Source organism: Trachypithecus francoisi, unplaced genomic scaffold (genome assembly GCF_009764315.1).
Source record: "Trachypithecus francoisi isolate TF-2019V2 unplaced genomic scaffold, Tfra_2.0 Lachesis_group15, whole genome shotgun sequence".
NCBI lineage: Eukaryota > Metazoa > Chordata > Mammalia > Primates > Cercopithecidae > Trachypithecus > Trachypithecus francoisi.
The window spans coordinates 112,291,792-112,358,847 of NW_022681460.1; the positions used below are offsets into that span (position 1 = coordinate 112,291,792).

A 67,056-nucleotide genomic window follows, 5' to 3' on the forward strand; every position below is an offset into this window, starting at 1 on the left:
CCTGCTAATTTTGTATTTTTAGTAGAGATGGGGTTTCTCCATGTTGGTCAGGCTGGTATCGAACTCCAAACCTTAGGTGATCTGCCTGCCTTGGCCTCCCAAAGTGCTGGGATTACAGGTGTGAGCCACCACACCCAGCCTGCATTTTAAAAATCTGATGGGCCTGGTGCGGTGGCTCAAGCCTGTAATCCCAGCACTTTGGGAGGCCGAGACCGGCGGATCACGAGGTCAGGAGATCGAGACCATCCTGGCTAACACGGTGAAACCTCGTCTCTACTAAAAATACAAAAACTAGCCGGGCGAGGTGGCGGGCGCCTGTAGTCCCAGCTACTCGGGAGGCTGAGGCAGGAGAATGGCGTAAATCCGGGAGGCAGAGCTTGCAGTGAGCTGAGATCCGGCGACTGCACTCCAGCCCGGGCGACAGAGCGAGACTCCGCCTCAAAACAACAACAGCAACAACAACAACAACAACAAAAAATCTGATGAAGTTGTGCCAATAGTGGACGAACACGGACATCTCTGAGTGGCTCCAGTCCTGCAGGGACACCTGAGAAGGCTGCACTGCCGGGCACTCTGCAGAGTGGGCTGAGACATCAGGCAGTTGAGGAAACATGTCTTTATACATTCATTAATTTATAACTTTTAAGTGATGGGTTTGTCTGATACATCTTTTATGTGTTTTTTTTTAAAGAGGTAGTTTTACATACAAAACTGCCAAGCTTGGCAGTCATAATTCAGTTGGATTTTCGTAATTTACTTACTTTTCGTAGTGATGGGGTTTTGCTATTTTGCCTAGGCTGGTCTCGAACTCACTGGCTCAATCAAGCGATTCTCCAGCCTCAGCCTCCCCAGAAGCTGGGATCACAGGTGTGCCATTGTGCTAGGCTGTGAAATTTTGTAAACTTCACTTTGGGAGGCCGAGGTGGGCGGATCATGAGGTGAGGAGATGGAGACCATCCTGGCTAACATGGTGAAACCCTTGTCTGTACTAAACTAAATACAAAAAATTAGCCGGGCGTGGTGGCAAGCACCTGTAGTCCCAGCTACTCGGGAGGCTGAGGCAAGAGAATGGTGTGAACCGGAAGGGCAGAGCTTGCAGTGAGCCAAGATAGTGCCACTGCACTCGAGCCCAGGAGACAGATCAAGACTCTGTCTCAAAAAACAAAAACAAAAACAAAAACAAAGAAATTTTGTGAATTTATGACTGTACCCTCTTTGAAGAGACTAGGAATCTTTTTTTGTTGTTGAGACGGAGTCTCGGTCTGTTGCCCAGGCTGGAGTGCAGTGGCCGGATCTCAGGTCACTGCAAGCTCCGCCTCCCGGGTTTTTACGCCATTCTCCTGCCTCAGCCTCCCGAGTAGCTGGGACTAGGAATCTTAAGAAAATGAGTGCTTTCTCTGTTTTTTTAGAGATGGAGGGGTGGGGAGAGTCTCACTATGTTACCTGGGCCTCAAGCATCCCAAAGTGCTGGGATGACAGGCATGAGCCACCACACCTGGCCCCAATTAGTGCTTTGAACGCTGTCTAAATCCTTACATCACAGAGAACATCCCTCCTCCCCCCGCAGGAAAAAAAGGAGTGGCTGGACGGGATCGACCTCACCAGGTGTGCTACATCAAGGCCAGAAAGAGCCACTGAAGGAGGTGGTGCCCACAGGGCTTGGACACAGGCCATGCCAGCTGCCCATGGAAGGCCATTTCTCACAGCACTCTGCTTGTCCTGGGCACAGGAACCAGATGTTTCAGGGGCTCAGAACCAAGTACTTTTGGGGTCTGAGTACTGCACAGAGAGGGCCCAGGCACTTGTTTTGCTTGCCGTGTACCCCACCATGCCTGCGCTGAGGACCAGCCTCAGTCCGTCCTGCCCAGAGGGCTGGGAGCACGCATTGGGCCTGGAAGCCAGAAGCCCTCTCAGAGACACTGCTTGCAGCCCTGTGGGAAGGGTTGGATGGGGGCTAGGGTCTCCAGATAAAACGGTAATTCGAGAAACCCTCCCAGACAGCTGGGAGGTGGGAGGCTATGGCATTAACCCCAGGGAACTGTCCTTCCTGAAGGTCTGGACTCCCTCTGGAGGGCAGGATGCTTTTGTAGATATGGTCCTCAACCCTCTACTCTGTTCCCACCCTCCCTGGCACCTGTTCTGGCTGGTAATTGTCTAGTTATTTGTAATGTAAGCTCCCGGAAGTCAGTGTGCAAATGGGAGGGGCTCCACTCACCAAAGGCTTCCCAGTCCTGGGCCCCAGACCAGGCGGGTCTGGAGAAAGGCTTGCACCACAGGGTCCCTCACCAGGCCATGGAACTGGAAGCTGAAGGCCCACACAAGGCCACTGCCTGGGAGAACAAGCATAGGCAAGTGTGCCCGTCATGGATTGTCACAGAGCGGAGGGAAAAGAAGCCATGGGAAGGATCAGCCCTGGAAGACCCGATGAAGGAGTTGTGATGTCAACCTGAAGGTGTCTGGAAGAGTTTTAAGCAGTTCAGAAGTTTGCATTTCAGGAATATTAGTCCGAGGTGACAGCCACTAGGATGTCAACGATGGCTGTCTCTGGGGGTGGTGCCCCGTGTGCTTTTTTTCTTTTTGCTGATCTGTGTATTTTCTGCAGTGAACGTAGTTTACCTGTGCATGGCACTTTCCTAGGGCTGCCATAACAAGTCACCACGAACTTGGTGGCTTCAAACCACAAAAGTGTGTTCCCCCACAGCTCTGGGGGCCAGAAGGTGGAGATCAAGGTGTGGACAGGGCTGTGCCCCCTCCGAAGGCTCTGGGAGAGGATCTGCAGGGCCTCTCCCAGCTTCTGGCTCCTCCTGAAGATCCCTGGCATGGGCACCGCTCCAATCTCTGCCTGGGTCTCCTACAGCCTTTCCCCGGGTGCCTGTGTCCTCTCGTCTTCTTGTAAGAATGTCAGTCATTGGATTTAGGACCTACCCTAAATTCATGATGATTTCCTCTTCAGATCTTTAACTCAACTATATCTGCAAAATCCCTTATTCCAAATAAGGTCACCTTCTGAGTATCTAGGTGGTTGTGAAGTTTTGGGGCACCACCGTCCACTGCACTACAATGAATAATACAAATAAAGTTTAAAGGGAAATTAAAAAATCATTCTAGGGCTGGGTGCCATGGCTCACACCTGTAATCCCAGCACTTTGGGAGGGTAAGGCAGGAGGATAGTTTGAGACCAGGAGTTCGAGACCAGCCTGGGCAACACAGGGAGACACAATTTCTACAAAAAAACTCCACCCACCTCTATCAAAAATACAAAAATTAGCTGGGTGCTGGCATGTACCTGTAATCCCAGCTACTTGGGAGGCTGAGGCACAAGAATTGTAGTGCGTGGAGATCGTGCCACTGCACTCCAGCCCGGGTTAGAAGTGAGACTGTCCCCAAAAAAGAAAAAAAAAAAAAAATAGACAAAAGAGACGAAGAGAAATTTCCCCAAAGAAGATGTACAAATGGCCAACAAGCACATGAAAAGATTCTCAGCATCATCAGCCATTAGGATACTGCAAACCACGTTTTGTCACTATTCACGGGCATTACATGTGCTGATGCACGCACGAAACAGTTCATAAAAGATATCAGTGGGGATACAGGAAAGGGTCTCATTGGAGGTGCTGGGGTCTTTAACCAGAAAGGCAAAGCCTTTGCCACTTTGCTATGCCACTCCCAAGGTGCCTCCGGCTTACAGAAGCACCGTCCACAGATGCAGAGTTCAGGCACTCAAACCAGCGATCAGAGCTCCTGCAGGAGATGGGGGTGGAGGGGGGCGGGTCTCCCGGCTCTAGCATCTGAAATGAGTACATCCTCCTACCGGCAAGCGAAAAACAAAAGTTAACGCCGGATGTGGGTCGGGCGTGGTGGCTCACGCCTGTAATATCAGCACTTTGGGAGGCTGAGGAGGGCAGATCACCTGAGGTCAGGAAACTGAGACAAGCCTGGCCAATATAGTGAAACCCCGTCTTTACTAAAATTTACAAAAATTAGCCGGGCATGGTGGCACACGCCTGTAATCCCAGCTATTCGGGAGACGGAGGCAGGAGAATCACTTGAAGCTGGGAGACAGAGGTTGCCTTGAGCCGAGATCACGCCGTTGCACTCCTGCCTGGGTGACAAGAGTGAAACTACGTCAAAAAAAAAGCAACAAAAAAACAATTGCCAGATAGAGTGTTGTGCACTGGTAGTCCCAGCTACTTGGGAGGCTGAGGTCGGATGATCGCTTGAGCTCCAAATTCGAGAACAGCCTGGGCAAGACCCTGCCTCTTAAAATCACCCCCAAATCGTAATATCAAATATAAATCTTTGCACTCAAATGGACAGTTCATTACGTGGCACCGCGTCCTGTTGCGGATCAAGGCCACCTGAGTTGGTTAGGACAGCTAAGCCCACGTCTTGGGCTGCTCGCCAGCGGTGGGGCTAGATATGACTTTGTGCCGGAGCAGGCCAGCGTCTTACAACTCTGCTGTGAGGGACGGGAGCTGATTATCAGGTCCAGAATCACGAGTTTAGAAACATTAACAGGAAGTACGGTACCGAAAAGTGGAAACTTTAAGGTGCTTATTATTTTTCTCCTGACTTGTTCCTGTATGTGCCGCTCCACGGGCATCACGTCCCGGGACCGGTGGGACCCTGGCCTGGCTGCCCTACCGGAAGCGAAGAGAACTCCACCCCCCAGGGGCAGCCGTCGGGCCTCAGCCCCGTCTACAGCGGGAGAGCGTGGCCCATGCCGCAGGCAGCTGGTTGGGCCCCTGGCGCAAGTCTAGGGCCTGCAGCCAGGCTCGGGGGCTCCGGGGGTGCCCGCTGGCTGGGGTCAGAGGCGGCTTCTCTCGGGTACGGGAAGACGGACTGCTGTGCAGCCGCGGGCTCGCTCGGGAAACCCACACTCACAAAAAAGCGGCAGCACCACTGCGCCTAGGCTATCGTCTCCCAACATGGGGAGACAAAATGGCCGCCGCGCCCAGAGCCGAAATTACATCCGGGCTCCGCGACACGTCCGAACCACAACTCCCAGAATGCTCTGCCTCGACGGCGGGAGACGAGACGCGCTCGGGCGCCGCTTAGGTGGCGCTAGGCCCTGTGGCTCCTCCCTGCAGCGGAAAGCCTCCGAAAACGCGGCGTCTTAGGTCGCTTCCTCCATTCTTCGTTGCACTGGCCAACGGGACGCTTAGTCTTTTGGCAACGGGGTGAAACCTGCCTTGTGCCTGAAGAAACGATACTTCCCGGTGTGGCTTCGGCGCCTGCGCAAAAGGCTGCGGGACGCACTCCAGTTCCCGGCAGGCCCCGCGACGCGCGTTTGCGTGCTGACGCACGGAGTTAGTTGTGCTGACGTGCAGCGCGGCCCAGGCGGGGTGCGAGTGGCGCAGTCGGAGCCCGCTGCGGCCCCTGAGGAAGCCAGGAGGCGTCGGCGTCGGCTGAGGCGGGCGGACCGGCGAGGCGAGGCGGCGGCCTCAGGCCCCGAGGGACTCGGGAGCTCGAGCAGCGGCGGCGGCAAGACCTCTCCCCCTCGGAGGCGGCGGGCGGAGGCGGCGGGTGAGAGGGTGAGGGAGCCAGCGAGCCGGGTGGGGGAGGGGCGGCGGCCTCGGCGCGAGGCCAAAGCGCGCGGAGAACGGCCCAGGCCGCCGAGCTCTTCCGCGCGCACGCGCACTCTCCGCCCTTCACTGGCGCGGACACCTTCGCCTCCCTTCCCCCTTCCCGCCGTTCCTGTCGCGCGCGGGCTTCGATCCCCCGTCCCTCCCCCATGACAACGGCGCTCGCGGCCGCCTGTACTGGGGTTCGCGAGCGCCCTTGGCGAGGTGGAAGCGCGCGCGTCTCGGCTTCACTTCTCCCCACCACATGTGCGGCCGAGGTGGCCTTCCCGCAGCTGCCGCTTTCGGCCCTTAAGTAGCGGGGAAGGGGTGGCGGCGGGGGACGTGCTCCCGGACCCTTGCCCCAAGCTGCCGATCTCTTGTCCTCGGGCTTCTCTTCAGCGTTGGGCTGCCCGTGCCAGGGGCCTCCCAGACTGCGGGACGCCGCGCAGCCCCCTCCCCCATTCCGCAAGGCCGAAAATAGGCCCCCGGCGCTGCGGGGAGGGCCTTGAACTCCGTGGGCCGGATTTAAATGGTTTGGACTGCGCTATCAAGCCTTTGAGTTGTTAGTGGCGGGGAGAAACCCCAGATCTTAAAAATTGTGAAGAAAGTGAAGGCATTCAGTTTACATTTGTAAGGTAGACTGTTCCCTTTTTTCTTAGACTTTTTTAACGTTTCCCGAGAATTCGTGTTAAAACTAAGGAGGCTTTTGGAGACCTTCGTTGGGAAGAAAACGCCGGAGTCGTATTTAAGTTTTCTGGTTGGTTTCAGGCGTTATTTGGCACATAGCTCTTCTGAAGCTTGGTTTCCAGTCGGCTTCAGTTAGGACGAATCTGGATCAAAATTTCAGAGTGTTTTGTTGCCTTTCATCCTAAGTGCGTGGGCTTAGGGCTCTTCTAAAGCTACTATTTTAGCTTTCTGGGTTCTTTGTGTCCACTCAGCCGCGCTGGAGCGCCCCGGTGCTGAGCTGGCTGTGCTTCCTGATGTCCATTTCCTTGGACAACCCTTGTCTCCCCTTTTGGTACCGTTTCCTTTTTTGCATATTTTACTGTTGAATTTAAGGATATCTTTCTACTTCCTTGTTATCTTGGCTCTCCTGATAGTTTCCCAACAGAAAAGGATCTTTTTGTCTTCCTTTGTACCTTTTATTTTCTGCTTTTACCTTGGGTAACTTTTGCATATCCGCTATGGCCCCCACTTTAAGAGTTTTATAAAATCGTTTGGTTTGGTGATTTGTCTGTGGTGTTGATGTTCCTACTTTCCGTGTCTTAGCACCCCATTAGATGCTGTGGGGTCGTCGTATTTTTTTGTGGGGTAGGGGTGGCTCATTCCCTAAAAGTTCTCCGAAACATTGTGACCTAATATCCTTTGCTTAGCACCTACTGGTTTTCCTTTTTTTTTTTTTTGAGATGGAGTCTAGCTCTGTTGCCATTCTGGAGTGCAGTGGCGCGATCTCAGCTCACTGCATGCAACCTTCCGTCTCCCGGGTTCAAGCAATTCTTCTGCCTCAGCCTACGGAGTGGTTGGGATTACAGGAACGCGCCGCCGCCCAGCTAATTTTTGTATTTTTAGTAGAGACGGGGTTTCACCATGTTGGCCAGGCTGGTGTCAATCTCCTGACCTGGTAATCCGCCCACCTCGGCCTCCCAAAGTGCTGGCTTTACAGGCGTGAGCCACGTTACCCGGCCTGGGTTTCCCTTCGGTTTTCCCTTCTTAGGGAGTGGGAGGATTTTTGTGTGAGGTGGTATGAAAGTGTGGGTGAATGGTTGAGCTGAAGAATTAATTGCAGGTCAAAAACATGCTACAAAGGAAGCAGAAATTTGGTGGGGTAGGGAGAGGCAAAAGAAGGACCTAGTTTTAAACTGTGGGGAGGATTGGAGCTAGAAGATGAAAATGAGGATTGGGGTGTAGAGAAATTGATTTTTTGAGTTATAATGTTTTTCATTTTTTCCTGGATTTCTGCTTGCCTTTTCCAGGTTTAGCTTCCTCTGTCACCTTCTGCTTTCGATATTGGGTCTGCTACTGGGATTGGGTAGGGACCCATCCTTAGTCTAGGGTGAGGAGGTATGGGCTAGCACCCTTCTATATACTGTGTGTGCGTGCATGCACTAGTATATTTTTCCAAACATTTGTATGATGCTTCTTCGTTCTGGAATTTTCTAAATGCATCCTTCCCTTTTATCCAGTTCTTTTATGTCTTTGATTACTCTCTCCACTTTGCCTATTCCGTAGGCTTTTTCTGAGTAGTTTTTCCTCATACATGTATGTTCTAGGAAACTATCTTGGAGAGGATGAGGATGAGAAAGAGAGTATATGTAGCCAAGGAATCTCACTAGAAAAACTGGGACTTGAGAATTTTTCAGAGTCACATCAGGGTTGGGACTAGTTGAAAGGCTAGAACCTGGGACAAGGCATGGGGTTAACACAGGAAAGAAGGAAGTGGCAGGGCTGGGAGAAAAAAACTAGGAAGTGCTATCCAGGGGATTGGTGGGGAAGGCTAACAGTTGGACATTAATGAAAGTGGGATGTAGAGAGGGTTTCTAGATAGATTTAGAGCAAGGTATATGGAGAAGGTATGGAAACGGTTGGAACAGAGACTGGTTTGATGTGTTTAAATAGAGCAGAGTTGAAAGCAGATAATATTTGACAGCTGGCAAGACTTGGAGGAACTGCAAATTGTGGTAAATCCTATTGAGAGGAAAGAAATTGGAGGAATAAAATATCAGGATGGTTGATAGGATCTTTAAATATTTGGAATCAAGGAAATGGCCCTTACCTGGGAGGTGAAGTATACGAAGATTATCCAAGGTTCATGTGTGTTTCTGATGTGCGTGCTGGCCTTTAGTTGGGGTGTGAGGCTGCACATTCTGAACCAACTAGTCTGCTGTTCAGATACCTAGGGGCTGTGTAGTTTATTTCGTATTCATATAGGGTGGTCTGAAATCCTTAGGTCAGTTTTTGGGAGAGTCTTTGGACATGGACTAGAGGCCCTTGGGTGCCACAGATCTGTGTCTGGTATTTGTTTTGCCCAGGAGGCCTTGGTTGGTTACTAGAGGTTAGAAATTAGAGTAGTTGGTAAGATGCCACTTGTGCATTTTGGGGCCAAAGGAGAATGAAAAGGGACAGTGTGGAGAGGTTTTAGAGGAACAAGATCCTTGTTTGCCTAGGGTGGAAAAAGAAGAAAATCTAGGTGCAGGGAGGGATTATTTAGAATTCTGTGCGAGGGCATTGAGAGAAAGGTGGTAAGAACTGGGCTGTGATTTGGTAGAAAGGAAATTTGGAAGGACGACGAAGTGGTTTTTTTGGGAGACCAGGAGGATGGTGGAGCATTATATAGCGAAGACTTAGTGTGAAGATAAATGTTGAAATAGGGATGAAGGAGAGCAGGGACTTGGGTGTGGGGTGGTAAGTGGTTAGTTTGGGGCCAGGGGCCTGACCCGTGTCTCCCCGCTCCCCCTCAGGAGCGGTGGTGCCCCCCCGGGCACGGGGCCATGTACAACGGGATCGGGCTGCCGACGCCCCGGGGCAGCGGCACCAACGGCTACGTCCAGCGCAACCTGTCCCTGGTGCGGGGCCGCCGGGGTGAGCGGCCTGACTACAAGGGAGAGGAGGAACTGCGGCGCCTGGAGGCTGCCCTGGTGAAGCGGCCTAATCCTGACATCCTGGACCACGAGCGCAAGCGGCGCGTCGAGCTGCGATGCCTCGAGCTGGAGGAGATGATGGAAGAGCAGGGGTGAGGGAGAGCTGGGGGAGAGTCAAGCACTGAATGAGTGCAGAGCTGGGGGTGTTAGGTGGGATGTAGGGAGCTTAGGGTGGTTGAAAAGAGGCCTGGCAAGGAGTTGTGGTAGGGGAGGAGGCAAATGAGCTCTAGAGAGTTGAAAACAGTTAAGGGACAGTGCAGAGTGGGAAATGAGAAGGCTGTGTGTCTGAGGCGTAGATGGGAGCCTGAGGGATTAAATGCAGGCACATGGGAGAAGGGAGGGGCCGTTGAGGAACAAAAATGTGTTTCAAGGGAGAGATGGGAAAGCAGAGATCAGGTAGAGGAGCTAGGTAAGCTGATAGGTGTTGTCATTGGTAGAAAAGAAGAAGAATGGATGTAAGGATTGAGACCTTGGAAAGTAGCATGGGCAGGAAAAGAGGAATTAGAAGAACATTTGAAGAAGAGGGAATCATGGGCTGGGAAGGGAAATTTTGGAAAAGGAGCACATTAAGGCAGAAAACTCTTTTAGAGCAGTGGTTTTAAACTTCAGCAATGGTGACCCTTTTATACAGTATCCCTCACTTTGGAATCCCAGGAAATGAAAGGCCCGTTCTTGTTGAAGTTGGGGAGGAGCACTTGAAACCCTGCTTGCTTAATTTTTTTCTTTGGCCCCTGAAGTATAGCATATTTAAAATCCACTGTTCTAGCGGGAGTAGTAAGTAGAGGGAAGAAAGATAATGGGAAAAGATTAGACTGAAGAGAAGGGACTCTTGGGTGACAGCGAGTGAAAAGTTCTGTGTGTGCATGGAGAGGGAAGGGCCCCTTTTGGGAATGAGGGAAATGGAAACCTGGGACTGGGGAAAGTGTCCTGTCAAGCTTAACCCTGAAGGGATTTGTTCTTCAGGTACGAGGAACAGCAAATTCAGGAGAAAGTGGCGACCTTTCGTCTCATGTTGCTGGAGAAGGATGTGAACCCTGGGGGCAAGGAGGAGACCCCAGGGCAGAGGCCAGCGTGAGTGTTGCACTCTCCCTCGATGACTCTGGACTCTACTCTGGCTGCTGGCTGCCGCTCCTGTCCTTTTCCTTACGTGGGACTTCCTGCTTTCGTCTGCATTTCCCATGCCTTATTTGGCTCCTGCTTATACTTTTGTTGTGAATATGGCTCTGTCCTTTATATTTCCTTCAGACTTTTGCCCTTCTTTTCTCTAGGGTCACGGAGACTCACCAGTTGGCAGAATTGAATGAGAAGAAGAATGAAAGACTCCGTGCTGCCTTTGGCATCAGTGATTCTTACGTAGATGGCAGCTCTTTTGATCCTCAGCGTCGTGCCCGAGACGCTAAACAGCCAGCTCCTGAGCCTCCCAAACCTTACAGGTATGCAAGGCCAAGAAACCACTGTCAGCTTCTTTTCTTGATTGTAAGATCCTTGCTCTGTTTTTTTCCTTTTGTGGACTGATTTCTTCCCAGACTCTTCAGCTTTTGTTTTTCTGAAGTTGAGGTGTCCAAGAAAATTTGTCCAAGGGCTAGCCACAGTGGGTCACGCCTGTAATTCCAGCATTTTGGGAAGCTCAGGCAGGAGATGACTTGAGGCCAGGAGTTTGAGACAAGCCAGGGCGATATAGTGAGACCCCATTTTTACAAAAAGAAAAAAAGCTGGGTGGTGGCACATGCCTGTAGTCCAAGCTACTTAGAGAGGTGGAGGCAGGAGGGTCTCTTGAGCCCACGAGTTGGAGGTTACAGTGTGAGCTATGATGCTGCCACTACACCCCAGCTGAGGCAACAGGGCGAGACTATTTTTAAAATTTTTTTTGAGACTGTCTTTTAAAGAAAAGAAAGGAACGTTTGTCCTAACACCCATCTCTGCTGCTTTTTATCTTTCCCAGCCTTGTTCGGGAGTCTAGCAGTTCTCGCTCACCAACCCCAAAGCAGAAGAAGAAAAAAAAGAAGAAAGATAGAGGACGGTAAGTTAGTTAGAAAGTTACTTTGCTAGCCAGAGGACGAGTCCTGTGTTCCACTTTCTCTCTGGAAGTGGACAATTCTGGCTTCCACAAAGCAGGAGATAGTTGTCAGGGAGGGGGGACTTACATTGAGGCCTCACCTTAAAGAAATATCTGAGTTTTGCAGTGGGGAAGTGTTGAATTTGCAATGCTGCCAATTAAGATCAGCCAGCAGCATTTTGGATTCTGGAATTTTCTCTTTCATTTTGAGGTTTGTTGACTTAAGGAGTTACTTGTTGGAGAAGGAAGAAAGGAGTCCTGGGCTTAGGTCTGGGGCATTAGTGCTATTAGGATGTTCAAGTGTTTTAGAAACCTTTTTAGGGGAGAGATTGTAAGTGGGAGGGCCAGGAAAGAAGCCAAGCAGAATGATCTTGCTTCTGAATCCATCTTTAGCAGGTCAGAGAGCAGCTCTCCTCGACGGGAGAGAAAGAAAAGCTCAAAGAAGAAGAAGCACAGGTACGAGGTGTGAGTACTTGAGTGATTGGAGAAGGCTTGCTGAATTCAGGCAGAGGTGTTTTTTATGTTTTCTCTTCTCTTTTTTCCGACAGGTCAGAATCTGAGTCCAAGAAACGTAAGCATAGGTAAGAGCTCTTTAACTCATTGGGGGCACAGTGGCATGTAGAGTGGTGATTTCTTTTTCTTGGAGTGAAGCTCAATACCTTGATCTTTCTCCTGTTAACATTCCCTAACTCTTTCCATTTCACTTTTGGTTTTATTTCCTTTTTTAAAAAAGTTACTTTTAACAACCTTTCCTTATTTCCCAGGTCTCCCACTCCAAAGAGCAAACGTAAATCTAAGGACAAAAAGCGAAAGCGGTAAGTGAATTTGTGGGGAATTTGCTTAGGAAGTAAGTGAACGCCACCTTATTGGGAAGGGGTTGAATCAGTTATGTCCCTGACTGGTAAAGGGTTGAGGGGTAGGTGAGGAAAATCCAGGGCAGGTACAGCAGTACCCTGAGCTGTGGCGGTGGTCTTCCTTCAGGTCTCGAAGTACAACACCAGCCCCCAAGAGCCGTCGGGCCCACCGTTCAACTTCTGCTGACTCTGCTTCCTCCTCTGATACTTCCCGCAGTCGGTAAGGGGTAGTCCAGGAGGAAGGGAGGGAGAGGGAATGATGGGTTAATTAATTTAATATTTATTGAGCGCCCACGGTGTGCTAGGCGCTGCACAGACCATTCGGAAGACACGGTCCCTGCCCTCTAGGAGCTGACAGGCTAAAGCAACAGGATGGACAGACATATACATTTCCCCTTCTCTTTTTTTTTTGTTTTTGTTTATTTGTTATTTTTTGTTTCGTTCTGATGTATATGGACTGCCAGAATAGGGGGGGTGGTGGTTTGTTCGTGGTGTCTGGGGGAGGAAGGAATCCTTACCCTGGCTTCCTTAATCGGGGAAGGCTTCCTGAAGGAGGTGGGCTCAGAGGTGAGTTGTGAATGAAGTGGGTAGGGAGTGGGCTGGGTGGATGGTTTGGAGATGTTTGGGGGAGGTGAGTGAAGGGGTAGAGGGAGAACACTCTTTGGGATTGTGTTGGGAAGAGAAGAACCAAAGTGGACTGTACTTGCATTTCAGTGAATGATTTGAGTTACGCGACTAAGCAGGCTTTTTGGAAGAGGGTTGTACAGTTAGGAAAGGTGGATGGGAGTTGGGGAGGGGGTTTCCTATTCTCCCTTTGAGCTGATTTCCTTCCTCTCCCCCATCCTCAATTAACTTCTGTAGGTCTCGAAGTGCTGCAGCTAAAACTCATACAACTGCATTGACTGGGCGAAGTCCTTCCCCTACTTCAGGGCGGCGAGGGGAGGGAGATGCACCTTTCAGTGAACCAGGTACTACCAACGCACAACGGCCTAGTAGCCCGGAGCCTGCTACAAAACAGCCTAGCAGCCCTTATGAAGACAAAGATAAAGACAAGAAGGAGGTATGTTACTGAGTTGGTGATGTTCATTGGATTGCAAGTGTATAGATTTAGGATAAACTTGTGACATGAAAGGGAGAGGTAGTAACTTACTAAAATAAATTCAGTTATTTTTTTCTGCATTGATCTCCCAGTTCTCTTACTGTATCTGCAGAACTTTTAGTATTGTTACTAGACTGAATTGTGAACCCTTTAGAATCAAATCTCACTGGATCTTAATAGGTTTTATATTGTGTCTTGTTTATACACAGAACTGGAACAAAAGTTGTATTTTATCTGTGTACACCATGTAATGCCTCTAGTTTCTTTTCTTTTTTCATTAAATGCTGGTTATGTCTCAGTAAAACTGTTTAATCCATTGCGTTGCCACCAATAGTTTGAATGAAACACTGGAATAGTTCTCTTTTCTAATTTTAAGCATTAATCATTTCCTCTTGCCTTAGTGATTACAGTGTAAATTCTTGGCCTCTGTCATCAATTTTCCATATCATCCAGGGTTACCTTTCCAAATTACAAGTTGGTTGACCTCAGAAACTTAACTGCTTCCTTATTGTTTTTGAATTATGTTTAAGGCTTTTAATAATCTGGTCTTTTTCTCATTTCCTGTACTCTACCCATCCTGGTCTGCTTTTTTTACTCTTCAAACAAATCATGTTCTCACTTCTTTATTCATGCTGTGTCTTTTCTTTTAATAGAGTTATTCTTCAAAGGTGAAGTTGCCATTCGCTATAGGAAACTGCTTATTTTTCCATTTAAAGATAGTTTTTTCCGCTTTCATAACATTTTATAGTGGTATTTGTTGTTAAATGTAGTAGTGCGTTAGTTATTTGCATTTTGTGTTTCTTTCAGTTTTAAGATTCTCAGACTATCCATGTCTTCATATGTTTTCCCCACTGTCCCTTATATGATTCCTTGTTATTGAATGAAAGTGATCGCTTGTGGTCAGGGGATGTGTAAAAGAAAAGTTATTGGAAAGGGTGTTGGGATCTTAGGAGTGATGTGAAGTTTTGGCGTTTATGAATCCCTATCCCTACTCTTTCTTTCACTCTTAGAAATCTGCAACTCGACCTAGCCCCTCTCCGGAAAGGAGCAGCACAGGCCCAGAACCACCTGCTCCCACTCCGCTCCTTGCTGAGCGACATGGCGGCTCCCCACAACTCCTTGCAACAACCCCCTTAAGCCAGGAGCCAGTGAACCCCCCATCTGAGGCCTCTCCCACTCGGGGCCATTCACCACCTAAGTCTCCTGAGAAACTTCCCCAGTCTTCTTCCTCAGAGAGCAGCCCACCATCCCCTCAACCTACCAAAGTTTCTCGGCATGCCAGCTCTTCCCCAGAAAGTCCTAAACCTGCTCCAGCTCCGGGGTCCCACCGAGAGATTTCTTCTTCTCCCACATCCAAGAATCGCTCACATGGCCGAGCAAAACGGGATAAATCACATTCTCATACCCCTTCCCGTAGGATGGGGAGGTCCCGTAGCCCTGCTACCGCTAAGAGAGGGCGATCTCGGTCTCGAACCCCTACAAAGAGAGGTCATTCTCGATCCCGATCTCCCCAGTGGCGTAGGTCCAGGTCTGCACAGAGGTGGGGAAGATCTAGAAGCCCCCAGCGACGTGGCCGCTCTAGGTCTCCTCAGCGACCAGGCTGGTCTAGGAGCAGAAATACCCAGAGAAGAGGCAGGTCTAGGTCAGCAAGGCGAGGGAGGTCCCACTCTAGATCCCCAGCCACTCGGGGCAGATCTCGTTCTAGAACACCAGCCCGGCGGGGCAGGTCACGTTCTAGAACACCTGCCAGGCGGAGATCACGATCCAGAACACCCACCAGGCGTAGATCTCGGTCTAGAACACCAGCCCGGAGGGGCAGGTCTCGGTCTAGAACACCTGCTAGGCGCAGATCTAGGACCCGATCGCCAGTACGACGGAGGTCTCGTAGTAGATCACCAGCCAGGAGAAGTGGCAGGTCACGCTCTAGAACCCCAGCTAGACGTGGCCGCTCACGCTCCAGAACCCCAGCCAGACGTGGCCGCTCACGCTCTAGAACCCCAGCTAGACGCAGTGGTCGCTCACGCTCCAGAACACCAGCCAGGAGAGGGAGGTCTCGATCTAGGACACCAAGACGAGGAAGATCCCGCAGTAGAAGCTTAGTTAGACGTGGAAGATCTCACTCTAGATCACCTCAAAGAAGAGGTAGGTCTGGCTCATCTTCAGACAGGAAGAACAAATCCAGAACATCTCAGAGAAGAAGCAGGTCCAATTCAAGCCCAGAAATGAAGAAATCACGCATTTCTTCAAGGCGGAGCAGATCTCTGTCTTCACCACGGTCCAAAGCAAAATCTCGCTTGTCTTTGAGGCGCAGCCTTTCAGGGTCTTCCCCATGTCCTAAACAAAAGTCACAGACGCCACCCAGGCGCAGTCGCTCTGGATCCTCCCAACCTAAAGCTAAATCTAGAACGCCACCTAGACGCAGTCGCTCCAGTTCTTCTCCACCTAAACAGAAATCTAAAACACCATCAAGACAAAGTCATTCCAGTTCATCTCCTCATTCTAAAGTGAAATCTGGAACACCACCAAGGCAAGGGTCCATAACAAGTCCCCAGGCCAATGAGCAATCTGTAACGCCACAAAGACGGAGCTGTTTTGAATCATCACCTGACCCTGAGTTGAAATCTAGGACCCCTTCTAGACATAGTTGCTCCGGGTCCTCTCCTCCTAGAGTGAAATCTAGCACACCTCCCAGACAGAGCCCATCTAGGTCATCTCCACAACCCAAAGTGAAGGCGGTAATATCACCAAGGCAAAGAAGCCATTCTGGCTCCTCTTCTCCAAGTCCTAGTAGGGTGACATCGAGAACAACTCCACGGCGAAGCAGATCAGTATCTCCCTGCTCCAACGTGGAATCCAGATTGTTGCCAAGATACAGTCATTCTAGGTCCTCCTCACCGGATACCAAAGTGAAACCTGAAACCCCGCCAAGACAAAGTCACTCAGGGTCTATTTCACCACACCCCAAAGTAAAAGCCCAAACTCCACCAGGGCCAAGTCTTTCTGGATCAAAGTCGCCATGTCCCCAAGAGAAGTCTAAAGACTCACTAGTTCAAAGTTGCCCTGGATCCTTCTCTCTGTGTGCAGGAGCAAAATCTAGCACACCACTAGGCGAGAGCTATTTTGGACTCTCATCTCTGCAACTGAAAGGACAATCTCAAACTTCACCAGACCACGGATCTGATACTTCAAGTCCAGAAGTGAGACAGAGTCACTCAGAATCACCATCTCTGCAGAGCAAATCTCAAACATCGCCTAAGGGAGGGCAGTCCAGGTCTTCATCTCCAGTCACTGAGCTGGCATCCAGATCTCCAATAAGACAAGATAGAGGTGAGTTGTCAGCTAGTCCTACATTGAAATCCGGAATGTCTCCTGAGCTGAGCAAGTTCCAGTCTGACTCTTCTTCACATCCTACAGTGGACTCGAATTCTCTCTCGGGGCAGAGTAGATTGGAGACTTCTGAATCAAAAGAGAAAATGGCCTTACTCCCTCAGGAGGATGCTACTGCATCACCTCCTAGACAAAGAGACAAATTTAGTCCCTTTCCAGTACAGGATAGACCTGAGTCTTCACTAGTGTTCAAAGACACACCTAGAATCCTGTCAAGGGAAAGAAGTGGTGCTGGGTCATCTCCAGAGACGAAAGAGCAAAATAGTGCATTGCCTACATCAAGCCAAGATGAAGAGTTAATGGAGGTGGTAGAGAAGTCTGAAGAACCCACAAGCCAAGTCCTGTCTCATTTGTCTTCAGAACTTAAAGAAATGTCTGCAAGTAACTTTGACTCATCTCCTGAGGTAGAAGAAAGGCCTGCTGTGTCTTTGACTCTTGATCAGAGCCAGTCACAGGCTTCTTTGGAAGCAGTAGAAATTCCTGCAATGGCCTCATCTTGGGGTGGGCCACAGTTTTCTCCAGAACATAAAGAACTGTCTAACTCCCCACTCAGGGAGAACAGCTTTGATTCATCTTTAGAATTTAGAAACTCAGGCCCACTTGGTACAGAAATGAATACTGGATTTTCTTCTGAGGTTAAAGAAGATTTGAATGGACCTTTTCTTAATCAGCTGGAAACAGATCCATCTCTAGACATGAAAGAACAATCGACAAGATCTTCTAGACGCAGCAGTTCTGAGTTATCCCCAGATGCAGTGGAAAAGGCAGGGATGTCTTCAAATCAGAGCGTCTCTTCACCTGTGCTTGATGCTGTACCAAGAACACCCTCGAGAGAAAGAAGTAGTTCTGCATCTTCTCCTGAAATGAAAGATGGTTTACCCAGAACTCCATCAAGGAGAAGCAGGTCTGGGTCTTCTCCAGGACTTAGAGATGGGTCTGGGACTCCCTCCAGGCACAGCCTGTCTGGGTCCTCTCCTGGAATGAAAGATATACCTAGAACACCATCCAGAGGGAGAAGCGAATGTGATTCTTCGCCAGAACCGAAAGCTTTGCCTCAGACTCCTAGGCCGAGGAGTCGTTCTCCATCATCCCCAGAGCTCAACAACAAGTGTCTTACCCCCCAGAGAGAAAGAAGTGGGTCAGAATCATCAGTTGATCAGAAAACTGTGGCTCGGACTCCCTTGGGGCAGAGAAGTCGTTCGGCATCCTCTCAAGAACTTGATGTGAAACCCAGTGCATCCCCTCAGGAAAGAAGTGAGTCAGACTCTTCTCCAGATTCTAAAGCCAAGACTCGAACCCCACTTCGGCAGAGGAGTCGCTCTGGATCATCTCCAGAGGTTGACAGCAAATCTCGACCTTCTCCTCGGCGCAGTAGGTCTGGTTCCTCCCCTGAAGTGAAAGATAAGCCAAGAGCAGCACCGAGGGCACAGAGTGGTTCTGATTCCTCTCCTGAACCTAAAGCTCCAGCTCCTCGGGCCCTTCCCAGACGAAGCAGATCAGGTTCGTCAAGCAAAGGTAGGGGCCCTTCTCCTGAAGGAAGCAGCAGTACCGAATCCTCTCCTGAACATCCGCCCAAATCGAGAACTGCTCGCAGAGGTTCCAGGTCATCACCAGAGCCCAAGACCAAGTCTCGTACACCACCTCGACGTCGCAGCTCTCGATCATCTCCTGAGCTAACGAGGAAGGCCAGACTCTCCCGTAGAAGCCGTTCTGCCTCATCCTCACCAGAAACTCGCTCTAGAACTCCCCCAAGGCGCCGGAGAAGTCCTTCAGTGTCTTCCCCGGAGCCAGTCGAAAAGTCGAGGTCTTCACGCCGACGGCGCTCAGCTTCATCTCCACGCACTAAGACAACCTCAAGGAGAGGCCGCTCTCCTTCACCAAAGCCTCGTGGACTACAGAGGTCCCGTTCCCGCTCAAGGAGAGAGAAAACCAGAACAACCCGACGTCGAGATAGGTCTGGATCTTCTCAGTCAACCTCTCGGCGAAGACAGCGGAGCCGGTCAAGGTCACGGGTTACTCGGCGACGGAGGGGAGGCTCTGGTTATCACTCAAGGTCCCCTGCCCGGCAGGAAAGTTCCCGGACCTCCTCTCGACGCCGAAGAGGTCGCTCTCGGACACCCCCAACCAGTCGGAAGCGTTCTCGCTCACGGACATCACCAGCCCCGTGGAAACGCTCTAGATCTCGAGCCTCTCCAGCCACTCACCGGCGATCCAGGTCCAGAACCCCCCTGATAAGCCGACGTAGGTCTAGGTCTCGAACTTCACCAGTCAGCCGGAGACGGTCAAGGTCCAGGACTTCAGTGACTCGACGAAGATCCCGGTCAAGAGCATCCCCAGTGAGCAGAAGGCGATCCAGATCCAGAACACCCCCAGTAACCCGTCGTCGTTCAAGGTCCAGAACACCAACAACACGCCGGCGCTCCCGTTCTAGAACTCCACCAGTGACACGCAGAAGGTCCAGATCTAGGACTCCACCAGTAACCAGGAGGCGATCTCGAAGCAGAACTTCACCTATCACTCGCAGAAGATCAAGATCCAGAACATCGCCGGTCACCCGAAGGAGGTCTCGATCTCGCACATCTCCAGTAACTCGAAGAAGGTCCCGCTCTCGAACCTCACCAGTGACACGCCGCCGCTCTAGGTCCCGGACACCTCCAGCTATTCGGCGCCGCTCTAGGTCTCGAACGCCGCTGTTGCCACGCAAACGTTCTCGAAGTCGCTCACCACTTGCTATCCGCCGCCGCTCCAGATCCCGTACTCCACGAACAGCTCGGGGCAAACGGTCATTGACAAGATCTCCTCCAGCCATCCGCAGGCGTTCTGCATCTGGAAGTAGTTCTGATCGTTCACGATCTGCTACTCCTCCAGCAACAAGAAATCATTCTGGTTCGCGGACACCTCCAGTAGCACTCAACAGCTCCAGAATGAGCTGCTTTAGTCGTCCTAGCATGTCCCCAACACCTCTTGACCGCTGCAGATCACCTGGAATGCTTGAACCCCTTGGCAGCTCTAGAACACCCATGTCTGTCCTGCAGCAAGCCGGTGGCTCCATGATGGATGGTCCAGGTCCCCGAATACCTGACCACCAGAGAACATCTGTGCCAGAAAATCATGCTCAGTCCAGGATTGCACTTGCCCTGACCGCTATCAGTCTTGGCACTGCTCGGCCTCCTCCGTCCATGTCTGCTGCTGGCCTTGCTGCAAGAATGTCCCAGGTTCCAGCCCCAGTGCCTCTCATGAGTCTCAGAACCGCCCCAGCAGCCAACCTTGCCAGCAGGATTCCTGCAGCCTCTGCGGCAGCCATGAACCTAGCCAGCGCCAGGACACCTGCCATCCCAACAGCAGTGAACTTGGCTGACACTCGAACGCCAGCTGCAGCAGCGGCCATGAACTTGGCCAGCCCCAGAACAGCGGTGGCACCTTCGGCTGTGAACCTGGCTGACCCTCGCACTCCCACAGCCCCAGCTGTGAACCTAGCAGGGGCCAGAACCCCAGCTGCCTTGGCAGCTCTGAGTCTCACAGGCTCTGGCACCCCACCAACTGCTGCAAACTATCCCTCCAGCTCCAGAACACCACAGGCTCCAGCCTCTGCAAACCTGGTGGGTCCTCGGTCTGCTCATGCCACAGCTCCTGTGAATATTGCTGGCTCCAGAACCGCTGCAGCCTTGGCCCCCGCAAGCCTCTCCAGCGCTAGGATGGCTCCAACATTGTCTGGTGCAAACCTCACCAGTCCCAGGGTGCCCCTCTCTGCCTACGAGCGTGTCAGTGGCAGAACCTCACCACCGCTCCTTGACCGAGCCAGGTCCAGAACGCCACCGTCTGCCCCAAGCCAGTCTAGAATGACCTCTGAACGGGCTCCCTCCCCTTCCTCTAGAATGGGCCAGGCTCCTTCACAGTCTCTTCTCCCTCCAGCACAGGATCAGCCAAGGTCTCCTGTGCCTTCTGCTTTTTCAGACCAGTCCCGTTCTTTGATTGCCCAGACCACCCCCGTAGCAGGGTCTCAGTCCCTTTCCTCTGGGGCGGTGGCAACGACCACGTCCTCTGCTGGTGACCACAATGGCATGCTCTCTGTCCCTGCTCCTGGGGTGCCCCAGTCTGATGTGGGGGAGCCACCTGCCTCTACTGGGGCCCAGCAGCCTTCTGCATTAGCCGCCCTGCAGCCAGCAAAGGAGCGGCGGAGTTCCTCCTCCTCCTCCTCGTCGTCGAGCTCTTCTTCCTCCTCCTCATCATCGTCGTCCTCGTCTTCCTCCTCTGGCTCCAGTTCTAGTGACTCGGAGGGCTCTAGCCTTCCTGTGCAACCTGAGGTGGCACTGAAGAGGTGAGGGAGCTTGACTTTAGGATCCTTCAGTGGGGAGGTATTGGGGATGGGTTGGGAGTGGGGAGGGAGAAACCGTGTCACAGGTGCTTGACTCTTGGAGGAGGTATGGGGACCTTGACCCTCAGGCTGGGGGTAGAAGAGAATGCTGGGGCGGGGGCGGAGGGAGGAGGAATGGGACAGATAAAAGTCTCCGAAGGTTCATTCTCTAGAGGATAATGATAAGTTTTCCGTCTCTACAGAGGACAGAACTAGAGGAAATGGACTTAATTTTACAGCAGGAGGGATGGCAGTTAGACCTCAAGAGGAACTCCCTGGGCTGGAAGGATCTTCAGAGGTCATCCCATCCCTCTCCCTGCCTCCAGGCAGGACGGCCCCTTCCCCAGCCAACCTGCACTCACAGGGGCCTCCCCAAGCTGCGGCTCTCCGAGGAAGGAGACTACCCAGCTTCAGCTTCCACACCTGAGCCCAGAGGCCTTATTCCTCCATCAGGGACATTCTTGAGGTTTAACCTTGATCCCTTATGCTGCGGGCCCCAGCCTGTTGCTTCTGTTAGCAGAGGTTGGGTCAGCTCGCACCACTGCTCTCCAGAGAATTGCTGGCTCACAGGGCTTGGAGAGCTCCCAGCGCCTTTCTCAGGCACCCCTCCCCCCACTGCCGTTCCTCCAGGCCAAGGAAGGTAGGGTTGGGGCTGGGGCAGCTTGTCTCCTTGTGACACTCCTCTCCTCCCACAGGGTCCCCAGCCCCACCCCAGCCCCAAAGGAGGCTGTTCGAGAGGGACGTTCTCCGGAGCCAACCCCAGCCAAACGGAAGAGGCGCTCTAGCAGTTCCAGTTCCAGCTCCTCCTCTTCATCCTCCTCCTCCTCCTCCTCCTCTTCTTCTTCCTCCTCCTCTTCCTCTTCTTCCTCTTCCTCCTCCTCTTCCTCCTCCTCCTCTTCTTCCTCCCCTTCCCCTGCTAAGCCTGGCCCTCAGGCCTTGCCCAAACCTGCAAGCCCCAAGAAGCCACCCCCTGGCGAGCGGAGGTGAGTGCTGCCTTGCCTGAGATGGAAGGAGGGTGGGCGAGTGACTTATCCAGAGACGGGGCCCTGGGGTGTGAGCTCCCCGCTGGGTGTCTCACGTGACCTTGGGCATCTGGTCATGGGGGAAGAGGCGCTTGTTCTCTCCCCCGCTCCTTGCACCTTGTTCTGGCGAAGGGCTGCGCCATCCACAGGGGCGCTCAGGCCAGGACTGGGGGGTCCTTGGTTTCTTCCTCTCCCTCCCTCAACACATAGCCTGGTCCCAGGGTTCTAGCTTTGTCTCCCTGTTGCTACTGCCAGGGCTCTGGTCTGGCCACCATCATCTTCTCCCGACTCTGTCCACAGCCTCCTCCCTGTCTCCCCGCCTCCACGCCATTCTCTTCCACATGTAGCCAGAGGGACCTTTCTAAAACGCACATCTGGCTACTTCCCTCCACTCCACAAATCCTTCGGGACGCCCTGTGGCCTGCAGGACAAAGCCCCACCTCTGCGGGAGTGGCGTGTGAGGCTCTTCACCAACGGGCCTTGCCCGCCCTGTGTTCTCCTCCTGCCCGCCCCCACACATGCCCTGTGCTCCAGCCACACCCAGCGCCTTGCAGTCTAAGGAGAGCCCATGCCTTTGGACATGCTGTTCCTTCTGCCTGGAATTTCCTTGTCCGCCTGGTGAACTCCTCGTTCTGCAAGACTCCGCTCAAACAGCACCTTCGAGAAGACTGCCCTGCCCCTTCCCTGCCCTGCCCCATGTCCCCCTTCCTTGGGTCCCCAGAGCCACGCACATCCAGCCCTGCTTCCCACACACGGGGCCGTGCGTGCCTGCCTTCACCACTGAGCTCCTTCAAGGGCAGGGACTGTCTTTTATCTTTGCATCCCCCGCTGCACCCTGTGCCTGCCCACTGGGCACTCGGTGGATGGTGTGCGGGCGGATGGGTGAGTGAGCGGACAAAGGTGGGTCTGAGGCCGGCCCTGTGTGGTGTGAGGTTTGGTGGTCAGGACCTGGGCGGGTGGTCCTGAGTGCTGGCCGGTGTGCTTGAAAGGGCGTGGTGCTATTGGATCCTACTGTGTTCCCCAGGTCCCGCAGTCCCCGGAAGCCAATAGACTCCCTTAGGGACTCTCGGTCCCTCAGCTACTCGCCTGTGGAGCGTCGCCGTCCCTCGCCCCAGCCCTCGCCACGGGACCAGCAGAGGTAAGGCCAACTGCAGGTGTCAGCACCCAGCCTTGTCTGGCTGCCACTGCTTTCTACCAAGAAAACCTTGTGGATCTGTGATGCCTGAGGTGGTGCCACTCTGTGGCCTGATGTCTGTCCTGTGTTGCAGCAGCAGCAGTGAGCGGGGTTCCCGGAGAGGCCAGCGTGGGGACAGCCGATCCCCCAGCCACAAGCGCAGGAGGGAGACACCTAGCCCTCGGCCCATGAGACACCGCTCCTCCAGGTGCGCATCCTCCTGGAAGGCTGAGGCCGCCTTCTGGGAGCCAGTTGTGGTGGTGGTGGGTGGCAGCCCCATTTTGGGAGCGGCCGAGAAGCTGGCCTTGAGGACTTAGGGTCAGAACTCCCTGTTGACGCGGATCTTCTGTTGCAGGTCTCCATAAATTGTCTTTGGGGGATTCCACCACACCCCATGCTCTGGAGCCACAGGGAGTGTCCCTTCTTCCCCAGCAGAGCCGTGGGAGGGTCCTTGTCTGCTCTCCTTTAAACCTTAGCAGCCCTCGGATGAAGGGCTCCCTTTCCCTCTTTTTTTTCTTTGTTCCTGTGAAATGTTAATCTCCGTGAGTTCTTCCTGGTTCACGTGTTCTGGGGGGTTTGGGGTGGGAGGGAATGCAGATGGGAGTTGGGGGAGGGGAGGATACGGTTCAGGACACCCCAGCCTGGAGTCAGGGCCTGGGAGGCATGGCCCCAGTTGTATCCAAAAGTTCCCAGGGGTGACTGTGATGGTGGTTGGGACTGGAGGTTGTGTAAGGTGTTCTTGGAAGGAAGGGGCAGGAGTTGGAATTAGTTGGTCCCTACTGCCCCCCATGAGGTTGTGTACCCCTCCCCCCAACTTTTCACGTTTCTTAAAGGCATTTTGGTTTTTTAAAATCTGTACAGCAAGAGCAACTTTTTCTGTCAAATAAAAATGAGAAATGCAGGAACTGGGTCTGTAGACTGTTTATTAAAGGTATGGTAAGGGGGCAGCCACCTCCCTCCCTGATTAGAGCCCCCAGTGTGGGTGGACCTGTGGGTCCGCTTTGGGGTTCCCTCATTGAATGTGCTGTCAAACCAGGACACAGGCTCCAGCTTGTATTTCTGCTCTTGGCCATTGTCCTCAGGACAAGAGGCCCCTGGGAGTGGACATGCAGAGTGTGGGGGTGGGGGGCACTTAGAAGAAAAAAGGCCTAAAACTGGAATCTGTTGTCCCTGAGGCTTCCTGTGGTCTTTGTGTCCCTCCCAGTCCTCCCCTCCCCCTGGAGTGGTTGGTGTGGCTGGCTAACTGCTAACAATGGCTTGGGTCTCAAGGCAACCCAGGTACCCATGGTGTCTTTAAGCACCAGGCTGGGCCAAGTTCTCAGCCAGAGTCTGGGAGACAGGACAGCACAGGAACTGCCAAGCAGAAGCCCCAAAAGGAGCCCACAGGGAGTGGGACCCATCCCAGGGAGGGTCAGGAAAAAGAGGCAGCAACCAGGAAGACTCCCACATCTCTTTTATTGGGGGGGAATGGGCCTCTTGGGGGTCCTCACTGCACGGCTTGTTCATTGGCACTGCTTCCCGAGTCCTGGGGCTTCATCACATCGGGCAGCTCAGGTGGACTGGAGAACGGCTCAATGCACAGCGCCTCAAAGGTGTCATCTATGGAGGGAAGGAGCAGAGCTGGAAGGGAATATCCCAATTCTTGCCCCAGCTGGGGCCTTGGTGTTCATGGGTGATCATCTGCAGCTTTGGGGATCTCCATGCGAACACTTGTCCACACAGCTGGTCTCCAGAGAGCTGACCTCCCTGTTCCAGCTACCCCGTGGCCCCACGGCAATGTCTCCTACCCCTGTAGGCCCAACCTGAAGGTCCCCAGCCCTTCCCACTGACCATGCTGAGGCCCCTTTCCTCATCTTCCATGTCCACTAGTGAGTCTGAGGGCTGACCACCTGCAGCCAGCATCACCCTTCACCCAGAATGTATATCCTTGTTTCCTTCACACACTTTGGGAGGCTGAGGCGGGCAGATCACAAGGTCAGGAGCTCGAGGCCATCCTGGCTAACACTAAACCCCGTCTCTACTAAAAATACGAAAAAAATTAGCCAGGCATGGTGGCGGGTGCCTGTAATCCCAGCACTTTGGGAGGACGAGGTGGGCGGATCACAAGGTCAGAAGATCAAGACCATCCTGGCTAACACGGTGAAACCCCGTCTCTACTAAAAATACAAAAAAAGTAGCCGAGTGTGGTGGCAGGTGCCTATAGTCCCAGCTACTCGGGAGACTGAGGCAAGAGAATGACGTGAACCCGGGAGGCGGAGCTCGCAGTGAGCCGAGATGCCACTGCATTCCAACATTCCAACCTGGGCGACACATCAAGACTGTTTCAAAAAAAAAAAACTAGACTATTCCTCCCCTGCTTAAAACCTTCAGGCCGGGCACGGTGGCTCAAGCCTGTAATCCCAGCACTTTGGGAGGCCGAGACGGGCGGATCACGAGGTCAGGAGATAGAGACAATCCTGGCTAACACGGTGAAACCCCGTCTTTACTAAAATACACAAAAAACTAGCCGGGCGAGGTGGCAGGCGCCTGTAGTCCCAGCTACCCGGGAGGCTGAGGCAGGAGAACGGTGTAAACCCGGGATGCGGAGCTTGTGAGCTGAGATCCGGCCACTGCACTTCAGCCTGGGCGATAGAGCAAGACTCCGTCTCAAAAAAAAAAAAAAAAAAACCTTCCAGTGGCTTCCCATCATGCCCTGAATACCATCAAGTCCTTGCTGTCTGTCTCTCCCTCTGGCTCCCATGCTCTCAGGCTCTGGCTCTCTGTGTTCTTTCCTAACTCAGACCTTCGCACTTGCTGGTCCCAGCACTCGGAATGGCTGGTTGCTTCTGGACTTTCAGGGTCCAACTCAGGTCCCCTCCTCAGATGAACCTCCAATCCACCCACCCCCAAAAGTCAAGACATCCTGACATCCTGGGCATGGGGACACTTACCACTGGACAAATTGCCCTTTTGACTGGCTCCAGGAAGGCAAAGGCCTTCCCTGTCTTGTCCCTACTGTCACCCCAACACACAGCAAACAAACCCACAGCTTTTCTCCTGTGCTCTCTTCCAGCTAGGAGACCCATCTCTGCTTGGCTCAGGGTTCTCAACGGATCAGGCATCCCAGGGAAAGCTGGCATGCCTGATGACAGTTCTGCTGTCACAACTGGGGAGTTGGGGTGTTCCAACGCTATCTAGTGGGTAGAGGCCTGGGATACGGCTCCACATGCCATGGTGCACAAGGCAACCCACACAGTAATCCAGCCCAATGTGCCCAATGTGCCAAGGTTCAGAAACTAACGCAGCTTAATCTAATGCATCTTCCAAGCCACAAACCTGTGACCATTCGTGCCTTCACTACCTCCCTCATTGTTTCGTGATGAGCCTGGACAATGCCCTTTAACATCTGATTTGAAACACTGTCTTATCTTCTTGAGTGGTAAGCTTGGGGGAGGGGAGAGGCGGAGGGTGGGGCACCCATTCAAGGCCTGGGAATAACATGATGATGGGTTGAGTTGCACCCAGGAAGTGTGTTTCTGCAAGCAGTCCATGGGGAAGCAAAGAGCTCACGGCCCATGCTGTACCCCTATCAAGATAGCCGTCACCTGCAAGAGGGCTGATGTGACCTGGGATCCAGAGTCACCACCACATTCCATGCCATACTAGGGGTTGTGGGAGAAAAACAAGTCACCTTCCTTAGCCTTGATTTTCTCACCTGCAAAATGGGTCTATCAATATCTTCCAAGTCAGCAAACCTCTAGCGTATCACTGTTCAAATTAGAGAAAGTGACACTTCTGGGGGAAGCAGACCAGATACGCTCTTGGCACTCACTTGCTGTCTTCAGAAAGGCACCCCTGGGCCAGGAGCCAAGGCTCAAGCCTATAATCTCAGCACTCTGGGAGGCTGGGATGGACGATCACCTGAGATCAGGAGTTTGAGACCAGGCTGACTTAACAAGGTGAAACCCCATGTCTACTAAAAATACAAAGATTAGCTGGGCGTGGTGGCGCATGCCTGTAATTCCAGCTACTCAGGCCACTGAGGCAGGAGAATCTTTTGAACCCGGGAGATGGAGGCTGCAGTGGGCTGGGATGGCACCACTGCACTCCGGCCTAGCCAACAGAGTGAGACTCTGTCTCAGAAACAACAACAACAAAATGCACCCACGTACAGGGCACGACCTGTATGTCTGTGCCAGCCCTGCACCTAACTCTTTTTTTTTTTTTTTTTTTTTTTTGAGGCAGAGTCTCGCTCTGTCGCCCAGACTGGAGTGCAGTGGCCGGATCTCAGCTCACTGCAAGCTCCGCCTCCCGGGTTCACGCCATTCTCCTGCCTCAGCCTGCGGAGTAGCTGGGACTACAGGCGCCCGCCACCACGCCTGGCTAGTTTTTTGTATTTCTTAGTAGAGACAGGGTTTCACCATGTTAGCCAGGATGGTCTCGATCTCCAGACCTCGTGATCCACCCGCCTTGGGCTCCCAAAGTGCTGGGATTACAGGCTTGAGCCACCGGGCCCGGCTGCACCTAACTCTTAACATCACCATCTGGGCAGAAAGAGCCCACAGAAAGGCTCTGAAGCTTCCTATCTGTTGGGCTCTGGCAGCAGGCCAGACCTGGGTGCATGAGGACTCACACCACCTTGCTGTGAAGCCAGTCTCATCACACCCCTTTAAGGAGAAGGGAAAACCGGGGCCAGGAGGGCAAGATAGCTGGCTAGAGGATATAGATGCTGAGACTGAGGCCTAGCCTGAACTTATGGAATGGAAAGGTGAAGCTAGGACTGTACTCTTCCTCTTCAACCTCTGCTATGTTTCCTTACAGGCAGAAAAATATTAATAATAATTTTTTTTTTTTTTTTTTGAGACAGAGTCTCGCTCTGCTGCCCAGGCTGGAGTGCAGTGGCCGGATCTCGGTTCACTGCAAGCTCCGCCTCCTGGGTTTACGCCATTCTCTCGCCTCAGCCTCCCAAGTAGCTGGACTACAGGCGCCCGCCACCACGCCTGGCTAGTTTTTTGTATTTCTTAGTAGAGACAGGGTTTCACCATGTTAGCCAGGATGGTCTCGATCTCCAGACCTCGTGATCCACCCGCCTTGGGCTCCCAAAGTGCTGGGATTACAGGCTTGAGCCACCGGGCCCGGCTGCACCTAACTCTTAACATCACCATCTGGGCAGAAAGAGCCCACAGAAAGGCTCTGAAGCTTCCTATCTGTTGGGCTCTGGCAGCAGGCCAGACCTGGGTGCATGAGGACTCACACCACCTTGCTGTGAAGCCAGTCTCATCACACCCCTTTAAGGAGAAGGGAAAACCGGGGCCAGGAGGGCAAGATAGCGGCTAGAGGATATAGATGCTGAGACTGAGGCCTAGCCTGAACTTATGGAATGGAAAGGTGAAGCTAGGACTGTACTCTTCCTCTTCAACCTCTGCTATGTTTCCTTACAGGCAGAAAAATATTAATAATAATTTTTTTTTTTTTTTTTTGAGACAGAGTCTCGCTCTGCTGCCCAGGCTGGAGTGCAGTGGCCGGATCTCGGTTCACTGCAAGCTCCGCCTCCTGGGTTTACGCCATTCTCTCGCCTCAGCCTCCCAAGTAGCTGGACTACAGGCGCCCGCCACCACGCCTGGCTAGTTTTTTGTATTTCTTAGTAGAGACAGGGTTTCACCATGTTAGCCAGGATGGTCTCGATCTCCAGACCTCGTGATCCACCCGCCTTGGGCTCCCAAAGTGCTGGGATTACAGGCTTGAGCCACCGGGCCCGGCTGCACCTAACTCTTAACATCACCATCTGGGCAGAAAGAGCCCACAGAAAGGCTCTGAAGCTTCCTATCTGTTGGGCTCTGGCAGCAGGCCAGACCTGGGGTGCATGAGGACTCACACCACCTTGCTGTGAAGCCAGTCTCATCACACCCCTTTAAGGAGAAGGGAAAACCGGGGCCAGGAGGGCAAGATAGCTGGCTAGAGGATATAGATGCTGAGACTGAGGCCTAGCCTGAACTTATGGAATGGAAAGGTGAAGCTAGGACTGTACTCTTCCTCTTCAACCTCTGCTATGTTTCCTTACAGGCAGAAAAATATTAATAATAATTTTTTTTTTTTTTTTTGAGACAGAGTCTCGCTCTGCTGCCCAGGCTGGAGTGCAGTGGCCGGATCTCGGTTCACTGCAAGCTCCGCCTCCTGGGTTTACGCCATTCTCTCGCCTCAGCCTCCCAAGTAGCTGGGACTACAGGCGCCCGCCATCTCGCCCGGCTAATTTTTCTGTATTTTTTTAATAGAGACGGGGTTTCACTGTGTTAGCCAGGATGGTCTCGATCTCCTGACCTCGTGATCCGCCCGTCTCGGCCTCCCAAAGTGCTGGGATTACAGGCTTGAGCCACCGCGCCCGGCCAATAATTCTTTATAACTTGGATAACATTTTCTCAGCCATCCACACAGCTGCTGGGTCCACGGCTGTGAAAACACAGCTCTATAACCTCTATTCAAGTTCCCAGAGACAAAACATTTAAAATCTCCCCTCCCTTTCTCTTGGATGGAAGAAGATACCCTGGCGAGTAGTAAACCACTCCCTAATCCCCAGGTTTCTAAAGCTTGGGCAGGGGTGGGGTATGGCTGATGGAAGCACAGGCTCTGGATCTCAATCCTAGATGTGGCAGTCCCAGCAGGTGACCTAACCTCCCAGGGCTCACTTCACTGAACCTGAAAACAGGCAAAATCCAAATCTCAACCACACAGAGATGCAGAGGGATTCAGTGATACACAGCATAGAGACTGGCATGATGTCTGACTCCAGCAAGGGCCCGGCAGCCAGCATCCTAACCATGGCTCCCTGTGTGACTGCCGGTAAGCCTGTGTCCTCATCTGCAGAACAGGGATGATGGTATGTGGACCTCCCAGGGCTACTGAGAGGATGAGACAGGGCAGTGGAAGCCACAGAGTAACACACAGAGCACGGAGCCAGGCACTCAGCGCCTATAAATGTGAGCTGGCTTCGGGAAATAAGCTTTGGTTTCTGTAAGCATCTCATTTGGTTGCTTCTTTACAAAAAAAAAAAATGAGAAAACAAACACATTGTGAAAGGATATTGCTAGCTCTTTAGGCACGAGGAAGACACTGCCCTGAAGGTTTCAACTCCAGGTTCCCTGATGACCCTCTTTGGAACGGTGTCCCCAACCTGCTTGGCTGCCACCCAGCCCAGTCCCCTCTCACCTGCCCGGAAGGCCAGCCCCACTGTGGCTGGGGCCTGTGGCCGTGCTGTTTGACTGGTGAAGCCACACTCGCCCAGGGTCTTGCCATCATCCAAGAGTTGGTCATCCTGAGGAGAGAAGCAGGATCTTGGGAGAGGTCCCATGTCGGGCAAGTCCCAAAGACCTCTGACCAGCAACTACACAGGAAGTCCGAGGAGGAAGAGAGTTCCCTCAGTGTGGCCCAGGACCACCGCTCTGCTTGTCAAATACACAGATTCCAGGGTTATATCCAAGAACTTCTAAGTCAGAACCTCCCAGGGTAGGGCTTTAGAATCCGGTTTTATCCAAATTCTCCAGGCAAATCTAATTTGAGGAGCCAAGCTAATCTGGAGATAGGCAGACCTGGGTTTCAATCCCAGCTCTGCCACCTTGGACAAGGCATTCCAACATTTTTTTTTATTTTAGAGACAGGGTCTCGCTATGTTGCCCAGGCGTATAGTGGCACAGACCCTACATAAGTGCTATCATAGCACCCTCCAGCTTGGAACTCCTGGGCTCAAGCAATTCTGCCTCAGCCTTCAGAGTAGCTGGGACTACAGGACCATGCCACCGCTGCTGGCTGGTAGTTGAGCCTTCTGATGCAAAGTTTCCTCATCTGTAAACTAGGAATTACCAGAATTCTCAATTCATAGGGCCACCAGAGCGTTTCAATGAGCTCGGAAGGAACATAAACCACTAAGTAGACATGTGGCACAGGGGACATGCACAGGCAACGGCCATTTAATATTCGCTAACTGCCAGTAGTTATCAGTGAGGAAAGGCCTTTGGAGACCATGAGAGCTGAGGCTCTGAGCCTGGAGCTAAAAGTCAGTTTCTCAGTTTCCAGCTCTAGAATCTGATCAATGCACTTAGGCGACAACCTCACAATGTTGGGAGGCGTAAATCAGAGGCTGATGCATCTGATTTCCCAATGCAGACCCCAAACCCCAAGCCATTCTAACTGAATAATCTCAGTTCGTTTGCAAGGGGAAAGGAGGTCTTCTAGAACATCAGCAGGAGGTCAGGAGGTAATAACAAATGGTTGCTTGGTGAAGAACGAGTGGGACCAGACTTTCTTTGCATTAACTGAGTCTGCCACCCTCCACCCCAAGGAGTGTCCCGGGGGACAGCGTGATTCCGATGGGCCTGCGAAGAAAGCTGGGAATTAAGGGGTCGTGGTTCGAACCCTGGCGCTGCCAATGACCTTCGGCTAACCGGTTAAGAGACCAAGCCGAACCTCAATTTCGTCAACTGCACGGCGCGGGCGATACCGTTGCAGGGGTTGGATGCCACGGTGCCCTCGGAGCCCGGGGTCCAGCATGAGGTCTAAACATCGCCCCTGGAGCGGAGATCCCCGCGGCGAGCGCAGCTCGCGCTTCACCCCCACAACGGATGTCCCAGCCCGCAGCTCGGGCGCCCGCAGGGGTCGCCAGCCGCCGTTTACATCGCAGACAGCGTCGGCATCAGCCCCGTGCCCGGCGCCGGGTACCCGCTCCCCTCGGCCCGCCCGCGGGACCCACCTTGTACAGCCGCTGCTCGTCAGGAGGCCGCTTGAGGATGCCCTCGACGATGCGCTTCAGCTCGAACACCGTGCTGGACTCCTTGGCGTCCGTGAAGATGGTGGTCTTGTGGCGCCGGATCATGAGGAACACGTCCTGGGGGCGGCGGACCGGCGTGAGCAAGAAGCCCGGGCCCCCCGCGCGGCCCAGCCGCCCCCCGACGCCCCCGGCCCGGCCCGGCCGCCCCTCCCCCACGCCCGCTCACCATCGCGGCGGCTGCCTCTCCCCTCGACGCGCCGGCGCGGCCGCGCTCCGCCCCGTTCCCGGCAGCCCGCGCGTGCCCCGGCATGCCCCGCGCCGCCCCGCCTTCCCCGGCGCTGCCCCGCCCCGTGCCACCCCGCAGCCGCCGCCATTTTAAGTGATCTGGAAGCGGGCGGTGCCTAGGGTCGTGCGTCCGCCATCTCCACCCCGGGGATAGCCGTCGGAGACGGTGGCGCCCTCTCGGGAGTGGCAGAGGCGAGGTCTCCGTGTTGGTGCGGTTCGGCGGGCTCCAGGCTCCGGCACAGCGAGCCCGGGGCCGCCTTGTCGCGGGATAGTCGTGGCCGCCATCTTGGGCAGGCTCCGCATTTTGGGCCTCTGCCGCCGTGCTGGAGACAGTCGCCCCCGCTCCCTGCACCGACCTGGATGCGAGGACTGTCGCGGCTCAGAGGGGCTTATGACCTGTGAGGAGCCCTGGGGGCTGCTGTTGGGCTTAGGGGTGGCCCGGGCGAACTCCTTGGGCCAGGAGGCACGGGAGCGGTTGGCTACCGCTTTCCCCAGGAGGAGGGAAGGGGCAGCTCCTTGCCCCAGGAGTCCTGGGCGCCTGTCCGCCTTCCCGCTCGGCTGCATTTCGGCTCTGAAAAGACCTAGAGACTTGATTTTCCTGGCTGGCCGCTCTTTCCACCAAGGCCCCCTTTCCTGAATGCTGGACACTATCCTGCATCGCCCCAAGTTGCATTTACATGAGAGCGAGGGTCCCCCACTTGACCTCTTCTTTGCAGAGAGACACCCCAGGCTGGGTCGTGCTGGGCTGGTGTCGTAGGTGGCGTTCGAGAGATGAGCCAGAGGGTGACCCTGGACGCCAAACCGCCCTGCAGTCCGAGCTGCGCTTTGACGGCTGTTGAGAGTGGGCGGAACGTGGGGGGTGCCCCTGCTGCCTCGGCATCTAAAGTGGCTAAGGAGCATCACTGGGTTTCGCTGCTGACTGCGGCCATGGGCCGTTAACCTCATCGAAGCCCAGTTTCCTCCTCTTCTGGATGGGAGAGGAACAGTTTGTGAACTGCGTAGAATCTCAGCAAGTCTTAGCGCTGCATGTTTGTTTTCTAAGCTGTAGTTCTAGTTATTGTTACTTTTGACTTGTGGCCTCTGGGTCCTCCCTGGGGAGTCCCCCAAAGTCCCTTCCCTCCTGTGACTTCACTGCAGACCCTACCCCTGCTCCCAGGGTCCTCAGCATCCCAGTCCCTGCAGAACCTGTCTTGCTCCATTACTTGTGTCCTGAGGCATTGGACAGATAATTGTTGGGAAGAGCTCTTGGCCAGGCTAAAAAGATTTATTTTGTCCGGGCGCAGTGGCTCATGCCTGTAATCCAGCACTTTGGGAGGCCAAGGCGAGTGGATCACGAGGTCAGGAGATCGAGACCATCCTGGCTAACACGGTGAAACCCCGTCAGAACTAAAAATACAAAAAATTGGCCGGGCGAGGTGGCGGGCGCCTGTAGTCCCAGCTACTCCGGAGGCTGAGGCAGGAGAATGGCGTAAACCCGGGAGGCGGAGCTTGCAGCGAGCTGAGATCTGGCCACTGCACTCCAGCCTGGGCGATGGAGCGAGACTCCGTCTCAAAAAAAAAAAAAAAAAAGATGTATTTCTTAGTCCCAGTGTCTGGCTGGGCGTGGTGGCTCACGCCTGTAATCCCAGCAGTTTGGGAGGCTGAGGGAGGTGGATCACTTGAGCCCAGAAGTTCAAGACCAGTTTGACCAACAAGGTGAAACTCCGTGTGCACTAAAAATACAAACAAAATTAGGTGGGCATGGTGGCGCACGCCTGTGGTGCCAGCTACTCGGGAGGCTGAGGCAGGAGGGTTGCTTAAACCTGGAGGCACAGGTTGCAGTGAGCTGAGATCGCGGCACTGCACACCATCCTGGCCACAGAGTGAGACGCTGTCTCCAATTAATCCCAGTGTCTTTATGTACATAGAACTGGCAACTTTAAATCCTGTACTTCTGTGGAGGGAGAGTGAAGGAAGGGTGTGGACAGTGGGGGCCAGGAAGTTCTCAGGTAGCCCAGCAGCCCACCCAGTAGCCAAAGGGTGTAGGTACAGGAGGGGCCCTCTCCACAGGGAGACGCCTGGATCCCTACTCCATCCAGGCTTCATCGGCAGAGACCAGGGGTGGACACCTCACCTGTGGGGGCCGTCATAGCTGATGCTCCAGCTCAGGATGTCCACCAGAAACCAGGGGTCCCTTGGAGTCACCATCCTCTTAAGGATGTTGCCTGTCCTCCAGAGAGCAGAACACTGGGTTCAAACCCCAGCTCCTACTGGCAAAGCCCGGGGCGTCCAGCTGGTTGTTCCCATCCGTGAAGTGGGGATGCACAGCGTGGAGCCCTTAGGACGTTGGGGAGTGTGCCTCTACTCGCCGCACATCAGCTCATAAATATAACAACAATTGCATTCATGCGCTGATGCTCAGTGAGCAGTGGCACGGTTCCGCATCTGGCGCGGTGAATGGTGCCTGTCTGCTGTCAGAGATCACCTGGACCCAGCATGAGTCTTTGCCCCCAGAGGGGGTCTCCGCACACCCCATGACGCTGTCCTCCCTGTGGACTAACTACATGAGGAGATGGCAGGCCTTGGTGTCATTCAGTGCAGTGGGAATGGGGTCAGGAGGAATTTTCCGGGAGCAGAGCCACTCACTGGCCTAGCCTGGGGTCTCCACTTTTGGAAGTGTGGTCTTGTGGGGTCCACGTTCTCCTTCCTTAAGGGCCTTTACAAGGAATGGGAGCGTCCAGTGGTGGAGAGGAGCTGGCTGGGTGCGCCTGCTGCTCCACACAGGAGTGTCCTCCTGGGCTCCTTTCCTCAACTGGCCTTAACCTCTCCGCCTCACAGACTTCACTCGGAGAATCCACCTTGCAGCCTGTCTTCTGCTCCCTCCCATCTACCTTTTGTTTTTTTTTTTGAGACGGAGTCTTGCCCTGTCGCCCAGGCTGGAGTGCAGTGGTGTGATCGTGGCTCACTGCAGTCCCCGCCTCCTGGATTCTCCTGCCTCAGCGTCCTGAGTAGCTGGGATTACAGGCATACACCACCATGCCCGGCTAATTTTTTTGTATATTTTGTAGTGACGGGGTTTCACCATGTTGACTAGTCTCAAACCCCTGAGCTTGTGATCCTCCTGCCTCAGCCTTCCAAAATGCTGGGATTACAGGCGTGAGCCACCATGCCCGGCATCCGTCTGCCTTCTGTCTCCTTCACTCCCCACCCCACACAGGGTGTTGTGTTATGATGGGGAAGGCCCTTGTGTCTTTCAGGTGTGTTAGGCCAGGGAAACAATGTGTCTTCTTTCACGTGCCCCCAAGCAGGACTCGATCTTCCCTGGGCCTTTCTGATGGGGAGTCTTAAGACTCCCCAGAGAGGGCCCCGCCCTATTCCCTGGGAAAAGAATGCTGACAAAACCCTACAGGACAGAGTTTGGAGAGTTTCTCCATAGCTCAACTCGTGTGGTCCCCAGAGGGTGACACCACAGGGATGAATGGGAGCTCCGGGCCCCTCCCCAGCACCTCAGCCTGCTCTTTGCTTCATCTCGATGCTTTGTAACATCCTTTATGATAAATCAGTGAGTGTGTTTCCCCGAGTTCTCTGAGTCGCTCTAACACATTAATTGAACCCAAAGAGAAGAGTCATGGGAACACCAACCTGAAGCCAGTTGGTCAAAAGTTCCGAAGCCCAAACTTGCAGCTGGGGAATGGGGAGGCAGTCCTGTGAGCCCCAACCTGTGGGACCTGAGGCTGGCGCTGGGCAGATAGTGTTGGAATTGAATTGAGGACACCCTGCTGGTGTCCAGTGCTTAGTGGGGGGGGGGACCCCACAACTGTCACAGGAGTCTTCTGTGTTGATAATTGTGGTTTTGGTATGAGAGTGTTGGGGACCTCTGCTTACCAGGCCTCTGGTTTAATAAAACAACTAGAGTGATCCATCTTAAAATGTGTAGCTAAGCACTCACAAGGCATCTATAAGGCTCCTGCTGTCTGAAAATAGCCACATTCTTTTTGAGACAGGGTCTCCTCTGTCACCCAGACTGGAGTGCAGTAGCCTGATATTGGCTCAAACAATCCTCCCATCTCAGCCCCTGGAGTAGCTGGGACTACAGGCATGCACCACCACAGCCGGCTAATTTTTGCAGTTTTTGTAGGGATGGGGTTTCGCCATGTTGCCCAGGCTGGTGTCAAACTGAGCTCAAGCAATCCTCCTGCCTCAGCCTCCCAAAGTGCTGGGACTACAGGCGGGAACCACCACATCCGGCCTAAAATGACCACCTCCTAAGCTGGCCACCAATTAAGATTATGAAATGTTTATTGCCATACAGGACATCTCCCACAAGGCCCTAGAATGTGCACACGTCTTGAGAATGCAACCTGCTCTACTAGGATAGCGTTGGTAAGCAGGCTAAAGCAGAGGATGCACAGTCACCGATGGCAGCAAAAGCCCCGACCTTCAGTGAGCACGTCTGCACATTCCAGGTTTATTTACCACTCCTTGTAGTTTCTCTCTTTTTTTTTTTTTTTTTAGAGACAAAGTCTCACTCTGTTGCCCAGGCTGGAGTGCAATGGCGTGATCTTGGCTCACTGCAACCTCCGCCTCCTGAGTTCAAGTGATTCTCCTGCCTCAGCCTCCTGAGTAGCTGGGATTACAGGTGTGTGCCACCACACCTGGCTAATTTTTATATTTTTAGTAGAAACGGGATTTTACCATGTTAGCCAGGCTGGTCTCGAACTCCTGACCTCAGGTGATCCCCCCACTCGGCTTCCCAAAGTGCTGGGATTACAGGCTTGAACCACCGTGCCCGGCCTGTAGTTTCTTATAAGCAGAGACACTAACCAAAGATGGTGAGTTCTTCCCCCTGCTCTCTGAGCACGCCTGCTCTGTGATGAAGTCCTTTCTAATCAACTTGCTTCTCACTGTGCTCTGTGGCTCACCTTGAATTCCTTCCCGCGTGAGATACAAGAACCCTTTCTTGAGGTCTGGATCGGGACCTTCTTTTCAGGCAACAGGAGTAGAGGAAAAACATGATTTGAGAGAGATTTTCCCTACACACAAATTTTGCTCTGTAGGCCAGGCTGGAGTGCAGTGGCGTGATCATTACGGCAGCCTTGAAATCCTGGGTTCAGGCGATCCCACCTCACCCTCCCAAGTAACTGAGACTACAGGCACGGGCCACCATTCCTGGCTAATTTAATTTTTTGTAGAGATGGGGGTTTCACTGTGTTGCCCAGGCTGGTCTCGATTTTCTGGCCTCAAGCAATCATCCTGTCTTGGTCTACCAAAACACGGATTACAAGCATGAACCACTGTGCCTGGCTTACTTTTCTTGTTTCTGTGTTAATACATAGTAGTTATTCATGACCACTAGTTAGTAATGTGCCTTATTTGTAGAGTGTTTTTTTTTTTTTTGAGACGGCGGAGTCTCGCTCTGTCGCCCAGGCTGGAGTGCAGTGGCCGGATCTCAGCTCACTGCAAGCTCCGCCTTCCGGGTTTACACCATTCTCCTGCCTCAGCCTCCCGAGTAGCTGGGACTACAGGCGCCCGCCACCTCGCCCGGCTAGTTTTTTGTATTTTTTTTTTTTTTTTTTTTGAGACAGAGTCTCACTCTGTCGCCCAGGCTGGAATGCAGTGGCCAGATTTCAGCTCACTGCAAGCTCTGCCTCCTGGGTTCACGCCATTCTCCTGCCTCAGCCTCCCGAGTAGCTGGGACTACAGGCGCCCGCCACCTCGCCCGGCTAGTTTTTTGTATTTTTTTTTAGTAGAGACGGGGTTTCACCGTGTTAGCCAGGATGGTCTCGATCTCCTGACCTCGTGATCCGCCTGTCTCGGCCTCCTAAAGTGTTGGGATTACTGGCTTGAGCCACCGCGCCCCGCCTAGTTTTTTGTATTTTTTAGTAGAGACGGGGTTTCACCATGTTAGCCAGGATGGTCTCGATCTTCTAACCTCGTGATCCGCCCGTCTCGGCCTCCCAAAGTGCTGGGATTACAGGCTTGAGCCACCGCGCCCGGCCTGTAGAGTGTTTTATAGCTACTTTTGTCCCCAAAAGGGATGTGACATAAATGTTAGTGTGGGATTTGAGTTCAAATGTGGCTCCACTACTTACCAGCTGTGGGCCGGTGGCCATGTTACCTAACCTGTCTGGGCCTGTTTCCCTTTTGTGAGATGAGTGTCTCCTTCGAGGGCTCTCAGGTCTGCTGAGAGCATGTACATACTTGGCACAGTGCACACACTCAGGAGGCATAACAGTCACTGCCTTGGCCGACATCTGGACCGCTAGCAGCCATGGGAGAGCAGGTGTTATCAGTTCAGATTAGGGAGGGGGACACGGGCCCCATCCTGTGGGGTCAGTGGCACAGGGCTGACAAGAGCTGCCGCCCGTCTGGTACCGCAGGCTGTTGTGCCAGGAGCAGGCCAGAAGGAGGGGTGTGGGGAGGCTGCCCTGTTGGGGTGGGAGGGAGTGGAGAGAGTGGAGGACCTCTGCTTTTCCCAGAATCAGACCGCCTGGGCTGCAGTCCCAGTCTACCAACCTTGCCGGCGGTGTGACTTTTCGGACTTGTTTTTCTCATCTGACAAATGGGGACAAGCCACCTCACAGAGCCTCCTGTGGGAATTCAATGAGCTGATGGAATAAAGCCCTCCCTCTGCATGATGTCTGGTGAGGGCTTGATGAGGGTCTGTGATTTTTTCTCATTAATGATCCTCCCTTCCCTGCCCAGCTCCACTCCCTTCTGCCTCCTTAGCTGGGCCTGCAGGCTGGCCTGCCATAGCCATGCCCTGTCGTCCTGGGCACTTGGTCCCTCATGACCCCACCAACGGTGGCCAATATGTACTACAGTGTGGCCTGTTCTCCACCTGGGGGACAGAGCAGCCTTGAGCACCCTTCCTGCCCCACTTGGCCTGGCCTACCCATGACCATCTAGTACAGCCCACTTCCCCGGCTCCCCAGGAGAAAAGAAGAGGGAGGCAATGCTCAGGCCTGTGCCTGGACCTAAAGCGGCTGCGCCTTTGAAGTTTGCCTTCCCTTGTCTTCCCTTCTCTTCTGCCGACAGCCGCTGTCAGCTCCAGAGTAGGTTTTGAGTTTTCCAGGTTTTGTTTCTTTCTGCAGCTGTGGAAACTGACCTCTGTTGGAATGGGTGGTCCTGGCTCTGGAGACAAGGACATGGCAGAGAGGGGACAGGATGCCAGGCACCAGGCTGCAAGGGGACCCCACAGGTGGGCAAGGCCGTCGGCGTCCGGATGCAGGTGTCAGTAGGGTGACCTGGGCTCCCAGGGTCACCCTGGGAGTGAATGGTGGCCAGAAACAATGAGAACAGAATCTGGGCCTGCCCCAGGGCTCCTGACCCCTCCTCAGCTGAGGATCTGATGCCAAATGCCCAGCCTCTTGGAGTACGTGGGGAGGTGGCGACGCTGGCCAGCCCACCTTTCCCACTGGGACACCTCCATCACAGTGGAGCAAAATCTGTATTAGTTTTTATTGCTGTATAAATGTCAGCACAAATGGAGCAGCTTAAAACACACGTTTATTAAGTCACAACTTTGTAGGTCAGGAGTCCGGGTGGCTCAGCTAGGTTCTCTGCTTAGGGTCTTTTTAGGTTGAAATGAAGGAGTTGGCCAGTGGGGCTCTTATCTGGTGGATGGTGAAGAACTTACTTCCCAGCTCTTTCAGGGTGCTGCCAGAATCCAGTGCCTTGCGGCTGTGGGTCTGAGGGTTCCGATTCCCTGCCGGCTGTCAGCAGGGGCTGCTCTCTGCTCCTAGAGGCTGCTCATGGGCTGTGTTCCCCGTGTCCTCAAAGCCAGCTATGGAGGATCTTCATGCTGTGAATATTTGACTTTCTCCAGAAAAAGATGGGCACACAGGCCAGATGGGCAGCAGTTGGTCTGCCCACCGCTGCGTGCCTTGCACCCAGCCCTGGCCAGGGCCGAGAAGAGTCAATACAAGCTAGGAAGGGAGGGGGGAGTGTCACCCCCTGGGACTCATGGCAGATCCCTGGAAGAGGGTTGGTGGAGTCAGATCTGGTGAGCCCCAAAGAGGAGAGGAGGCAGGAGGTGGGGAGTGGGGGTTGGGGGTGGCCTTTAGCTTTATTAGACATCTTGGCCTCAAGGCAGAAGAGATGTGGGGTATGGGCAGATCCCTGGATGAACCAGGAGACTGAGGGACCCCAGCAGCTGGCTCCAGGTCAGCCTCACTGGCTAGCATTAGAAGCTTATGTGAGCCTGAATCCAGGGGCTATATGTGGCCACGTTGGTGTAGACACCTGGACGGTTGGGCAGGGCACAACCCTTGCCCCAGCTCACCATGCCCACCAGGACCCAGCTCCCAGACTGCAGGCAGGTCAGGGGTCCCCCAGAATCACCCTGTAGGAGAAAGAGGAGCCTAGGTCTCAGCCCTCCCAGGACCTCAGAACAGTTCCCAGGGTTCCAAACCCCTAGGGTGGTGCCTCTGGGTTGGGGGCCAGGACCCTGAGCCTGAGTTGGTATGGCCTGGGTCCTGGAGTTTAGGGAGGCAGGGTGCTAGGCACAGGGATGGGACTCTGGAGGCTGGGGAGGTGGGGTGCACACCTGGCAGGTGTCCTTGTGGCCCTGGGGGTAGCTGGCACACAGGCTCCCAGGCAGCACAATGGGCTCTGCCAGGGGCACCTCCGCGCCCACGTGGTAGAGGTGGTTGCAGGTGGGCGAGTCCCGCAGCAGCACCCTTACTCCCTGTAGCAGTTGCCACTCTGGGAGGGGCACTGGGGGAAGAGGAGGAACCTCTGAAAGGAAGGCTGGAGCCAGGGTCAGTGGGAGAAGCTGAGTTCTGAGTGAGAGGAGGTTTGGTTCCCGAGAAGCCGCGCTGGGTCTTGGATTGGGGCAGTGAGGGACTGGGATTTCCAGTCAGTTGGAGGAGGAGATGGGGGCTCCCCATGCCTCGGAGCCCCGCACTCCTGCCTTACCGCGTGGGCGGAGGCTGCCCCAGCCACTGACCCAGCGTGGTGTGCCGGGCGGCGGGCGGGCGCCGGGCACTGGCAGGCAGACGGGCTGGACGCGAGCGCTCAGGGGCACCGGGCGACGCAGCTGCAGCAGTGCCAGGTTGCCGCGGGCCCCGTCCTCGTAGTAGTCCGGGGGCAGCAGCACCCGTCGCACGGGCACCGAGAGCGTGCGGGGTAAGGTGGGGCCCAGATGCAGCGCCCCCAGGCGCACGCGGTACTCAGCTGGCAGTGCCCTCCTGTAGGACAGGAGCGGGGGGCTACTTCCAGCACCCGGTCCTCGACCCCCTCCAGCCCGCCTCGAACTCAACGCCTCTGCCGGGCCACGCCCGATTCTCCGCGGGCCTTGCCTTCCTTGCACACCCCGCCTGGGCCCTCAGTGAGCGCTGACCTGGAGAAGCAGTGCGCTGCTGTCAGCACCCGCTGGGGGGCGATGAGCGACCCCCCGCACACGTGTGCCCCACGATGCTGGATGCTCGCCTGCCACGGCCACTCTCCCTCCCGGGTATCCCGGCCCCCTACGATCTGACTGGACACGCGGGGCTGCCCGCAGGCTACAAAAGGAGCAGGGGCGGTGAGGGTTGGCTGAGGACCTGGGGCCTGGGAGGCTGGTGTGTGGGGAGAGACACGGGGCCAAGGCCCAGGATGGGGCTGACTCGGGTGGACTCCGAGGCTTCCTCACCTGCAGACTTCCTTCCCTGAGTCCCAGCAGCTCCTGGAGGAGGAAGCAGGGAAGGGACCAGATTACAGATTTGGTGTCAAATAACGGGGTTGGAAGGGAGGCCAGAGATGAGGAAGGAGGGTGAAACATAATGTTGCCCTGACCTTGTGCCAGGCTTTCATGCCATCTGTTATCTTATTTAACCCTTCCCAGAGCACTGTGAAGGTTCAGGGGGGAAGGGAGTATGAGCATGACACCGACAAGCACATCGAGGTGTGGTGAGGTCAAGGTCAGTGGCAGAGAGGATTGAGCCCTTGGAATCAAGATTAGAAAGCCCAAGAGTGCTGCAGGGAGCAGTGAGATGGGAGAACTGGGAGCCAAGGTATCTGTGGCCCTTACCCCCCAGTCCGTGTCCCCACTCACCCAGCACCAGAAGGAGCAGGATCTGGAGATAGGAAGCCCCTCTCATTCTGTCTTCAGGGCTGGGCTGAGTAAGGGTGGCACTGCCCGGGGCTTGGACTCTGCTCTGGAGCCAGCAGGGAGAAGAGAGGAGCGTCTGAAAGGTTGGGGAGTTTGTGAGGAGTGGAAAAATCTGAGGAGTCAGGAAGGGTCACTGCATCCCATCTCCCTGACGCCCCAGGCTGATGGCTCTTCTTTTTTGCCTACACAGCCTCTGTAAGGCCCGGATCCAGACAGCAAGGGCCACGACTGCCCCTTAGCAGGGCAGGGAGGGTGCCTGCCATCTGTGTGGTCAAAGAGAGACAGCAGAGGCATCAGTTCTTCCTGCTGAGAATCTGGGATCTCCCCCGGCTGCTTTACATCTTTGAATAAAAAGTTTTCCCCTCAAGACTCAGGCACCCTCGGCCCCCCTCCAGCCTGCTGGGCCCCAGGTGGAGAGGTGAGTGGCAAGGGGGCAGGTGGGGTGTGCTTGGCAAAGGAGCCTCCCATCAGGCCCTGGGGTCTGCAGCTCCCTGCCCTACCCATGCAGGTCTTCTTTTCTGTCTCTTGGGAGACACTCCCATCCTGATGTCCTGTGGCCTCATTGTAACTAATTGCACCTGCAAAGCCTGTGTTCAAAATCAGGTTAATTCTGATGTTCCAGGTAGACACGAATTTCAGGGACATGTATTCAAACCACTCCACGCCACTTTTCTTTTTCTTTCTTTTTTTTTTTTTTGGAGACAGAGTCTCTATCTGTCGCCCAGGCTGGAGTGCAGTGGTATGATCTTGACTCACTGCAACCTCCTCCTCCCAGGTTCACTCCATTCTTCTGCCAAATAGCTGGGACTACAGGCCCCTGCCACAACGCCCGGCTAATTTTTTGTGTTTTTGGTAGAGATGGGGTTTCACTCTGTTAGCCAGAATGGTCTCGATCTCCTGACCTCCTCATCCGCCCGCCTCGGCCTCTCAAAGTGCTGGGATTATAGGCGTGAGCCACCGTGCCCGGCCCAAGGAGGCTATTTCTCATAAAGGGTTGCAGGCAGGACGCGGTGGCTCATGCCTGTAATCCCAGCACTTTGGGAGTCCGAGGTGGGCAGATCACTTGAGGTCAGGAGTTCAAGACCAGCCTGGCCAACATGGTGAAACCCCGTCTCCACAACAATTAGCTGGGCGTGGTGGTGTGCACCTGTAATCCCAGCTACTTGGGAGGCTGAAGCAGGAGAATCGCTTGAAACCTGGGAGACAGAGGTTGCAGTGAGCCAAGACGGTGCTACTGCACTCCAGCATGGGTGACACAGCAAGGCTTTTGTCTCAAAATAAAAATAAATAAATAAACAAATGGTTGCAGCCTGCAGGCTCGCCATTCCACAGGCCATAAGTGCAGCATCCGGCAGAGACTGTTAACAGGTACTTCGAGGGAGGAGGGGATAAGACAAGAATTTATTCTGAAGCAGTTGCCACATACACATACTCAACAGGATATAGGAGGAACTATATTTATGAAAGAGAGTTGCACGCAGTTGTGACAAGCAAGCACGCATGTTGCATTCATCCCATGTTCACGCTGGGGTGGCAACTTAACATTTAAATGCATTACATTAAGTCCTATATATCAAAAGGTCTTTTCAGGACATCAAAGCACTCAAGTGCACAGCCTCTGGAAACCAGTCAGAACCAACCCTTGACTGGAGGCCTCTTATCAGGAAAAAGTGACTGAAATCAGTTTATTGTCCAATCAAAGCTGTAGTTGTGGCTTGTGGAACAGGGAAGTCAGTTATCTAGTGTCTGTCAATGGATGAGTTATAATTGTTTTAATATTGCTTATCTCTAGGCCAGCACTTGCTTAACTGCCAGAGAAAAAGAAAAACCTTGTTGCAGTTAGAGCACAGTTTATATAGTTTATTCTTTATTTATTTTTTTTGAGACGCAGTTTTTGCTCTTGTCACCCAGGCTGGAGTGCAGTAGCACCATCTTGGCTCACTGCAACCTCTGCCTCCTGAGTTCAAGCGATTCTCCTTCCTCAGCCAAGTAGCTGGGATTACAGGCGCCCACCACCATGCCTGGCTAATTTTTTAGTAGAGACAAGATTTCACCATGTTGGCCAGGCTGGTCTTGAACTCCTGAGCTCAAGTGATCTGCCCACCTCAGCCTCCCAAAGTGCTGAGATTACAGGCGTGAGCCCACTGCGCCTAGCCCAGCCATGCTATTATTTGCATTCCTAGTCATGGAATCTCAGAAAAATATGATCCTTTTGCTATAAGAGCCACGGGGTAGCCTTACAGCAGACGGTTAACTCAATAGACTTGGGGTGTTCAGATGCTACACATCCAAACCTCTAAGATCTTGAATGTCTTGCCTGATAAGAATGCCTCTGCATAGGATCCCTGGGCCCCGCCAGACAGCTGATGCTCACAACATGACTGATGGCGGGGCCTCGAGCCAGGTGGTATCAGGGGACCTCTGGAGGGGCTGGAGGCTGACTGACTAGCGTCAGTCATGCAGCTGCTCCAGGCACCGCCATCCTCCAGTAAAACCGTGCTGCCAAGGCTCAGGCCAGCGTCCATGGTTGTCACACTTCCATGCTGGGAGAATGAGGGGCATGCATAGGCCTCCCCTGGAGTGCTCACTGCAGCCTTCCTCCTGGTCTCTCCTGCATTCTGCCCTCTGTGCCTTTTCCTTTGCTGATTTTAACCTAAGTCCTTTCACTCTGTAAACTCTAAACCCTTATCATGAGTGTGATGGTTTTTCCGAGTAGCGGGAGCCCTGCAAGAGGTCTTACGCACCTGGACTCAGTGGCCCATTCACCTCTAGTACTGTAGGGCCTGCTTGGTTACCTTGGTTCCCTGAAACATCTCCCACAAGGCGGGAGACCCCTGCGGTAGGCTCCAGGTAGCTGTGTGGGCCTGCAGGGCAGCGGGCAGGGAGTGGGGCCTAGAGCCCCTGGGCGGTGCACAGTCTGCCGATCTGTACAGGACGAGCACTGCCAGCAGCAGGTTCCACGCTGCCAGGCCCCACCCCGCCCTCAGGAAGGCCTTGCCTGCCTGCTTTAAGGGGACTCCCGGCTCAGGGCCAGACCCTTGGTGCTGGAGGAAGTCATGGGTGGAGGACAGGGGGCACTAAGCGGGCAGCCAGGACCCCCAGGCTGCAGACAAGAAAGGGACTGTGGGGTCCACCAGGTCTGGGCCACATCAAGGAATGTGGTTGAAGACTCGCCCGTAGGAGCTGAAAGCCAGGGCGCTGCCAGGCCTGAGAGTCCCCAAACAGCCCTTGGGCCCGGTTTGGGAGGATGAAGCTGGAGCTCCCACCCCGCCCTGCCCCCAGGGGGCGGCCCGGGCCCGGAGCCAGAGGAGGCAGAGGGGGCGCCAGGCCGCGGGAGAGGAGGCTATGGGCGCGCACGGGGCGCTGCTGCTGGCGCGGGCTGGACTCGGGAAGCCGGGTGAGGTCGGGCCGCTGCTGGCGGGACGGGGGGCAGCGGGGAGGACGCGAGGTGGAGGCCGCGGGGGGCTCACTTCTTGTCTTCTGCAGAGTCGGATGAGGCGGAGCTGTTGTCAGGTAGGGCGCCCGGGACGCGCTATGCCTGCCAGGGTGGCTGGGCCCGGGTGCACCGCGGCCCATCTACTGCTCTCTGTTCCAGGTCCCAAGAACGTGATGCTCAAGTAACTAATGGCCCCTGGGGGTGGGACCGTCCCCAGCGTCACCTTCTTGGCGCGCGGTTCCCCAGGGAGCCCCTCGCTGCGCGCACCCTGGGGCAAGGCCGGGCGGGGCGAGCCTGCCCACCCCTATCCCTCGCAGCTCAGCCGCGTCCGTCTGTCCATCCCAGAGGCCTGCGGCCACCGGGAAATTCACTCGCTGGTAGCGGGCGGAGTGGAGTCCGCGCGCGGGCGCTGGCCATGGCAGGCCAGCCTGCGCCTGAGGAGACGCCACCGATGTGGGGGGAGCCTGCTTAGCCGCCGCTGGGTGCTCACGGCTGCGCACTGCTTCCGAAAGTGAGTCTGGGGGCCGTCGGGGCCTCAGACTTGCTAATGGCCTCCGGGATGAGCAAACAGTAGCCACTCCGCAGCTTGGCCTCAGGGACTGGGCCTCCAGCGTGCTCAGGCGGCCAGCCCCCCAGTTCCAGGGCTCCCTGCCCTCTCTCCTTTTCTGCCAGGCACTACTATCCTTCCGAGTGGACGGTCCAGTTGGGCGAGCTGACTTCCAGGCCAACTCCTTGGAACCTGCGGGCCTACAGCAATCGTTACAAAGTGCAGGACATCATTGTGAACCCTGAGGCCCTTGGGGTTCTACACAATGACATTGCCCTGCTGAGACTGGCCTCCTCTGTCGCCTACAATGTGTACATCCAGCCTATTTGCATTGAGTCCTCCACCTTCACCTTCGTGCACCGGCCAGACTGCTGGGTGACCGGCTGGGGGTTAATCAACCCCAGTGGCAGTGAGCCTGGGGATACACTGGGTGGGGCGATGGGGGTCTGGGGTGGGCATTACCCTCTACCCCTCTTCCCGCTACACAAGCACAGCAGCCCCTCCCTGGTCAGGGGATGCAACTGCACCCCTCCTGCTCTCCTTCTCTCCTCACCTGCTTTTCTGCTCTCACTGCCACCTGCCAGGGCAGGGATCAAACTCCCAGTTCTCCCTGCTTCCAGGGACTGTGGGGGCCAGCAGGACAGTGTGAGAGGGAGGCCAGCTTGCCCCGGGCCTGAAGGAGTGAGGGGGAGTTCGGGAGGACCCGGTGACAGAAACCTCAGGCAACGATTTTTAAAAATTGAGACAACTCACAAACCATAAAATGTTCAAGTGTTCAGTGTTGAAGTACACAATTCAGTGATTTTTAGCCTACAGTCCTGTGTCACTTAATGACCGGGGTATATTCTGAGATATGCATCATGAGGCAGTTTCATTATTGTGTCAACATCATGGAGTGTAGTTACACAAACCTGGATGGCAGAGCCTACTACACACCCAGACTGTATGGTCTAGCCCATTGCTCCTGGGCTACAAACCTGTGCAACTTGTTACTGCGCTGAATACCAGAGCAGTTGTAACACACTGGAAAGTACTTATGTACTTAAGTGTATCTAAACAGAGAAGAGGCACAGTAAAAATATGGCATAAAAGATAAAAACCAGGCTGGGCAGATGAGCCTGTAATCCCAGTACTTTGGGAGGCCGAGGCAGGTGAATCACCTGAGGTCAGGAGTTCGAGACCAGCCTGACCAATATGGTGAAACCCTGTCTGTACTAAAAATACAAAAATTAGCCGGGTGTGATGGCGGGTGCCTGTAATCTCAGTTCCTTGGGAGGCTGAGGCAGGAGAATCGCTTAAACCCGTGAGGGGCAGAGGTTTCAGTGAGCCAAGATAGCGCCACTGCATTCCAGCCTGGGTGACAGAGGGAGACTCCATCTCAAAAAAAAAAAAAAAGATAAAAAACAGTATGCCTGTGCCCTAGGCACTTACCATTAGTGGAGCTTGCCAGACTGGAAGTGGCTGTTGGTAAGTGAATGAATGGTGAGTGAATGTGAAGGTCTAGGACATGACTCCACACTACTATAGACTTTATAAACACTGTACACTGAGGCTACACTAAATTTACCCCAAAAGCTGTTCTTTCTTTAATAGCAAGTGAAACTTAGCTTGCTGTAAACTTTTTACTTTTTAAAAATTATTGGCCGGGCGCTGTGGCTCAAGCCTGTAATCCCAGCACTTTGGGAGGCCGAGACGGGTGGATCACGAGGTCAGGAGATCGAGACCATCCTGGCTAACATGGTGAAACCCCGTCTCTACTAAAAAAATACAAAAAATTAGCCGGACGAGATGGCGGGCACCTGTAGTCCCAGCTACTCGGGAGGCTGAGGCAGGAGAATGGCTTAAACCCGGGAGGCGGAGCGTGCAGTGAGCCGAGATCGCACCACTGCACTCCAGCCTGGGTGACAGAGCGAGACTCCGTCTCAAAAAAAAAAAAAAAATATTACTATTTTAACTTTTTTACTATTTTGTAATAGCAGCTACCTTATTTCAAGACACAAACAAGTTGGATAGCTATATGAAAATACTTTATATCCTTTTTCTATGAGCTTTTTTCTGTTCCATACACACGGAACATACAACATATGATTTTTTAGGGGTCTAGATTCTTTGATATAACATAGTGTCTCCAAGATTCATTTTGTGGGATGTATCAATATAGGTTTCACTATGTTGGCCAGGCTGGTCTCGAACTCCTGACCTCTGGTGATCTACCCACTTTGGCCTCCCAAAGTGCTGGGATTACAGATGTGAGCCACCACGCCCGGCTTCCAGCTAATTTATTATTTTTTTGCGGGGGGATGGGTAGAGGTGGGGGTCTCACTTTGTTGCTCAGAGTGGTTAATTTTTTTTTTTTTCTGAAACAGAGTTTCACTCTTGTCACCCAGGCTAGAGTGCAATGGCACGATCTCAGGTCACTGCAACCTCCTCCTCCTGTGTTCAAGCAATTCACCTGCCTCAGTCTCCCACGTAGCTGGGACTATAGGCATGCACCACCATGTCTGGCTAATTTTTATGTTTTTAGTAGTGACAGGGTTTCACCATGTTGGCCAGGCTGGTCTGGAACACCTGACCTCAGGTGATCTACCTGCCTCTGCCTCCTACAGTGCTGGGATTACAGGCATGAGCCACTGTGCTCAGCCTGAGTTTTTGTGTTACTTTTTTTTTTTTTTTTGGTCGTCTTGATTTTTAGATGTTAATTTTGCATATTGCAACTGCTGGGTTTCTTCATTGGTTCTAACAGTTTTGTGGAATCTTTAGTGATTTCTACAAAAAGAATCATGTCATCCGTGAACAGTAGTAATTTTACTTCTTTTTAAATTCAGAAGACTTTTATTTTTTACCTTGCCTAATTGCTCTGGGTGGGACTTCCAGTGCTATGTTGAATAGCAGTGGTAAAAGTGGGTGTCCTTGACTTGTTTCTGATCTTGAAGGAAAAGCTTTCAGTTTTTCACCATTGAGTATGATTTTTGCTATGGGCTTTTCTTTTCTTTTCTTTTGAGAAGCAGTCTTGCTGTTCGCCCAGGCTGGAGTGCAGTGGCACCATCTCGGTTTACTGCAAGCTCTGCCTCCTGGGTTCATGCCATTCTCCTGCCTCAGCCTCCCGAGTAGCTGGGACCACGGGCGCCCGCCACCAGGCCCGGCTAGTTTTTTGTATTTTTTAGTAGAGACGGGGTTTCACTGTGTTAGCCAGGATGGTCTCAACCTCCTGACCTCATGATCTGCTCACCTCGGCCTCCCAAAGTGCTGGGATTACAGGCGTGAGCCACCATACCTGGGCCGATGTGGGCTTCTCTTATATGGTCTTTATTACATTGAGTTAGTTTCCTTCTATTCCTAGTGTGCCAAACGTTTTCATCATCAAAGTGTGTTAAGTATTATGACATGCTTTTTCTGTGTCAATGGAGATGATTGTGTGGCTTTTCCTTCATTCTGTTAATGTAGTATTCCTTATCAACTGATTTTAAAATGTTGGACTACCCTGCCCTTGTGGGATGAGTATTACTTGGTCATGGTATACAGTTCCCTTAATATGCTGCTGGATTTGGTTTGCCCTATTTTGTTGAGGATTTTTACATGCATATTCATAAGAGATACTGGTTTTTAGTTTTCCTTTGTGTGTGTGTGATATCGTTGTCTGGCTTTTGTGTGCAGGATAATGCTGGCCTCATGGAATGTTTCCTGAAGTGTTCCTTCTCTTCTATTTTTGGGAGGTGCTCAAGAAGGATTGGTGTTACTTCTTCATATGTTGGTAGAATTCAGCAGTGAAGCTACCAGATCCTAAGATTTTCTTTGTTGGGAGATTTTAAATTTCCGATTCAATCTTTTTACTTATCATAAGTCTGTGCAGAATTTCTGTTTCTTTTCTAGTTGGTTTTGGTAGTTTGTGTATCTCCAGGTAGGAATTTTTTCATTTCCTCTAGGTTATCTGATTTGTTGTTGTACAATTGCTCATAGTATTCCTTTATAGTCATTTTTATTTATTTATTTTTTTTTTTTTTTGAGACGGAGTCTTGCTCTGTCACCCAGGCTGGAGTGCAGTGGCGCCATCTCCAGTCACTGCAAGCTCCGCCTCCCAGGTTCAAGCCATTCTCCTGCCTCAGCCTCCCGGGTAGCTGGGACTACAGGCGCCCGCCACCGCGCCCGGCTAGTTTTTGTATTTTTTTAGTAGAGACGGGGTTTCACCGTGTTAGCCAGGATGGTCTCGATCTCCTGACCTGGTGATCTGCCCGTCTCGGCCTCCCAAAGTGCTGGGATTACAGGCGTGAGCCACCGCGCCTGGCCAGTCATTTTTATTTCTGTAAGGTCAGTAGTAATGTCCCCACTTACATGGTCAATTTTGTTGATCTCTCAAAGAACCAACTTTTGGTTTCATTGATTTCCTCTATTGTTTTTCTACCCTCTAGTTTGTCTTCCTCCATTCTACTCTTTATTCCCTTTTGAGATGGAGTTTTGCTCTTGTCGCCCAGGGTAGAGTGCAATGGTGCCATCTCGGCTCACTGCAGCCTCCACCTCCTGGGTTCAAGCCATTCTCCTGCCTCGGCCTCCCTAGAAGCTGGGATTATAGACACGTGCCACCATACCCAGCTAATTTATATATTTTTAGTAGAGACAGAGTTTTGCCATGTTGGCCAGGCTGGTCTCGAACTCTTGACCTCAGGTGATCTGCCTGTCTCGGCCTCCTAAAGTGCTGGGATTACAGGCGTTAGCCACACACCCGGACTATTCCCTTCTTTCTGCTAGCTTTGTATTTAGTTTCTTCTTTTTCTGGATCCTTAAAATGTAAAGTTACTGATTTGAGATTTTCCTTCTTTATTAATGTGGGCATTTATAGCTCATATTTCCTCCTGAGAACTGCTTTTGCTGCAACTCATAAGTTTTTATCTTTTGTGTTTTCATTTTCATTCATCTCAAAGTATTTTCTAAGTTTCCTTGTGATTTCTTATTTGGCCTATTGGTCATTCAAAAGTGTGTTGCTTAATTTCTATATTTGTGAATTTTTCCTTGTTCATAGTTTCATTCCCTTGTGATCAGTGAAGATGTTTTGTATGATTTCAGCCTTGTCTAATTCTCTGCAACTTATTTTGTGACTTGACATATTGTCTATCCTGGAGAATGTTCTGCTTACACTTTGGAAGACTATATTCTACTATTGTTTGGGTGGCCTATTCTATCTGTTAGGAATGATTGATTTATGGTGCTGTTCTAGAGCTCTATTATTATTGATCTTCTCTCTGCTTGTTTTATCTATTTATTATTATTATTATTATTATATTATTATTATTATTATTACTATTATTATTTGAGATGGAGTCTCACTCTGTTGCCCAGGCTGGAGTGCAGTGGCTTGATCTCGGCTCACTGCAGCCTCGGCCTTGCAGGCTCAAGCGATTCTCCTGCCTCAGCCTCATAAGTAGCTGGGATTACAGGCGCCTGCCACTATGCGCAGCTAATTTTTTGTATTTTTAGTAGAGACAGGGTTTCACCATCTTGGGCAGGCTGGTCTCGAACTCCTGTCCTTGTGATTTGCCTGCCTCGGCCTCCCAAAGTGCTGGGATTACAGGTGTGAGCCACTGTGCCCGGCTGTTTTATTAATTATTAATAGCGAGCTATTAACATCTCCAACTATTATTGTAGAACTGTCTATTTCTCCTGCCAATTCTGTCAATTTTGCTTTATATGTTTTGGAAATCTGTTGTTAGGTATGAAGATGCTTATGATTGGTGTATTTTCTTGATGATTTGATTGTTTTATCAATATGTAATGTTGTTCTTAGACTCTTAAAACAAGTTTGTATTAAACTCTATTTTGTCTGGCATAGTATAGCAACTTCAGCTCTCTTTCGGTTACTATTTTTATGGAACTTTTTCCCAACCTTTCACTTTCAGCGTGTGCGTTTCACTGGATCTAAAGTGCATCTCTTATAAGGAGCACCGATCTAGATCCAGTGATTTTTTTTAAAGCTGTTATATCAGTCTCTGCTTTTTATTTGGAGCATTCAGGTCCTTTACATTAAGAGTAATTAATTACTGATCTGCAAAGAATTACTTCTGCCATTTTGTTATTTGGTTTTTAGATCTCATCATATCTTTTTTCTATACCTATGTTTTATGTTCTTTTGCTTTTTATCTCCTCATTTTGTTTAACCGACTGTTTAGAGTACCATATTGATTCCCTTCTCGTTTCCTTCTCTGTGTTTATTTGCTTTGTTAGTTGTTGCTCTAGGGATTACAATTAACATCTAAACCTTATAACAACCTACTTTGAATTTATACCAACTTAGCTTCAATAGTATTCACAAAATCTCCCTTCCTATACGGCTCCATTCTTCCACTTTGTGGTGTTATTGTCACAATTTACATCTTTATTCATTGTGTAACCTTTAACCTATATTTATAATTATTGTTTTATGTATTTGTCTTTTAAATTACGTAAGAAAAAGAGGAGTTACACACCAAAACTACAATAATACTGACTTTTATATTTGCCTGTGTAGTTATCTTAACCAGGGCTCTTTATTTGTTTGTCCGACTTTGAGTTACTTTCTAGTGTTCTTTCATTTTACCTGGAAGGATTCCTTTATCCACTTCTTGTAGGATAGGTCAACTAATGACAAATCTTCTCAGCTTTTGGTTATCTGAGAATGTCTTAATTTCTTCTTCATTTTTTTCCTGATATAAAATTCTTGGTTGACTGTTTCTGTTCATCTTGCTGAGGATCCCTGTCCTTGATGAATCACTTCTCTCTCCTGTTCATAAGATTCTCCCTTTATCTTTTGTTAGTTTTATTATAACGTGTCTCAGGGTAAATCTCTTGTGTTTAACCTATGTGGAATTTGCTCAGCTTCTTAAATCTGTGGGTTCACGTTTTTCATCGAATATGGCAAGTTTTGACCTGGATCCCACAGCGGTAGTGTGTTAATCATAAACATTCTCATCTACTGTAGCCCTTCTTCCTGCTGTGCTTTAGCTGAGAAATCTCTCTGCTGACTCAGGCAGGGGCTATCATCTCCATTCTACAGATAGAGAAACCAAGTTTCAGGAGCCCTGCAATAGCCTGGCCCACCCACTGGGTTATTCTGTGATATTGTTGATGGCTGTTGATGCACTGGGTGCTGGGGAGTCAAGAGCAATGCTGGGTACTGTGGGTGTGTCAGGGATCCCCCACCACCACTACAACACATGCCCTTTCTCCTCTCCCTGCTCCAGATGGCAGAGGAGAGGTGAAGGGTGCTGCTTTTCTCTGTCCTATCTGCAGCACCTCTGCCACCTCCTTACAACCTCCAGGAAGTACAGGTCACCATCTTAAACAACACCAGGTGTAATTACCTGTTTGAACAGCCCTCTAGCCGTAGGATGATCCAGGATTCCATGTTTTGTGCTGGTGCTGAGGATGGCAGTGTAGACACCTGCAAAGTGAGTGCCTTTACCCCACCAGGGAATCCCACCCTCTCCAGCTCCAAACCTGAGAGCAACTACCATTTCCTCCTCAACCACTCCCAACCCATTGCTTGGATTTCTTATGAGAAAACCAGTGCAGTCTTAGTTATTGAGCCTACAAAATATGCTTCTCATTTTTCATAAATTCTGCCTGCATTGATTAACCCACCAACCCCTGGAGGCTGTTGCCCCACTTTGAAAGTGTAGAAACTGCGACTTGATTGATTCTATGGGAAGGAGTAAGGTTTGCATTCAGTCTGTCTAGCCCCACAGCCCCTCCTGCTCTCATGGCCTGTCTGGTGCCCCACCCAGTCTGCCCCAGGCTGGGCTCACCCATGCTGCTCCCCAGGGTGACTCAGGTGGACCCTTGGTCTGTGACAAGGATGGACTGTGGTATCAGGTTGGAATCGTGAGCTGGGGAATGGACTGCGGTCAACCCAATCGGCCTGGTGTCTACACCAACATCAGTGTGTACTTCCAGTGGATCCAGAGGGTGATGTCCCACAGTACACCCAGGCCAAACCCCTCCCAGCTGTTGCTGCTCCTTGCTCTGCTATGGGCTCCCTGACTCCTGCAGCCCTTCTGAGTCCACCAGAAACTGAGAGGCTGCAGTGGGGACCACAGTATTGGCTCACTCCCCTGGGCAGTGGGCACTTCAGGGACAGGGTTGGGACTGCCTGCTGGATCAGATTCCTTTTGTCCCATTTGCTAATAAATATGTGTGCATGTTCAAGCTGAGCCTTGCAGAGCTCTCTGTGGACCTAAGGGGCTTCATGGACAACTCCCTCCTCTTCACTCATGTCCAGTCCAGGTCAAGACCCCACCTGAACTCCTAAATTGTTATCCAGGTTTTTGTTGCAAACAGCAGGACCCTCTGGTTATTTCAATCGGGAAGATAATTGATGGAAGAACAGCAGTACTTCAGTGTGTCAGAGGGGTGGGAAGACATGGATTGGGTGCCAAGGAGGAAATGCTGCCAGTGCTGCCATCCCAGGGTTCCCAATCACACAAACGCCAGATGTTCCTGATCTTACTTTGGTCACTCCAATAGTTGACCTAAAACCAGGACATGGGTGCAGGTTGTTTATCTGGAAGGTGATCCCAGGAAGCAACGACGAGAAAGTGGAGAAAGCAAGGCAGGAAAGGCACAAATGCCAATGAATTTGCTCAAACTGGGAGAAATTGAGCCACAATCCTATGGGGGCTTCAGCATTGGCCCACTGAGGACAAGGACACCAGGGGTGAGTATTTCTCTCTTGCCCCCGACCCCACATGTTGAGGGCGGTCCTGGGGGCATGGCATGATGCCCCAGAGCTGTAGCAGCCCCTAAGTGAGGCTGTGGGCACCCAGGCAGCTGCTGTAGCAGCACCATAAGGTGGCTGACATGGGGGAGGGGAGTATGTCTTCCCCTTGCCTTGAGGTTCCTGACCCCAGCATCAGCTTGGCCAAGGAACCAGTCCAACAAGGTAGATGCTGCAGGCTCCCTGAACTGGGAAAGCGATCTGCATTTTTCCAAGATCCAAAAATGCTGTGAGCACAAGAAGGTGTGAGAAGCTCTGGCCTAGACAGCCCCTGATCTCATCCCCACCCCACAGCCTCTGCGCCTTTGAAAATGCATCCACTTGAAGCAAACTCTCCCTGCTCACCGTTAGCCTCGGGAGAAAGGCTGTAGAGGGCTCTGGTTCCTCACACCATGGAGGGTGGGCAGCCACAGGTGGTCCTTGCCTACAGCGTTCTCCCACCCTTCAGGACCGCATCACTCACCAGTGGGTGGCTGACCTATTAGCAAGTGGAGTTGCCAGCCCTGCCAAATTGTAGAGGGAGTGTCATGATCCAGTGGACGTGCTATCCCCCTATCCCATGCATGCGTTGGGGTCAAGGGAGGCTCTTCCTGCTGAGGAGATCTGGCCTGTCCACATAGAAGAAGACCGAGACTGGAAAAGGGTGGGCAGTTTCCAAGGTAGGAATGGAGTGGATGTAGCTGGTTCTGAGGGACAGGAAGTGAGTCCAGCGATGCCCTTTCTAAGTTTGAGGGTGTTCTGCAGGTGAGCAGGTTCATGCAAACCTATCCTTAAAGGCCAAGGGAGCCAACAGGACAAACAAAGAGGCTAACAAATCCAGTGTCTAAGAAACAAACATTTAATAAGAAATTACAAACTGAAGTGATGACTTGGTTGTCCATGAGATGGTGGATCTTCACACCTGCCCTGCAGAAAGTATTCTTTATATCACAAGTTTTTTTTTTTTTTTTTTTTTTTTGGTAAAACAAGTGCACTTGGTTATGCCTGAGACATTCTAGCAAAATCTTGACCACCGGGGAGGTGAGAGAGGCATCTTTCTGAGGAGTTATCTGTGTGACAGGGACCACTTGGTATGCCTGAGCAAAACATGGTCATCATGGGGTTTTCACTTCAAGATGGCGTCACTCTTGCCATACAAAAGGCTGTTTTCCTATAGGTCTGGGGACATTCCAGTGAAGTTGAACAAGTGAAGTAGAGATGGACTTTTTTTTTTGAGACGGAGTCTCGCACTGTTGCCTGGGCTGGAGTACAAGGGCAGCATCGTGGCTCACTGCAACCTCTACCTCCTGGTTCACATGATTCTCCTTCCTCAGCCTCCCAAGTAGCTGGGATTACAGGTGCACACCACCACACCCGGCTAATTTTTTTGTATTTTTTTTTTTTTAGTAGAAACGGGGTTTCCCTATGTTGGCCAGACTGGTCTGGAACTGCTGACCTCGTGATCCTCTCACCTTGGCCTCCCAAAGTGCTGGGATTACAGGCATGAGCCACTGTGCCTGGCCTAGAGATGGAGTTTGGCCAGACGGAATGACTTCAGAGATAAAAGGCGATGTCCACATCCCAGAGTGGCCCATTGTGGGTGACAGCAGGGCCCCAGGGTTCCATTGCCATATGCTGGCGAGGCAAGAGGAAAGGTGGAGACTGAGAGTGGAACTGGGATTGGAGGAGCCAACTGGAAGGAGAGTGAGCTGGAACACCTTGGGGTGGGGTGATGGAATAAGGACAGGGTGGTATGGCTGCCTGTGAAAGAAGCAGAGGTCTGGGGGAATATGGGGAATGGGTAGGCAGGTTTGGACTTTGGGTAGGAAATCCACATGAGTTGGGGGACAGTCAGAGTCCAGAGGACTCAGAGCTCTTGCTACCATGGCCAAGCCCTGTTGGGATGCTGGCATCTGCCCTGCCCAGAACCGCACTCCCCGCAGGCCATGGGAGACAGAGGCTACACCTCCAGGCATCAAATGAATAGACACCGAGGGTGATGGGCAGGGAGGGATCTGGAGAATTCGGGAGTGTCTTAGTGAATTCTTACACTGCTTTAAAGGAATACCTGAGGCTGGGTAATTTATACAGAAAAGGGGCTTATTTGGCTCATGGTTTGATTCTCCTGCCTCAGCCTCCTCAGTGACTGGGATTACAGGCACGTGCCACCATGCCTGGCTAATTTTTTGTATTTAGTAGAGACGGAGTTTCACCATGTTGATCAGGCTGGTCTTGAACTCCCGACCTCAGGTGATCCACCCCACCTTGGCCTCCCAAAGTACAGCTGTGAGCCACTGCACCCGGCCTCATTTAGTTTTCTTAAGATCATTATTTTGAATTTATTTCTGACAGTTCACTGATTTCCTTTTCCATTGGGGTCTGTTACTAGACAGTTATGTTTCTTTGGAGCCAGATTTTCTTGCTGCTTCATGTTTCCTGTGTCCTTGCACTGATATTTGTACATCTGGTGGAATAATCGCCTCTTCCAGAGTTTCTAGAGTGGCTTCGTAGAGATAGACTTTTATCTGCAGTTGGGTCTTAGTGTGCTGGTTGGAAAGGGTGTGGCGACCGTGTTTCCAGATAGGTGCAGTGATATGGTCTCCGTGCAGCTCTTCAGCTGTGTTGAGCATCAGCAATAACTGTGGGTGCCTCGAGGCCCAGGCTGTAGAGATTTGTGGCAGCAGTGGTTGTTAATGTCCTTGATGTCAAGGGCGTTTGGGATCCTCCTATTCTTATTTTCCCCACAATGGGGATATGCAGCCAAAGGACACCTTTTGGTGTCAAGTTTGACATGGCCTACAAGAAGATGCAGTGGCACTGGCTTTCATTTGCAGGTGCTTGGAGTAGCTGTGGAGCTGGGGTCCTAGGCTCAGGGCCTGGCGTACAAACTGAGGCAAGGCCTGGGTCATTGGGTGTAGGTTTACTCTCTGTGGCAGGGTTGAATGTGCGTTGCCCACAGAGCCAAGATCTGTACCTCTGATGCACTCCCTAGCAGGTCATGCCCAGGGAGCTGGGTTGTAGCTGTGATTCTACCCTGTGGGACAGGGCAGAGCAGTGGCCCAGCTCTGGGGAAGATGTGGTGTTCTTCAGGTTTAAACCTGGGGATCAGGGTATGGCTGCCACTCCGGGACCTGAGCCAATAGGGCTCAGCGTAACTCAGAGTTCAGGGGCTCAGTATAACTCAGGGTGGGCTTCCACTGACTGATGTGCCAAGGTGAGGCCCCCACAGTACCTCTGCTCCCACCCCTCTGCTCCCACCCCTCTGCTCCCACCCCCTGCACCACCCCTCTGCACCACCCATCCAGCACTCCTCTGACTTTCAGGGGCAGCAAGGGCCAGGCACGGGGAGTGCGCAGCTGAGCCCGTCTCAGGAGGAGCCTCCTTCAGGGAGGTGGAGGTGGAAGAGGCCACGCCGTTGGCCAGCACAGCTCTCAGAGGGAGGAGCTTAGAGGTGGCACAAAGCGGGCTGTGTTCTAGCCCTAGCCCAGCCTGAGGGCGCCTTTCCATGGTTTGTTTTGTTTTGTTTAAGACAGATTCTTGCCCTGTGGCCCAGGCTGGAGTGCAAGGGTGTGATCTCGGCTCACCGCAACCTCTGCCTCCCGGGTTCAAATGATTCTCCTGCCTCAGCCTCCAGAGTAGCTGGAATTACAGGCACCCACCACCATGCCCAGCTATTTTTTTGTATTTTTAGTAGAGACGGGGTTTCACCATGTTGGCCAGGCTGGTCTCGAACTCCTGAACTTATGATCCACCCGCCTTGGCCTCCCAAAGTGCTGGGATTATAGGCATGAGCCACCGTGCCCGACCTGCCTTTCCATGTTTTGCTGGCAGTTCAGAGGCATGCTTTCTAACTCCAGGCTGACAGGGTTTGGCGCCCAGAAGGAGAGTCGTCTGGGCCAGGACTCCAGAAGCACCAGCTGGGATTGTGGGGACTTGGAGGAAGAGACAGTGCACACTGGAGGGGATGTTCAGATGGCGCGAACACAGGCATCACACATGCTCGTTCACACATGTGCAGCCAGACACACACGCCCGCCCAGACTCTCCTGCACACGGGGGACATGCACCCTCGACACCCCTCTTCACCTGCATGCCTGACCTGGGGAAGAAGCCCACCTGGTGGGAGGCACCCCTCTCCCACTCTCCATCTGCCCTGGCCCAAGTGCTGGCCCTGAGCCCGCATACAGGGAGAATCAACACAAGCCCTTTGTCCGTTGGGATCAGGGCCCCCAAGAGAGGGATTTACTGAGCATTTATTTCCTGCCTGGGCACGCCCCAGTCCTCATTCTGCCAGGAGAGGGGAACAATGAGGCCTTCTCCTGCCTGCAGAGGTGGCCCCGGGCCGACTGGCCCTTGTGTGTCAGGAGTTGGGTTAGGGCCACAAGTCCCTGGCCTCCCTGCCCTTCAGGTGTGGGACTTGGGAAGACCCCTCTGTGGCTCTGCAACCTGAGGCACAGCAGAGAAGAAGGTCTCCATCTGCAGCCCATGCAGCAGCCAGGACCTCCCTGCAGCCCCTGGGCCAGGCTGAGTCTCTGCGGGAAGCCCCCAGCCTCACCAGAGGCAAGAACCCGAGTCTCTGGCTCAGATCTCCGGGTAGGACTGACCTGACTGAGACCCTGGGCAAAACCAGGAACGGACACCTCCTAGGGCCTCAGCGGATCCCTGGGGCTCAGGAACCAGAGGGAAGGTCCTGCTGGCTGGGGGAGGGGCAGGATCAGAAGCCCAGGAGTCTTTGCCCCAACCCCAGCAGGGCGACACCGGGCTGTGCCTATGACTTGTCCTTGAGCAGCTGTTGTTGGGGAAGGAGGCCCTGAGGGAAGGCACTGCAGCCTTGTGCTCCTGAAACCCGAAACTCCCACACGCCCGCCTGCGCCCTCAGTGAGTTCCTGTTGGTACCACACTCTGTGCTAAGCGTTTTATCTGCACTTTCCCCAGATAAACTCAATACTTTTATTGGAAAACCAGGACACGTAACCACACATTTTGCCTAATCTTTCATGTAATTCACCTTCCACTAGTGTTGAAAATAGAATGCACTATTCCCAAGTTTCAAGTTGATGGAGGCAGGATTGCCAGGTTCTGGTTTCTGCAGCCTGCCCTGGTGCGTGTGTTGCTCCTTGGCGTCTGGGTCAGCTCAGGCTGCTGTAACACAAATCCCACGCCGTGGGGGGCTGGTAGACAATAGACGTTTGTTTCTCACAGTTCTGGAGGCTGGAAGTCCAGGATCAAAGTGCTGAGCGATGCGGCTGCTGGTGAGGGTTCCTTTCTGGTGTGCAGACCCCTATCTTCTCACCATGTCCTCTTATTTGGAGAGGGGTGAAGAGGAGAGTCCTGGTCTCCTTTTCTTATAAGGGCCCTAACCCATCGCTGGGGGTCCTGTGCTCATGGCCTCATCTGAACCTCATCACCTTCAAAGGTCCTACCTCTGACACATATGCTTAGAGCTTCCACATATGAACTTTCGGGGACAAAGACAGCCCATAGCACCTGGTTAGCATCCCCCTGAATCTCTCCTGAGGCAGGCACGAGCTTAGAACCTGGGGCTTGGCCCACTCCCCTGACCTCCCCTCCTGGGGGCCAGGAAGTGCCCCACAGGGGCCCACCCTGTCCACGTCCGTGGCTGTACTCCAGCTGACTTGCTCGGGCCCTGTCCTGTGAATGGAAGAAGGATGTCGGGCTCAGCCTCCGCACCTGCCCCGGTAGATTGCATGATAAGTGACCTGAGCAGCCTGGCCCGGCGCCACACTCCGACCCTGTTCCTGACTGCACCTCACGCAGCCACTCTCAGCCTCGGTTTCTCTGTCAATAAACAGGCCCCAGCACACCCCAGCGCCTGAGGCTGTTGGGAGGGAGAAGCGAGAAAATGTTCGTGGCCGCCAGCCACCTGCTGGGGAAACCAGTCTGTGTTATTGAGGTGATATGGTTTGGCTGTGTCCCCACCCAAATCTCATCCTGAATTGTAGTTCCCATCATTCCCACATGTTGTGGGAGGGACCTGGTGAGAGGTAATTCAATCGTGGGCAGTGAGTTACCCCCATGCTGCTGTTCTCGTGGTAGTGAATTCTCACGACATCTGATGGTTTTATACAGAGATGTTCCCCCTTTTGCCTGGCACTTCTCCTTACTGCCACCATGTGAAGAAGGACGTGTTTGCTTCCCTTTCTGCCATGATAGTAACTTTCCTGAGGCCTCCCCAGCCATGCTGAACTGTGAGTCAATTAAGCCTCTTTCCTTTATAAAATACCTACACTCAGTTATGTCTTTATTAGCAGCGTGAGAATGGACTGATACATGAGGACCGGCCCGGACGAGGCCCTCGATGGTGTGAGGCACTAGAACAGCCTCAAACTGGTTTGAGTCAGTTGCTCATCTCCTTCCCAGGAGTGGTTGAGCCCTCCCTGGGAGGCTGCAGAGGGAGTAGCCCTGTGGGGGCGGGAGGCCAGTTCCTGACTGCGGCCCCCACAGTGAGCCATGTGGAGGGCCTGGAATTTTTGAGACTCGAGGATGGACGGTCCAGACGGACCAAGATGGCAGAAGCTGAGGATGGGCCCTGAGGAGCTGTCCTCCAAGGACAAAGCCAACAGACATTTCCCCTACATTTACCACCCAAATTCAGACATACTGGAGAGTAAAAGGTGACAGTGACACCCACACACTCCCTGCCTCTCCTGTCCTCAGCATTCTCCTGTGTGGGTGTCACTGCATTTGCCGATGTCCCGGACCCTCCGTCCACCCATCGCTTCATCTTCTTTCCTCAGACATATCAGGTGCTGACCTCAGTTCACTTCCCCTCAGACACTTCTGCATGCGTGTCATTAACCAGACTGTCGTAGGGTTGGGCTTTTCCCAGTTTGAAGCGTAATTTGCATACAATGAAATCACAAATTTGGAAGTGTATATTCACAGGTTTTATTATTTATTTATTTATTTATTTTGAAATGAACTCTCTGTCACCCAGGCTGGAGTGCAGTAGTGTAATCTCGGCTCTCTGTAAGCTCCGCCTGCTGGTTCAAGCGATTCTCCTGCCTCAGCCTCCTGAGTAGCTGGAATTACAGGCACCGGTCCCAACATCCAGCTAATTTTTGTGTTTTTAGTAGAGACAGGGTTTCACCATGTTGGGCAGGCTGGTCTCGAACTCCTGACCTCAAGGGGCCCACCCGTCTCAGCCTCCCAAACTGGTGGGAATTGTAGGTGTGAGCTACCATGCCCGGCCTATTCACAGGTTTTAAAACATTATTTTTTATTGCGATAAAATACACATAACATGAAATCACTTTAACCATTTTATTTTTTAATTTTTTGAGACCGAGTCTCACTCTGTCGCCCAGGCTGGAGTGCAGTGATGCTGTCTCAGCTCACTGCAACCCCTGCCTCCCAGGTTCAAGAGATTCTCCTGCCTCAGCCTCCCGAGTAGCTGGGATTGCAGGCACCCACCAGCACCACCAGCTAATTTTTGTATTTTTAGTAGAGACGGGGTTTCACCATACTGGCCAGGCTGGTCTTGAACTCCTGAGCTTGTGATCTGCCTGTCTCGGCCTCCCAAAGTGCTGGGATTACAGGTGAGAGCCACAGCACCCGGCCCACTTTAACCATTTTAAATGTCTAGTTCAGCAGCAAGTCATCCATTACTTAACAACAAGTATACCTTTTGAGAAAAGCGTGGCTAGGTGATGTCAACATTGCGGGAACATCACAGAGTGCACTTCCACATACCTGCATGGCATAGCCTGCTACACCCAGGGTAGGCGGTCTAGCCTGTTGCTCTTAGACTACAAAGCTACAGAGCTTGTTACCATAGTAAACACTGTAGGCAACTCTAACACAATAATACGTATTTGTGTATCTAAACATAGAAAAGTACAATCAAAATATGGTATTATAATCTTACGGAACCACTGTCGTGTACCTGTGTAGTCAATCACTGAGCAAAACCTCATTATGTGGCATGTAATTGTACATTCCCATTTTCACTGATCCGTTCATTGGTCAATGGATTCTTGGGTTGCTTTCATGTCAGCTACTGTGAATAATCCTGCTATGAACATGGGTGTACAAATATCTCTTGAAGGCCGGGCATGGTGGCTCACACCTTCACCCTGGCACTTTGGGAGGCTGCGGAGGGCAGATCACCTGAGGTCAGAAGTTCAAGACCAGCCTGGCCAACACGGCGAAACCTCATCTCTACTAAAAATGCAAAAATTAGCTGAGCCTGGTGGTGGGTGCCTCTAATCCCAGCTACTCTGGAGGCTGAGACAGGAGAATCACCCAGGAGGCGGAAGTTGCAGTGAGCCAAGATCGCGCCACTGCACTCCAGCCCGAGCAACAGAGCAAGACACCATCTCAAAAACAAACAAACCCCCAAAACTAAACACCCCCAAAAAACAAAAACCAATATATCTTGAAGACCTTCCTTTCAGTTCTTTTGGGTGTATACTCAGAAGTGGAATTGCAGCCGGGCGCGGTGGCTCATGCCTGTAATCCCAGCACTTTGAGAGGCGGAGGGGGTGGATCACCTGAGATCAGGAGTTGGAAACCAGCCTGGTTAACACGGCGAAACCCCGTCTCTACTAAAAATACAAAAATGAGCAGGTGTGCTGGTGCGTGTCTGTAACCCCAGCTACTTGGGAGGCTGAGGCAGGAGAATCGCTTGAACCCGGGAGGTGAAGGTTGCAGTGAGCTGGGATCACACCAATGCACTCCAGCCTGGGCGACAGCAGCGAAACTGCATCTCAAAAAAAAAAAAAAAAAAAAAATTTGTTTCGGAGGAGTGAAGAAAGCCCAGCAGGAGCCCATAGTGGGGACGGCCTGGGTAGAGACTTGGCGGGATCCCCATTCTGGGTGGAACCGGCCCAGGAGCACTGTTTTCCCAAGAAAGTCTCATGAAGGACCAGCCATGCTGCCAGGCCCCACCCGGCCCTCAGGGGCCCCCAGGCTTTAAGGGGACTCCTGGCTCAGAGCCAGGCCCTTGGTGCTGGAGGAGGTGGTAGGTGGAGGACACGGGGCACCAAGCGGGCAGCCAGGACCGCTGGGCTGCAGACAAGAAAGGGACTGTGGGGTCCACCGGGTCTGGGCCACATCAAGGAGTGTGGTTGAAGATCCGCCCTAGGAGCTGAAAGCCAGGGCGCTACCAGGTCTGAGAGTCCCCAAACAGCCCTTGGGCCCAGGAGTGTGAAGCTGGGAGTAGAGGGCAGAGCTCCCACCCCGCCCCGCCCCCAGGGGGCGCCCCGGGCCGGCGCGAGAGGAGGCAGAGGAGGCGCCAGGCCGCTGGAGAGGAGGCCATGGGCGCGCGCGAGGCGCTGCTGCTGGCGCTGCTGCTGGCGCGGGCTGGACTCGGGAAGCCGGGTGAGCTGGGGGCAATGCTGTCGGGACGGGGGGCGATGGGGAGGACGGGAGGTGGAGGCCGCGGGGAGCTCACTTCTTGTCTCCTACAGAGTCAGATGAGGCGGAGCTGTCGTCAGGTAGGGCGCCCAGGATGCGCGATGCCCGCCAGGGCCGTTGGGCCGAGGTGCACGGGGGCGGGGGGAGGGGAAGGCCCGCGGCCTCTACTGCTCTCTCGGCCCCGCCCCCGGGATCAAGAACTCTGTTGGTGTGGAAAGTAACTAATGGGCGCTGGAGGGGGATGGGCAGGCCCCGCAGGGCACGTGGGAGGGTCTCCAATGTCACCTGCTTCCTGCTGCACACACGCGAAGGGACACTGGGTGGGCAAAAACGTGGTTTCCCGGACTGGGCTGAAGGGGAGAAAGGGAGAGGTTGGGCTTGGGGGGCTGCCTCCCGCGGCTCAGCAGTTCCTCTCACCATCGGAGGACCATGCGGCCAACGGGTCATCACGACGCGCATCGTGGGTGGACAGGACGCTGAACTCGGGCGTTGGCCATGGCAAGGGAGCCTGCGCCTGTGGGATTCCCACGTGTGCGGAGCGAGTCTGCTCAGCCACCGCTGGGCGCTCACGGCTGCGCACTGCTTTGAAGAGTGAGTGGGGTGCGAACTGAGAGGTGTGGGGAGGGGCAGGAGCAGGGCTGGAGGGAGTGCCACCTAACTTTACCTATGGTCTGATGCCACACTTGGGCGTGAATGTGGTGCGTGGATGCCGCCTGGTGTTCTACTGAGCCCCAGGCTCTGCTGCAGCCGATTACACCCACTCCAGTTCCTTTTGGGTCTCCTTGAGGGAACCCTGTTCAGGTTCTTCCAGAATGTTCTTCCAGAACATTTCCACACACTTTTGGGTATTCTCTCCCTTTTTCTTTTAACCCAAAGTTCACCGCCATCCATCCCACCCACATCCCCCCTCCTGGTGGATGTGCAGTACAGTGTGGAGCACTGAACGAAGGCGAGCACACCCGGGACGCTGTGTGGACTCCATCCTGCCAAGCCCACATTGCCGTGGTGCATCTGCCCATTCCTCCTTGGGCTGCATGGGGGTGCCCCTGGAGGCCTTGACTTAATGCAAGGTCCTTGGGACAGCTCTGAGAAATGACAAGACCTCACCCTCCTGCTCCAGGAGCAGGTCCTAGGACTTTGGTTGTGATCTCTCTGGGCTCTTTCATTTCTGCAAGGGACACTGGGTGTTAGCAAGTAGTAGCAACGCCACAGTCTTCCCTCCTGGATTGGGCCCCAGTTGTGCTCAGGCAGCCAGTCCTCCGTCCAGGGCTCCTGATTGCGCTCTTCTCTTCTACCAGTGAGAGTGACCTTAGTGATCCCTCTGGGTGGACGATCCAGTTTGGCCAGCTGACTTCCATGCCATCCTTCTGGAGCCTGCAGGCCTACTACACCCGTTACTTCGTGTCGAATATCTATTTGAGCCCTCGCTACCTGGGGAATTCATCGTATGACATTGCCTTGGTGAAGCTGTCTGCACCTGTCGCCTACACTAACCACATCCAGCCCATCTGTCTCCAGGCTTCCACATTTGAGTTTCAGAACCAGACAGACTGCTGGGTGACCGGCTGGGGGAACATCAAAGAGGATGAGGGTGAGGCTGGGAACAGGCGGGTCAGGGAGGAACTGTCTTTGTTCACCTGTTCCCCTAGGCAGGCACAATAGCCCCTTGCTTGGTCAGGGAGTGCAGGCTACGCCCCTCTTGCGAGCAGTCTCTACTCACCTGCCAGGGCAGGGACCAAACACCCAGTCTCTCCCTTCCAGGGGCTGTGGGGGCCAGAAGGAGAGTGTGAGAGGGAGGCCAGCTTGGCACAGGCCTGTGGGTGGTGGGGTGGTGGAGGGGTTCTGGAGGGCTTGGCGACATAAACCTCAGGCTTGAATTTATTGCTGCATCTTTCCACCTCCCCCGGTGCTCACCAATGCCCCAAGCATCAGGCTCTCCAAGCCTCTTGCACCCACCCTAGCTCTGGCCGATACTCCTGCAGCACTGAGCCCGTTCCTCTCCCCAGAAATTTTCAAGCCATGCTCAACCGCAGCTCCCACCGAAACCCCTCTGGGGATTCTCTGGTGGGCCTGCCCTGGCACCTGCGTGTCCCCCACACACATGCCCTTTCTTTCAGAAGTGGGCTCAGCATCTGGAGGAGTCCTGGGGCCGGCAGCCCCCAACTGGGTGTGTTCCCTGTATCAGGAATCCCCTTCCCTCTGCTCCCCCGTCTGGCCTGTCCCTGCATCATCCCACAACAGTAGTAACAATAACAAATGTGGGGCCGGGCGCGGTGGCTCAAGCCTGTAATCCCAGCACTTTGGGAGGCCGAGATGGGTGGATCACGAGGTCAGGAGATCGAGACCATCCTGGTCTACATGGTGAAACCCCGTCTCTACTAAAAAATACAAAAAACTAGCCGGGCGAGATGGCGGGCGCCTGTAGTCCCAGCTACTCGGGAGGCTGAGGCAGGAGAATGGCGTAAACCCGGGAGGCGGAGCTTGCAGTGAGCCGAGATCGTGCCACTGCACTCCAGCCTGGGCAATACAGCGAGACTCTGTCTCAAAAAAAAAAAAAAAAACAATGTGGTTCCTTGAGCACACGCAGCATGCCTGGCACTGTTCTAGGCGTGGGGACCCAGCAGTGAGCCAGGCGCGGCCTCTCCTTCTCCTGGAGCTCACCTAGGAAGGAAGTTGGTAATGTTTTTATACCCATTGTACAGATGAGAAAACTGAGAGGGTTATGGAAATTGCG

At 53.1% G+C, this 67,056-nt stretch overlaps 5 protein-coding genes across 22 annotated transcripts in view; 3 read left to right on the top strand and 2 right to left on the bottom strand.

Moving 5' to 3' along the window:
* The first annotated feature begins 4,449 nt into the window (after positions 1-4,449).
* Positions 4,450-24,053, top strand: SRRM2 (serine/arginine repetitive matrix 2). 12 transcript variants are annotated; one of them, XR_004443054.1, is made up of 15 exons: positions 4,450-5,526; positions 9,023-9,294; positions 10,166-10,273; positions 10,471-10,635; positions 11,145-11,222; positions 11,652-11,714; positions 11,807-11,839; positions 12,023-12,073; positions 12,240-12,332; positions 12,974-13,172; positions 14,222-20,916; positions 21,648-21,935; positions 22,275-23,112; positions 23,243-23,356; positions 23,504-24,053. XR_004443054.1 is itself a non-coding variant. In XM_033236065.1 (15 exons), exons 2-15 carry the CDS (start codon positions 9,053-9,055, stop codon positions 23,511-23,513), a joined length of 8,250 nt encoding a protein of 2,749 aa, XP_033091956.1. In that variant the 5' UTR covers positions 4,450-5,526; positions 9,023-9,052; the 3' UTR covers positions 23,514-24,053. The 12 variants fall into 12 exon arrangements, 4 of the variants coding, with proteins under 4 accessions (XP_033091956.1, XP_033091957.1, XP_033091958.1 ...); XR_004443057.1 differs by having other exon boundaries at positions 22,509-23,112; XR_004443055.1 differs by having other exon boundaries at positions 11,655-11,714.
* Positions 24,054-24,583: 530 nt separating this feature from the next.
* Positions 24,584-32,233, bottom strand: ELOB (elongin B). Of its 2 annotated transcripts, none has more exons than XM_033236075.1 (4): positions 32,112-32,233; positions 31,868-32,002; positions 30,331-30,505; positions 24,584-24,747 (listed from the first exon to the last, which is right to left on the bottom strand). In XM_033236075.1, exons 1-4 carry the CDS (start codon positions 32,193-32,195, stop codon positions 24,635-24,637), a joined length of 507 nt encoding a protein of 168 aa, XP_033091966.1. In that variant the 5' UTR covers positions 32,196-32,233; the 3' UTR covers positions 24,584-24,634. The 2 variants fall into 2 exon arrangements, with proteins under 2 accessions (XP_033091966.1, XP_033091967.1); XM_033236076.1 differs by having other exon boundaries at positions 24,585-24,747; positions 30,331-30,436.
* A 199-nt stretch (positions 32,234-32,432) lies between these two features.
* LOC117097775 (serine protease 41) lies at positions 32,433-54,392 on the top strand. 6 transcript variants are annotated; one of them, XM_033236069.1, is made up of 6 exons: positions 32,433-32,568; positions 42,433-42,660; positions 45,729-46,189; positions 46,351-46,634; positions 53,483-53,640; positions 54,014-54,392. In XM_033236069.1, the coding sequence occupies exons 3-6, from the start codon at positions 45,867-45,869 to the stop codon at positions 54,230-54,232; spliced, it is 984 nt and encodes a 327-aa protein (XP_033091960.1). In that variant the 5' UTR covers positions 32,433-32,568; positions 42,433-42,660; positions 45,729-45,866; the 3' UTR covers positions 54,233-54,392. The 6 variants fall into 6 exon arrangements, with proteins under 6 accessions (XP_033091960.1, XP_033091965.1, XP_033091963.1 ...); XM_033236073.1 differs by lacking the exons at positions 32,433-32,568; positions 42,433-42,660 and adding an exon at positions 44,342-45,639 and having other exon boundaries at positions 45,729-45,755; positions 46,024-46,189; XM_033236071.1 differs by lacking the exons at positions 32,433-32,568; positions 42,433-42,660 and adding an exon at positions 45,587-45,639 and having other exon boundaries at positions 45,729-45,755; positions 45,838-46,189.
* LOC117097429 (serine protease 33-like) lies at positions 39,641-45,300 on the bottom strand. The gene is made up of 9 exons (XM_033235274.1): positions 45,279-45,300; positions 44,987-45,106; positions 42,429-42,505; positions 42,186-42,318; positions 41,784-41,816; positions 41,493-41,655; positions 41,069-41,340; positions 40,698-40,867; positions 39,641-40,493 (listed from the first exon to the last, which is right to left on the bottom strand). Exons 1-9 carry the CDS (start codon positions 45,298-45,300, stop codon positions 40,335-40,337), a joined length of 1,149 nt encoding a protein of 382 aa, XP_033091165.1. The 3' UTR covers positions 39,641-40,334.
* Positions 54,393-63,749: 9,357 nt separating the features above from the next.
* Positions 63,750-67,056, top strand: part of LOC117097778 (testisin) — a 5,215-nt gene continuing 1,908 nt past the window's right edge. Inside the window, exons 1-4 of the mRNA XM_033236078.1 lie at positions 63,750-64,286; positions 64,376-64,402; positions 64,748-64,913; positions 65,621-65,913. Coding sequence (XP_033091969.1) covers positions 64,223-64,286; positions 64,376-64,402; positions 64,748-64,913; positions 65,621-65,913 — 550 coding nt within the window. The 5' untranslated portion in view covers positions 63,750-64,222. The remainder of the gene's footprint in view (positions 64,287-64,375; positions 64,403-64,747; positions 64,914-65,620; positions 65,914-67,056) is intronic.

Coding starts and splice junctions, on each gene's coding strand:
- LOC117097429 (XM_033235274.1), bottom strand. CDS start 45,300: ATGACTTCCTCCAGCACCAAGG. Junction 41,656..41,783: donor TCAGGGAAGGAAGTCTGCAG/GTGAGGAAGCCT, acceptor CTCCTTTTGTAG/CCTGCGGGCAGCCCCGCGTG. Junction 40,494..40,697: donor GCCACAAGGACACCTGCCAG/GTGTGCACCCCA, acceptor TTTCTCCTACAG/GGTGATTCTGGGGGACCCCT.
- SRRM2 (XM_033236064.1), top strand. CDS start 9,053: ATGTACAACGGGATCGGGCTGCCGACGCCCCGGGGCAGCGGCACCAAC. Junction 11,223..11,651: donor AAGAAGAAAGATAGAGGACG/GTAAGTTAGTTA, acceptor ATCCATCTTTAG/CAGGTCAGAGAGCAGCTCTC. Junction 12,074..12,239: donor AAGGACAAAAAGCGAAAGCG/GTAAGTGAATTT, acceptor GTCTTCCTTCAG/GTCTCGAAGTACAACACCAG.
- LOC117097775 (XM_033236069.1), top strand. CDS start 45,867: ATGGCCCCTGGGGGTGGGACCGTCCCCAGCGTCACCTTCTTGGCGCGC. Junction 46,635..53,482: donor GTTAATCAACCCCAGTGGCA/GTGAGCCTGGGG, acceptor TCCTATCTGCAG/CACCTCTGCCACCTCCTTAC. Junction 53,641..54,013: donor GCAGTGTAGACACCTGCAAA/GTGAGTGCCTTT, acceptor GCTGCTCCCCAG/GGTGACTCAGGTGGACCCTT.
- ELOB (XM_033236075.1), bottom strand. CDS start 32,195: ATGCCGGGGCACGCGCGGGCTGCCGGGAACGGGGCGGAGCGCGGCCGC. Junction 32,003..32,111: donor GAGAGGCAGCCGCCGCGATG/GTGAGCGGGCGT, acceptor CGCCGCCCCCAG/GACGTGTTCCTCATGATCCG. Junction 30,506..31,867: donor ACGAGCAGCGGCTGTACAAG/GTGGGTCCCGCG, acceptor CTTCCTGTGTAG/TTGCTGGTCAGAGGTCTTTG.